The following is a 72,089-nucleotide window of genomic DNA, read 5'->3' as shown; positions in this document are numbered from 1 at the left end:
CACACGAGATAGAGACAGCGTGACACCCAGGCGGTGGAAACGGGGTGAGGCAGAGCAGCTCCTTTTAGATGCATAGCTGCTTCTCAGCAAGTGGTGCCCGTTTGTATTTTCTGACCCCCCCTCCACATTCCTGGAGAGCAGACACATGAAGGAGGTGTTCAGGAGCCCCCATCACCATGACCTAAATAGCGGCCACCAGCTTAAATGTTGTGCAGTCTTTGTGCAGAAACTAACAGTGTTCCTCCTCCTGCTTGTGGGAGAAACGGCCACACAGCAATAAAAAAAGGACCAAGAAAATGGAGACATCCCAGTTCTTCATATAATAAGGCTAGCAGGGGAGAAGGCCTTGGAACTAGCTGAACCACAGAGCAGCCAAGTGACTGCTGATAATGAGACAGGAGTGTTATCACGGCAGAGTGAGCAAGCGAGTGCAGAGACACAAGTGTGCATGAGGCATAGTGTTCATGTGTCCACTACTGGGCACATGGAGCTCCACATTAGGCTTGGTTGGGATAAAGAGATGTGAAGCCCTTAACTCCTAAATGTTTGTGTTCTTTCACACAGATCTTGGTAATTCTGAAGGATGGTCAACTCCAGAGACTGAGCGACATTCGTCCACCTCTGAGGAGGAGGAGGAATCCTCAGAGGGCACAGCATCACATCATTCCCCCGCACCCTCCACCAGTGCAGACACCCTCACATCAGTGGATATGCATTCACAAGTAGATTCAAGGTCACAACCTGTTGAGAGCGCCACACCTGTGCCTGACCAGTTGTCAGAGTGTGTGACAGCCAGAGGACCATGGGAGGCCAGGCCCAAGCTAAGACCCAGGCTAATGGCCTGCCTTTGGAGCTGGTGACAACTCAGAATCTGTTGGAATTGCAACAAGAGATGTGGGAACATCTGGTGAAGCTGCCAGAGGCAATGTGCAGCCATACACGAATGTTGGAGGAGTCCATCCAGGTCATGAGTTGACCAATCCTCTATTCGTGCTAATATGTTACCCCCTACACCATGAGATCTTATTTTGTGTAGTAACCTTTGATGTGACACCTTGTTGAATGCCTTTTGGGAACCCAAGTACACCACTTCTACAGGTTCCCTTTTACCAACTTTGCTTGTTACTTCCTCAAAGAACTTGAATAAATTAGCGAAACAAGATTTCCCTTTCACAAAACAGCATTCACTCTGTCTGATCCCATTATGATTTTCTAAGTCTCCTGCTATAACCTCCTTAATAATGGATTCCTACAATTTCCTTATGACAGATGTTAGACTAACTGGCCTATAGTTTCCTATTTTCTGTCTCCCTCCTTTCTTGAATAAAGATGATACATTTTCTATTTTTCAATCCATTTGGATCGTTCCAGAATCTAAGGAATTTTGGAAGATTATAACCAATGCCTCAACTATCCCTGGAGCCACTTCTCTTAAGACCTCAGGATACAGATCTGGTATTCTGGTATCTGGTAGTGTCAGCATTTAGGTCTAATATTTTTCCAAGTACCTTTTCCCTGGTGCTGGTGATTGTTTTAAGTTCCTCCCTCTGTTTCACCCCTTGAGTTTCAAGTATCTTTGGGAAGTTTAATAAAGCTTCTACAGGGAAGACAGGCACAAGATACCTGTTCAACGCTTCCAACATTTCCTTGTTTTCCATTATTAATTCCCCAGATTCACTCTCTAGAGGACAAACACTCACTTTAGTTACTCTTTTCCTTTTAAATACTTGTAGAAACTCTTACTATCTGTTTTTATAGCTCTACCTATCTTTCTCTCATACTCTACCTTCTTCTATCATTTGTTCATCATTCTTTGCTTGTTCTTAAAATCTGTCCAATCTTCTGACCTGCCTCTAATCTTTACAGAATTCTACAGTGTTTCTTTCAATTTGTTCCTTAATTTCCTGATTTAACTACAGGTCATACATTCTTCTCAAAGAACCTTTCTTTCTTATGGGATAAATCTTTAATGAGTGTTATTAAATATCTTCTTAAAAGTTTACCACTGCATCTCTACTGCCCTACCTTTTAATCTATTTTCCCAGTTCACTTTAGCCATCCCTACCTTCGTACCCTTATAATTACCTTTATTTAGGTTTAAAACACTAGTCTTTGCCCCATCTTTCCCACCTTCAAACTGAACGTGAAATTCCATCATGTTATGATCACTGTTGCCTAAAGGCTCCTTTAGGTTACTGATTAATATAGAAATAGATATAGAAAAGGTTATTGATTAATCCTATCTCAATGCACATTACAAAGTCTAGAATAACCTGTTCCCTGATTAGTTCAAGTATATGCTACTGTTAGAAATTGTACCGAATACAGTCTATGAATTAATTTTCCAGGCTACCTTTGCCATTTTGATTTGCCCAATCTCCATGAAAATTAAAGTCACACATGATTTTTGCAGTCTATTTCTGCCTGTATGCCCTATCCTACAGTATGACTACTGTTAGGGAACCTATAATCTACTCCCACAAGTGACCTCTTACCTCTCCTATGTCCCTATTTCTTATCTCTACCCAAACTGATTCTATAATTTGCTCTTTCAAGCTAAGGCCATCACTCAAAACATTACTAATGTCATCCTTAATTAACAGAGCTATCCCACCACTTTTTGCCATATTCCTGTCCCTTCAACATGTCAAATACCCTTCAATATTCAGGTCCCAACCTTAGACAACTTGCAACCATGTCTCTGAAAAGGCTATCAGATCATACATATTTATTTCTATCCACGCTAACAATTCATCCATTTTGTAATGAATGCTGCTATTATAAATTCATTGATCTGTGTGTCCCTGGGCGTTAAATTCACATTCTATGAACATTGTAACATTTAAGGGGCAGGATGTTCCAATGCTGTTACATTGGTTCCTGCCCAGTAACAAGCGTGGGACCCTCTGGGAGTGTTTTGATAGGTCCCCAGATCAGCTCAAGGGTCAGAGGACAACTTTTCTTCAGGGAATCAAGTAGTCTGCCATCCAAGAAGTGTCACAAATACAGGGTCAGGAATAGGTCCTGTTAAGTAAATTAAAAGAAGAGACCAAATAAATAGGCCCCAAATTAAAGAAAGAGATGCAGCTAACAGACTGAATCCATACTGTGGGTTGTTGAGGCAAAGGTACCACTTTGGAGCAGAGGTGTTCTACTTCACAACACCATAGGACTGAAAGCATGCTTGTGAGCTAGTGTTGAGTCACTCGTGAATCCAAGGGGAAAAAATCTCAGAAGGCAAGATGGAAAGCCTGCAATGTCGGCCATTGTTAAAGCCATCCGAGTGGAAGAGAAGTTTGGAAGGGATTCCAATGCAGGATCTTCAAAGGTGGAGATTGGAAACCCTCATGAGAAAGATGAAATTTCAATGAGATTGTTTGACTCACAGTGGGACTACTGTCTGGGTGATTTCTTAAGAAATCCATGAACTTTATCTTGGTTGCATCTGTCATTTACTCTGTACTGTGGTGTATTCAACTACAGTTTCTCTGTTATTTCACATTTACTTCTTAGTTACCCTGAATGTTAGAGTATAATATATATTTGGAAATCGTTTTATCTTTCTGAACTTGTGTAATAACATTTGTGTTTTTGCTTCTTCAAAACCCATGGATTCTTGTAGCTTTATTCCAAAAGCAGATGTCTTGAATCTCAACCTTTACCTACTTTAAACAAAATGTTATTGGTCCCTAATAGGACTTCCCCTCATGTCCCAGGGCCTGGCCAAGGATCATAACACTGCATGCATTCAAATACAGGGCCTGTAACCTTGTCTTATTTACCATTTTTGCAATCTCTGGCCTTATCTGGCAAACAGAGTGCGGCCAACTAACTGAGTGAAGACTCGGAGTTTGGTGAGAGGGGAGTTTTAAGTCTTAATTTTGTTCTTAAATTTTCCACTTAAAATCTAATCTAGTCTGTAATTAGCAGCAACTGGAAAGTGCTGTGTAAGCAGGCTAAGTTCTTTCTTTCTTTCAGTTTAGACAGGTAAACTCACTCTCAGCTGTATGAGCTGAGTAGTTAATTGGCTAACTGATTGAATCTGGTTACTGTAGCCCCCAGTTCAGTTTACTATAAATTCAGGATTTATTGAAAAAAAAATAATAAATTCAGGATTCAACTGAAAAAATAAATAAATTCAGGATTCATTCATGCAACTGAGTTAACTGAGTGAAGACTGGGAGTTGCTCCTTTCTATCTTTCTCACCCCATAGAAATTAGTTCTTGCTCTACTACAGGGAAAGGAGCTAGCTGTTTGAAGGGTATCTGGTAAGTGAGTAAGTTCTATTCTATCCCTATGGCTTAAAATAGTGCACAATTTGGTGATAAAGTTAATAAAATATACAAGAAAGCAGCATAAGTAAGTGATTAATATAATTAAATAATTATTTAAAACACATTAAGGATGACAGGACAGGTGATGTGTCAAGGATGCAACATGTGGGAGCTCCTGGATAACACTGTGATCCAGGGCAAACACGTCTGCAGTAAGTGTTTGTGGGTCGAGGGACTTCGGCTCAGTTGTTGAGCTGGAGGCTGAGCTGCAGACTCTGACATACCAGGGATGGGGAAAGTTACCTGGATGCTTTATAACAGGAGGCAGTCACACCACTTAGGATAGGGTCTTCTAATTTGATCAGTGGCCTGGGACAGAAGGGTGTGACTGAGCGAGGCAGGAAAGGGGACCTAGAGGACAAGAGTGCAGATGTGTGAGCCTCTGCAATTGTCTAACAGGCTTGAGGCCCTCTCAGCTTGTTCGGATGAGAGTGGGGGTTGCAGGGTGGAGAAGCAAGCTGACCATGGCACCATGGTACTGGAAGCCATCTAAGTTGAGGGAGCAAAAAGGAAAATGTAGTGGTAGTTGGGGAAAGTATGGTAAGGGGGATTGACACTGTTCTCTGTAGCAAAGAGTGAGAGTTCAGACAGCTGTGTTGCCTGCCTGGTGCCAGAGCTTGGGAAATCTGCACAGGGCTGGAGAGGAGCTTGCAGTGGGAGGAGGAGGATCAAGTGGTCATAGTCCATGTAGGTACCAACGACATAGGCAGGATGAGGAAGAAGGCTCTGCATAGCCAGAATGACGATCTAGGCACCAAATTAAGAAACAGAACTTCAAAGTTAGTAATTTCAGGATTAGTACCAGAGCCACATGCAAATCGGCATTGGACAAATAAGATTAGAGAAATGAATGTGTGGCTTAGACTGGTGTGGAAGAAGTGGTTTCCAGTTTATGGGGCACTAGGACTAGTATTGGGGCAAGTGGGATCTGTACCATTGGGATGTTCTACAACTGAACCCATTCTGGGGCTGGTGTCCTCATGAGCCACCTAACTAGGGAAGTAGAGGGTTTTAAACTGAATAGTGGGGGCAAGGGATCAAATTTGGGAAGATGTGGTAAACCAAAGAGTAGAGGCAAGGCAAGAGAAACAGGTATTAATATGGGAAATATAAACACACTGTGACAGGAAGGGATAGAGAGTACAAATCTAAGAGCAAGTCAGCAGATAAGGCTAGACACTACAAAAATAATAAAAGGACAAAACTAAAGGCTCTGTATCTAAATGCAAATAACAGTTGAAACAAAACAGATGAACCAATAGCGCAAATAGAAATAAGTAAGTATGATTTGATAGCCATTACCAAAACATGGCTACAGGATGACGTAGATTGGGACCTGAACATTGAAGGGTATGTGACATTTAGGAAGGACAGGAAATTGGGAAAAGGTGGAGGGGTGGCTTGGTTAATTGATGTTGGTATTAGCAACTTAGAGATGGATGACCTAAGTTCAGGAAACCAGGATGTAGAAGTGGTTTGGATTGATTCAAAGAATGAAAAAGACAAGAAGTCACTTGTGGGAATGGTTTACAGGCCCACTAATTGTAACTACACTGTAGGACAGATTATAAAAGAAGAGATAATGGGAGCTTGCCAGAAAGGTACAGCAATAATCATGGGGGATTTTAATCTACATGTAGACTGGAAAAATCAGATGGGCAAAGGTAGCGTAAATAAGGACTTTATAGAATGTTTTAGGGATACTTTCTTAGGACAGCACATTCTAGAGCCAACCAGAGAACAGGTATACTAGACCTGGTATTGTGCAACGAGATAGGATTAATTGATGACCTCCTAGTGAAGGCATAACTATGTAGGGGTGATCATAACATGATAAAATTTTACTTTCATTTTGAGAGAGAATGAAGTGTGTCTAAGACTAGTATTTTAATCTTAAATCAGGGCAATTATGAGGGCATAAAAGCAGAGCTAGCTAAAGTGAACTGGCAAATGACGTTAAGGGATATGTCAATAGAAGTTCAGTGGCAGACGTTTATAGGGATATTTCAGAATACACGGAACAGATACATTCCAATGGGAAAGAAAAATTCCAAGGGGAGGGCCCACCATCCATGGTCAACTAAAAAAAGTTAAAGACAGTATCAAACTTAAAGAAAAAGCATATTATTACATAAAGGTGAGTGGCAGGTCAGAAGGTTGGAAATAATATAAAGAACAGCAAAGAATGGCAAGATTAATAAAGAGGGAAAAATTAGAGTATGAGAGAAAGCTAACTCATAACATAAAGATGGATAGTAAAAGTTTCGATAGATATTTAAATAAGAAAAGAATTAACAAAGTGAGCATTTGTCCTATAAAGAGTGTGTCTGGGGAATTGATAAGGGAAAGTAAGGAGATGGCTGGTGAATTAAACAGGTATTTTGCTTCTGTCTTCACTCTAGAGAACACAAATAACATCCCTGAAATAGCTGTAAGTCAAGAAATGAAAGGGAGGGAGGAACTCCTTAAAATTACAATCACCAGGGAAGTGGTATAGAGCAAATTGTTGGGGCTGGGGGCTGACAAATCCCCAGGACGGATGGACTTTGCCCTAAGTTCTTGAAAGAAGTGATGAGTGAGATAGTTGATGCACTGGTTTTAATATTCCAAACTTCCCTAGATTCAGGGGAGGTTCTGTTAGATTGGAAAATAATGAATGTAACTCTTTTATTCAAAAAGGGAGAGAGACAGAAAGCAGGAAACTATAGGCCAGTTAGCCTAACATCTGTCATAGGGAAAAAATATTAGAAGCTATTATTAAAGATGTTGTAGTAGGGCACTTAGAAAAATTCAAGGCAATCAGGCAGAGTCAACATGATTTTGTAAAAGGGAAATCATTTTTAACCAATTTATTGCAGTTCTTTGAAGGAGTCACATGTTCTGTGGCTAAAGAGGAACCGGTGGATGTACTGTACTTGGATTTCCAGAAGGCATTTAATAAAGTGCCACATCAAAGCTAATTGTGGAAAATAAAAGCTCATGGTGTAGGGAGTAACATATTGGCATAGATAGAAGACTGGCTAGCTAACAGGAAGCAGAGAATTGGCCTAAATGCGTCTTTTTCTGGTTGGCAAGGTGTAACAAGTGATTTGCCACATGGATCAGTGCTGCAGCCTCAACTTTTTACAATTTATGTAAATTACTTGAATGAAGGGACTGATGGAATAGTGGCTAAATTTGCTGATGACACAAAGATAGGCAGGAAAGTAAATTGTGAAGAAGATGTATGGAGGCTACAAAATGACATAGGTGAGTAGGCAAAGATCTGACAAATTGAGTTTAATGTGGGAAAATGTGAAATTGTTCATTTTGGCATGAAGAATAAAAAATAACTTATTTTCTAAACATTGAGAGATTGCAGAGCTCAGATTCAGAGGGATCTGGGTATCCAAGTGCATGGATCACAAGGTTAGTTTGCAGGTACAGCAAGTAATTAGGAAAGCTAATAGAACGTAATAATTTATTGTGATAGGAATTGATTACAAAAGTAGGGAGGTTATGCTTCAGTTGTACAGGGCATTGATGAGACCACATCTGGAGCAGCACTGGTCTCCTTATTTTAAGGAAAGATGTAAGTTTGTTGGAAACAGTTCAAAGAAGGTTTACCAAACTAATACCAAGAATGGGTGGGTTGTCTTATGAGGAAATGTTGGACACGAGCGGGATGAGGTTTCATAAATCTTTTATGAATTAAATAAAACGTTTTCCTGAAAAATAAAAACACGTCCCATCTCAAGTGACAGTCACATGAAGGGACATGTTTCATTAAATTTTTATTGATCTTATTTATTTTCAAAAGTGCTTCAATTTCCCTGAGGCAGATCCAAGCATGCATGAAAAAATGCTGGCCCTGACTCTCCCTCCGCCCCTACCGCTACTGCTCACGTATTACACTGGGTGGGCCTTAATTGGCCAGGTATGGAGCCGATCGCAGGCGGCGGTCTGCTCTGCGACCACCCCCACCCGCTCCTGCCAAGCCCACCCAACTCGAGGAAAAGTTCAGGCCTTTGACTCATGGCAAGGGTGCTATTACTGAGAGGAGCTGTGCACCGCAGAATATGATGGAAATACAAATGTCTGTTAGCATTCGAAAGCAGAAAAGCACATTTTTGGGTTCAGGGCGCTGACCGCAGTCAGAAAAATTGAGTATTTATCTCTTTTCCACTAATTTGGTTTCTTTTCTTTGTTTAATTCCTAATTAGTTTGGACATCAAGCTGGATCCAGCCACTATCATGTTTCTGGCCTAAGAAGAAAGTTTTGAAAAGGAAAGCTGATGACGATAAAAGGAAATACCCTGAAGATGTTCATATTGCTCATCCTGTACTCTGCTGGTTAATGCAATACTGTGCTCCCTTTCCCACATTGCAAAAACTCAAAAAGACTAGCATTTATATAGTGCCTTTCAACACTACAGAACGCTAAGTGTTTACAGCGAATGAGAAGTGCAGGCACTAGCGTAATATAGGAAATGTCAGAGCCAATTTCCACATAGCGAGTTTGACAAACAACAATGTCACAATGATCAGATGATCTGTTTTTAAATCCTTTTTAAGGACTGTTTACACATCTCATATAATAGACAGTACCCCCAACAGTGAGCAATCTGTCTGATCACATTGGGAGCATCCAATGCCAATAAACACACAGATGCTCCAGCACTGGCAATGACAATCATGGTGGAATGCGAACAAACTCACACCTGGTCCAGTGTTAATAAATTCACACTTGTTCTACTATTAATAAACACACACCTGGCCCAATACTAATATAACTGCAAGTACAGGTGGAATTTCCAGTCTCAAGCGCAGTGGGTTTAATGGCGGGCAGTAGGAGGAGGGAACATCAGGAGCTGAAAAATTGGTTTCCCACCAGCATGAAATGATGGCAGCAATATGCGATCCCGCCTGACGTGGCAGTTCGCCATTCCTGTCAGAGGCCGGCATGAAGGTGTTTTGCATCTGTTAATAGGATACAGATGAAGTATTGACCAGATTTGTCCCTCCCTCACCCCCATCCAATTATCCGTGCCACCAGCGGGACATCACGCCAGCCCAGAACACATCAGGAACAACATGGCGTGGACATGACAGAGTTAACCTGGGAGAAGGCCTGGGGTAGCCTGCAGACATTGGAAGATGGAGGTCTCCAGCAGCCAGGGACCCTGGAACACCACGTGCAGCAGTGAGTGAGTGGAGCATCTACCACGTGGATCTTCAGACCCCAGGAGCTTCCAGGAGGTGGATCTTTTCACTGCAGGCGGATCGCTGGGTAGCAATGGTCTATGCTACCCAGCGTGATTTCATCAAGGGGAGGTCATGCCTGACAAATCTGTTTGAATTCTTTGAGGAGGTAACGAGTAGGTTAGACAAAGGAGAGCCAATGGATGTTATCTACTTGGACTTCCAGAAGGCCTTTGACAAGGTACCACACAGGAGGCTGCTCAGTAAGATAAGAGCCCATGGTGTTAGAGGCAAGGTACTAGCATGGATAGAAGATTGGCTGTCTGGCAGGAGGCAGAGAGTGGGGATAAGGGGGTCCTTCTCAGGATGGCGACTGGTGACTAGTGGAGTTCCGCAAGGGTCGGTGTTGGGACCACAACTTTTCACTTTATACATTAATGATCTAGATGAAGGAACTGAGGGCATCCTGGCTAAGTTTGCAGATGATACAAAGATTGGTGGAGGGACAGGTAGTATTGAGGAGGCAGGGAGGCTGCAGAAGGATTTGGACAGGTTAGGAGAATGGGCAAAGAAGTGGCAGATGGAATACAACATGGGGAGGTGTGAGGTCATGCACTTTGGAAGGAAGAATAGAGGCATAGACTATTTTCTAAATGGGGAGAGAATTCAGAAATCTGGAGTCCTAGTCCAGGATTCTCTTAAGGTTAACTTGCAGGTTGACACGGTAGTTAGGAAGGCAAATGCAATGTTGGCATTTATTTCGAGAGGACTGGAATATAAAAGCAGGGCTGTGCTGCTGAGGCTTTATAAGGCTCTGGTCAGACCACATTTAGAATATTGTGAGCAATTTTGAGCCCCTTATCTCAGGAAGGATGTGCTGGCCCTGGAGAGGGTCCAGCGGAGGTTCACGAGAATGAACCCAGGAATGAAAGGCTTAACATATGAGGAACGTTTGAGGACTCAGGGTCTATACTCGATGGAGTTTAGAAGGATGAGGGGGGATCTGATTGAAACTTACAGAACACTGAAAGGCCTGGATAGAGTGGACATGGGGAAGATGTTTTCATTAGTAGGAGAGACTAGGACCCGAGGGCACAGCCTCAGAGTAAAGGGAAGACCTTTTAGAACAGAGATGAGGAGAAACTCCTTTGGCCAGAGAGAGGTGAATCTATAGAATTCATTGCCATGGAAGGCTGTGGAGGCCAGGTCATTGAGTGTATTTAAGACTGAGATAGATTGATTGGTAAGGGGATCAAAGGTTACAGGGAGAAGGTGGGAGAATGGGGTTGAGGAACTTATCAGCCATGATTGAATGGCGGAGCAGACTTGATGGGCCGAATGGCCTAATTTCTGCTCCTATGTCTTATGGTCTTATGCTGGGAGGGGGTGGATTAGATGGGGGGAGAGGAATGAAGAGGTGGGACTGGTATGGAGGCCTAGAGGGGTGTTGGGTGAGGGGAGACAGATGCTGCATGGGTCATGGAATTGGTGAGCTGGCATGGAGCAGGCGGCTATGAAGTGCCAAATAGTGAAGTGTTTGCAGAGTGGGGGATGTGTACATGTGTATAAGGGCATGTGGGCTGTGCAGGTGTGAATGGGCATGGTGGGGAAGAGGGGAAAGGGCTTTAGAGGGATGGGTCCTTGTTGTCAACTTGATGAGTCCTAGGGACATACTGAGGGAATTGTCGATAGGAAAGGATAGTGAAAGTTAAAGGGGGCAGTGGGAGTGGGTAGCGTGGGAGGGTGAGGATCCTGCAATCAGGGGTAAGTGTTGTTTGAGAGGATGAGGAAGTAAAAGCAGATTCTGGGAGGAGGCAAGATGAGGCGGATATGTCAATGTCATGGGGTGGTTTCCTCAGGAAGATAGGGGATGCAGACATTTACCTGTATGGGATGGAGAGTGATGGCGGAGAGTTGAAGGGTAACTGTGGGAAGGTCAATGTTACATCTGGGGCGGGGGGGGGGGGTGGTCACTGGTTATGGGAGGGAGGATGTGGGTCACAGGGGGAGGGTTAAAGGGGTAAAGGTATTGGACTGCTCATCAAACGTAACATGAACGATGGCCGCTCACAACTATCCAGAGGCTCAAGGTGGAGATTTTGAGATGGAGCATGGGAGTCAGGACATCGGGGGCGGCCGAAGTGGCAGGTCAACTCACCTGGACTACTGAAGGGGAACCGCAGCATGTAGTACTGACAATGCTCGGGTGTTTCTACAGGTGAGTGTGTGAAGGGCAAAGGCTCAGTGTGCACTGGGGGCTTCTTGCACACGGCTTGCAAGGACCCGGACAAAGATCCTTGTCTCCCTGCATATGCCTGATTCCAGGGAACATAGACCCAGTCTGGGGTGTCACTCTGAACATGGGATTGTGGGGGGTGTGGGTGGGGTGGAGGGCGAGGGTCACACAGGCTTAACAACCATGAATCACAATTAAACCATAACAGACCTCATTAAAGTAAAGTGTACTCTATTTACAAAAGTTTCAGAACGTTAACAATCATGGTGCTCCTGTGCAACCACATGTGTAATCAAAACTCCTTCATCTCTCATTCCACACTAATTCTTCCCAGTGCTCCCCCAACATCTGCAGCAGGGTTAGAGGCAGCCTGCTGACCAGTCTGTCCTCTTGTCTTGGATGACCTTAGCGGGCATCCTCTGGAGACCTGAAGCCTGGAGAGCCCCGGCTTACTTTGCCTGTCCTGCTGTGGGGCAGCTGCTCCCTCTGTGGCCACAGAGAATGAAGCTGAAGGGATTACAGGCAAGGGGATTCCGAAGGGGCGGACACCCTCAGAGAGCCCCGAGTGGAGGCCCTAGAGGTGTCCAAGAGCCACTCCTCCTCCTTTTGGGTTATTGAGTGCCCCTGTCTGACTCCTTGAGGGGAAGGGACACCTGGAGGGAGGTTGAGATGCCCCACTCCCATCTTGCATAGCCACAGCAAGATCATGGCTACAGCAGTGGCGTGCAGGTCTGCCCACATCTCTGGCAGAAACGGGGGGTTGTACTAGACCAGGTTCTCCATGGCATCCTCCACCATCCCCTATGTCGGCACCACTTCATCAGCCAGTAGCGGATAGACTCATCTGCCTCACATGCTACTCTGCTGAGTACCTCCGCCACCTCTGCCTGATGTTCCCCCGCCTCTCTCAGCTTCTCCAGCATCTTGTCATCCAACTTAGGCATTAGAGATGCCTCTTGTCCAGCAGCCCGCTGAGTGCCGGTGAGCTTGGCTGAAACTGCTCCTTTCTGCTGCAGACACGTGCCCGTGCGGTGACCACTAGAATGTGAGACCCGGCCTGAACTAAACCTGGCACCCACTGAGGTGTGTGTCTCTGCGCTGGTGGAGGGTACAGGTTACTGCTGTGACTCATCTACAGGTACAGTTTCTTTCTTCTCCCCCTGACCAATCTCCCTGGTCCTCTGTGGACTGGAGGCCCTGCCGGACAGGGCTTTCTCTTCTCCTTTCCCCTCCTCCTGCTGGCACCTGTAAATGAGAGAGGGGAGAGAGTGAGTGACTGCAAGAGCTGCCTCCAACATGGAGGAACGCATGACCTTTAGGTTTCTATGGGCTGAATCTTACACCAATTGGGTGGTCGCATGCCTGACCTGATTGGGCATGAAATTGCAAGAGATGACATCAGGCGAGCGTCCTGACATCATCCCGCGCTCGCATGATATTTCGGTCAACAGCACACGCAAGTCAGCAACATGGCGACTAACAATTAAGAAGGCAATTAAGCCAAAACGGCGCAATTGTGTATCATTTTCCGTGGCCCGTCCAACCTTACAGGACGGGCGAATCGGCCAGGTGGCCTTCACATGTTTCACCAAATCTCATCCAAGGGCGGATGAGGTTTCCCTTATTGAATAAAATAAAAATAAATATCCGTGAACAGCACTTTTATCAGCTCTATTTTCAGGCGATTGATTGTGATGCGTGGACCTTTTTTTGCAGCTTTTTAAACCTTTATTTGAGCTTTTTCAGGTCTGCAGCTCCCTGAGGCAGCTGCCTGCCTTCAGGGAGCTTTCTTACAGCGCCCACCCCTGCCCGTGGAAACGCCATGTCCCGCCCTCTTCCCGCCCCCACCCTGGCAGCGCTGCGCACTTCACGCTGGCTGCCCGTTAATTGGCTTCGAGGGAAGTCACTGAACTCCTTTGGATCACCTGGCCATCCCCTCCTTCATTGATGGGTGAATTTGATGTCCAGGTGCTTTTTAAAGATGGTGCCCGGATATGTCGGCGGGGCACGCGCCATCCAGCCTGACCTGCCACGCGAAACATCGGGAAACCCCGGCCTGCGTAACCAATTAGGCCATCATCGCGCAATTCGGCGTGAATTCCCACCAGCCTCGGCGGCAGGAAACACTCCCGGTTCCCACCTCCCGCCACAGGACTTAGGCCCAGAATGGGAAATCCCACCCTACGTCTCCATTTGTTTCTGTATAAGTCTGAACCCAGCTTTGAGCTGGTGTCATTATTTCATTTGCTGTTGCATTCTGTATAGTACAACTCTGACCTTCCAGCTCAGGTTCAAATATATGGTAGGAAAAGACAACTGTTCCTGTCTCTGAATCACTAGAGAAAGAAAATTTGCTCTGCCAGTTATTCACAGCCTCATGAAAAGCCCTCTACATCAATATGTTTCTAATGAAGTGCACCCCCTCCTACTCAGGACTGTCTCACTTTCACAACTGTTTCTTCCAAGAGAAAACACTCAAATCCTAATGACTGTTGGGCTGTGATGAGGAAGTGAAAAGGAGAAGTCTAATATTGGATTGCTGCCATCTGGGGAGCTTACCCCCAACTTGACAGACCCAGCTCATAACTTTGCTACGCCGCTGACCCGCAGTTACATCAAGTTAATCACTGAGGGTCTCCGATTGGCATCCATAAGTGATGGCTCTGCACATGTTGGCCATTAGTCAGTTCCACAGTGCAGCTGTAGTCAAGGAGAATAAGTAATTAATTCTCATCATTTGCAGTTCCCTACAGAACAAGAATCAATGAATAGACAAGGGGTAGACCTGATTTTTGGTTTCAGGCCCATGCCGGTGTTATCAGCCTCCTGAGCTCAGCTGGGCAGTAATTTAGCCATCAACTCTGCCCTCCTTCTGCACTTGTTGGGGTAAATATTGACTTTGTGTGAAACAGGCAATAGCAAGTTGGAAATCTGTTTTATAGTCTTTTGAGTGGAATCAAAGAAACAAAAAGGTCAAATTAACAAAACAAATTAACAGGATAACTCTTTAAAGGGGTACCATAACAAAAAACAAAAACCTTAAAGGAAACTTATCAAAGTTAAGTCAAGATGTGGCTTTGGGGGTCAGTGATGCGTCCCAGGCCCTGTATTGCCCACCAGTCATGGAAGGCCTCATCTGCCCGCCAGTACACCTGGCTGCAAACTTAGCCATGGAAGAGGGGCAGACAGTTGAGCCAGACAACCCACTCATCTGCCTGGGCCTGTTAATGGCTAGTTCATCCAGGCCTATGAGCAGACCCACAAGGAGGTCCGTCTCCCTTCACTCCCCCCTTTCATCGGGTGCCCAGAGATCAGGAGTGTGGGGCTGATGGGCAACCAAAAATTATGTAAAGGTCCTTCAAAGAAACTATAAAGGGGCTTTAACCTAGTACACTTAACGTAGACATAATCCACAGACTCCACAAGGCTGCAAAGAACATAGACACCTCGGGAGTCCATGAACCACCTCAACCTATGGTTGTATGGGACTGCTGCATGCAAGACCCTCCACCCCAGGTCCCTGATGGTAAGAGGGAGGACTCTCACGTAGACAGCCCCCCTCCCCCACCACTGGGGACCTCCGCCGCCGCCAGACAGTAAAAGACAACACCAAGGCATGTCTGGACGTCAAACACAAGTCAGAAAGTGATGGGTGTGCTGCAGCAGCCCATACAGGAAATCCCTCCATGCTTAACAAAAAGGCACGGAGGGGATTTCTGCAAGGCAACTCAAATTTGTGGAGCTGCGGCTCCCAAGGGAGGCTTCAGTGTTTGGGGCTAATGTGAAATTCCGTCCCAGCAGAGGTACCACCAGGAGTCCACCACACATAGAAACAGAGGCCAGATTATTGCGTTCGTTGGGCGGGCTCGGCGGGTCCAACTGCTGCCCACAATCAGGCCACAACCGCTGGCCTGCCCAGTGTGAAATGCCCACTGCAGCTCTCAGCGCCGCCTGTGTGGGGGGTGAGGAGGGCGAGCGGGGAACTTGGCGCTTGTGCATGGGTGCGCATGGTAGAAGCTCCCTCAGGCACAGAGCTGCCTCGGGGAGATGAAGATTTTTGAAAATTAAAAATAAAGAATTTTAAAATGTTAAAAAGCATGTCCCCTCGCAAGCCTGTGGGACATGTTAGAAAGCAGTTTGAAAATCTTTTATTTTTTTTTTAGTGACGGTTTGAAACCTCATCCCGCCCGTGGATGAGGTTGCACAAAAATCCAGAGGCCACTTGGCCTTTTCATCTGCCCATCAGCCGTAAGATTGGGCAGGCAGCAAAAAATTTAATTCAATTAAATCTTTAATGGCCTTAGTGGGTCAGTTAATCATCGGCAGGGATGCTACCAACACCTGAGTGCATCCGCCGACCGAAATATCGCGCAGGTGCGCAATGACGTTGGGACACTCGCCTGATGTCATCGCGCGTCATTTTGCGCTCATACGGGTACTTGGCGTATGTGCACCCAACAAGCGCAATGCTCTGGCCACAGAAAATAGAAGAAGGAGTAGCTCATTCGGCCCTTTTAGCCTGCTCCGTCATTAAATATGATCATGGTTGATCCTCCATCTCAACGCCATATTCCTGCTCTCCCCCTGTACCCCTTGACTAGGCCTGTATTCACAGCCTTTTACAGCCTAGAAATCTATCTATTTCCTTCTTAAATATATTCAGTGACTTGGCCTCTGTGGTAGAGGATGCCACAGGTTCACCACCCTCTGAATGAAGAAGTTTCTCCTCATCTCAGTCTTAAGTGGTCTACACAGTATCCTGAGACTATGAGCCCTTGTTCTAGACCCCGCCCCCTCCAGCCAGAGGAAACATCACCCCTGTATCTAGTCTGTCCATCCCTGTCAGAATTTTATATGTTTCAGTGAGACCTCCTCTCATTCTCCTAAATTCCAGTGAATACAGGCCTAGTCAGCCTCCCTCTATGGCAAGTATATCTTTTCTTTGGGAAAGAGACCAAAACTGCACACAATATTTCAGGTGTGTTCTCGCCAAGACCCTGTATAGCTGCAGTAAGACATCCTTTTTTTAATTCACTCATGGGATTGAGCTTTGCTGGCTGGGCTAGCATCTATTGCCCATCCCTAGTTGCCCTCGAGAAGATGGTGGTGAACTGCTTTCTTGAACAACTGCAGCCCATGTGGTGTAGGTACACCCACAGTGCTGTTAGGGAGGGAGTTTCAAGATTTTGACCCAGCGACAGTGAAGGAATGGTGATATATTTCCAAGTCAGGATAGTGAGTGACTTGGAGGGGAACTTCCAGGTAGTGGTGTTCCTATCTATCTGCTGCCCTTGACCTTCCAGATGGTAGTGGTCATGGGTTTAGAAGTTGCTGTCTAGAGAGCCTTGGTGAATTCCTGAAGTGCATCTTGTAGATATTACACACTGCTGCTACTGTGCGTCGGTGGTGGAGGGAGCAAATGTTTGCGGATGTGGTGCCAATCAAGCAGGTTGCTTTGTCCTGGATGGAGTCAAACTTCTTGAGTGTTGTGGGAGCTGCACTCATCCAGGCAAGTGGAGAGAATTCTATCACACTCCTGACTTGTGCCTTGTAGATGGTGGACAGGATTTGGGAAGTCAGAAGATGGGTTATCATCACAGTATATGACCTGCTCTTGTAGCCACTGTACTTATATGGCTAGTCCAGTTCAGTTTCTGGTCAATGGTAATGTACAGGATGTTGATAGTAGGGGATTCAGTGATGGCAATGCCATTAAATGTCAAGGGGTATGATTGGATTCTGTTTTGTTAGAGATGGCCATTGCCTGACACTTTGTGGCGCAAATGTTACTTGCCAATTGTCAGCCCAAACCTCAAGTTCTGTCGAAGGGTCATGAGGACTTGAAACGTCAACTCTTTTCTTCTCCGCCGATGCTGCCAGACCTGCTGAGTTTTTCCAGGTAATTCTGTTTTTGTTCTGGATTGGTCCAGGTCTGGCTGCATTTGGACATGGACTACTTCAGTATCTGAGGAGTCATGAATGATGCTGAAATTGTGCAATCATCAGCGAACATCCCCACTTCTGACCTTATGATTGAAGGAAGGTCATTGATGAAGCAGCTGAAGATGTTTGGGCCTAGGACAATTCCCTGAGGAAATCCTGCAGTGATGTCCTGGAGCTGAGATGACTGACAAGCAACAACCACAACCATCATCCTATGTGCTTGGTATGACTCCAACCAGCGGAGAGTTTTCCTCCGAATCCCACTGACTCCAGTTTTGCTAGGGCTCCTCGATGCCACACTCGGTCAAATGCTACCTTGATGTCAAGGGCAGTCACTCTCACCTCACCTCGGGTGTTCAGCTCTTTTGTCCATGTTTGAACCAAGGCTGAAATGAGGTCAGGGGCTGAGTGGCCCTGGCGGAACCCAAATTGGGCGTCAGTGAGCAGGTTATTGCTAAGCAAGTGCTGCTTGATAACACTGTTGATTATCCCTTCCATCACTTTACTTACGATCGAGAGAAGACTGATGGAGCAGTAACTGGCCGGGTTGGATTTGTCCTGCTTTTTGTGTACAGGACATATCTGGGAAATTTTCCACATTGGCAGGTAGATGCCAGTGTTGTAGCTGTACTGGAACAGCTTGGCTAGGGGCACTGCAAGTTCTGGAGCACAAGTCTGGAGCACTATTGCTGAAAAATTGTCAGGGCTCATGGCCTTTGCAGTATTCACTGCTTTCAGTTGTTTCTTGATATCACATGGAGTGAATCAAATTGGCTGAAGACTGGCATCTGTGGTGCTGGGGACCTCCAGAAGAGGCTGCAATGGATCATCCACTTGGCACTTCTGGCTGAAGATTATAGCGAATGCTTCAGCCTCATCTTTTGCACTGACATGTTGGTCTCTTCCATCATTGAGGATGGAGATATTTGTGGAGACTCCTCCTCCAGTGAGTTGTTTAATTGTCCACTGCCATTCATGACTGGATGTGGCAAGACAGCAGAGCTTAGATCTGATCCATTGGTTGTGGGATCGCTTAGCTCTGTCTATAACTTGCTGCTTATGCTGTTTGGCGCGCAAGTAGTCCTGTGTTATGGCTTCACCATACCTCATTTTTAGGTATGCCTGGTGCTGCTCCTGGCATGCCCTCCCGCACTCTTCATTGAACCAGGTTTGATCCCCTGGCTTGATGGTAATGGTAGAGTGGGGGATATGCCGGGCCATGAGGTTACAGATTGTGTTTGAATACAATTCTGCTGCTGCTGATGGCCCACAGCACCTCATGGATGCCCAGTCTTGAGTTGCTATATCTGTTTGAAATCTATCCCATTTAGCATGTGCTGGTGCCACACAACACGATAGAGGGCATTCTCAATGTGAAGGTGGGGTTTCGTCTTCACAACGGCCATGCGGTCGTCACCCCTACCGACACTGTCATGGACAGATGCATCTGTGGCAGGCAGGTTGGTGAGGATGAGGTCAAGTACACTTTTCCCTCTTGTTGGTTCCCTCACCACCTGCCGCAGACCCATTCTAGCAGCTATGTCATTTAGGACTCGGCCAGCTTGGTCAGTAGTGGTGTTACCGAGCCACTGTGGGTGATGGACATTGAAGACCCCACCCAGAGTACATTCTGCACCCTTGCCACCCTCAGTGCTTCCTCCAAGTGGTGTTCAACATGGAGGAACACTGATTCAGTGACTTATTTCCCCTACTATTCCTCATCGCCACCCAAACCAATTCTACATTCAGACCTCCTGAACCAAGGTCATCTCTAATTATTGCCTTCTACCATGATACACTGATGATGGAGTTGTTGACTAATCACAGCCATCAATCTCTACCAATTACTCCACAACAGATCCAAACTTGATGCGAGGAAAACCTCAGTGGTGGAGACCTCTCTGAACCATAAGTCCAAAATCACCTTTTCTCTTTCAAACCTGCTACACTAAGTATGGCTCTTGACATCTCCTGAAACACTAGCAAGATACTCAGCCGTAATCAATTGCTACAATAAGCTCCAGCGCCATCACTCAACTGTGAATGGATATGGCTGGTAACTGTGGCCTTGACAGTGTTGCCTTAATCCTACCCACAAAAAGAATTTAGATTGATAGTTAAAATCACTGGTCAACCAGTGATTATATTACTTAAAACCTCAGAGCAATTTTGAAGATCTCATCTTGAGCAAAAAGCAAATAGTAATTATTTTTTAATTGAGAAACCTAGGCGGGACATCAGGAGAATGACAGGATTGAATGGTCAGAAGAGACCACAAGGCGAATGAAAAAATGGGGACTGTGCAGCATCAAGTTTGGGGAAAGAAAGACTGAGGGAATTAATGTATTCCATGGTAGGAATGAATGATGTTGGAGGAGACGACAATGTGATGTGTCTTTTGAATTCAACATGGAGCGAATGCCGGGACAGGAAGATTAATGGAACCAATGGATCAACAAGTTTTGTGTTGTCCATCCTGGATTAGGTGTCATTCAAGTCTTTTGAAGGAAGCACATGAAGGAAAGTAGCTATGAACTGTATGAAGAAACCCACTAAAATCAATTGAAAGTAAGATCTGAGCCACGTGAAACAAGCTGTTGATCCAATTCCATTGGTTTCCTGCTGGCTGGGTTAGAACGAAAATTATCCCCCAAATTTGGTTGAATTGGCCTCTGACCTGACCAGGCCCAAGAAAGCCACTAGTTATGGTTCTGCATGTTCCCGGGTTGAGTAAATAAAGGGATTCTGGTTAGTGCATGGGTCTGAGGTACTCTGAGGTAAATCCAATAAGAGTTTGCACTTTCGCAGATGGCTGAAGAGTCCACACCGTCCCCAGCCCACTGAAACCACAAGTGGCTCTCTCTCTATGTCACAACACTTCAAGCAGCACCAGCAGCAACCAGTCATTAGTGACATGGTTGCTGTGGTCTGAGTGGTGCAGGTGTAGTTGGAGCCAGTCTTAACATTCATCTAATTGTCAGATACAGGAAGCTGAACCACTCTTCGAGGGGACACAATCTCTCTCCTGAGTGTCAGTGTTTTGAAACTTCCTCTTTTGATTTGAATCATGTGCCTTGCAATGATCACACTGGCTCTGAGGAAAGAGACTAAAAAAAGTTTCTGAGCAAAGACTGTAAAAAAAAAAATTTCCAGTTCAAGCAGAGCTGTTATTTCAATGTTTTAATTATTTTACAGAGGCTACCCTGTTTCGAGGCAGAAATTTGAATTATTAATCTGTCTGCTGTGACATTTCTTAGCAATTCTGGGTGTGAAAGGGGCCAAGTTTGAAATGCACTGAATCCTGAGCCAAACCACAGCTTCACTCCAGCCCAACCCCCCCAACCACTGTTGCTATTTAAAAAGCCAAGAGTCTGATTCTTACCAACATGATCATTTTGCCAAAACAGCAGATGTGAATAAAAAGAGATGTAAGGACTAACAGACAGCTTGTCCGAGTTTAGCTCCCGTCTCAGGATTGGTCCGACCATAGGAAAGAGAAAGTCAGGGTCCTGTCAAAGAGGAATCAGAAGACTACCCTGCAAGAACCACCCCTTACCTTAGCGGCATTAATGAGATTTCACACTCGCCTCAGGGAACAATAATTTAACAGCGATTGCAGCTTACGTTATCGCACAGAAGTTGGAGAAAGAGGAAGTGCTGGTCTACAAGCCTATCAGGCCAAGGAGTGGTTGACTGGCAGAGCCCCAGGCAGTGGACAAGAGGGAGCAGCACAAGAGGAGACGTTTGACCAGCAAGGTGGCTGTGACAGAGGTCAGACAAACACAGCTCACAACCTTTAGGGAAAGAAAAACAGAAAATGATGGAAATGCTCAGTAACAACAATAACATGACCTTGCATTTATTCAAACATCTCATGGTGCTTCACAGGAGCGCTATAAAACAAAATGTGATCCCAATCCATAGAAGGAGCTATTAGGGCAGGTAAACAAAAGCTTGATCAAAGAGGTAGGTTTGAAGGAGCATTTTAAAGGAAGAAAGCAAGGTAGAGAAGCAAAGGCTTTGGGTGAGTATTCCGGAGCTTAGGACCTCAGTAGCTGAAGGCATGGCCACCAACACTGGAGCAATTAAAATTGAGGATGCTCAAGAGACTGGATGAAGATAAGTGCAGAAATCTCAGAAGATTGTGGGGCTGGAAGAGATTATAGAGATAGAAAAGGTTGAAGCTATGGAGGGATTTGGAAACAATGATGAGAATTTTAAAGTCATGACATTGGGAGTGGAAGTAGGTCAGTGAGCACAGGCAGTGCGGATGGGCTTACAGGACTTGGTGCAAGTAAGACACAGGCGACAGCGTTTTAAGTGAACTCAAGTTGTCAAAGGGTAAAAGTTGGGAGCTAACCAGGAGTGGATTAAAATAATCAAGCATAGAGGTAACAAAGGCATGAATAAGGGTTTCAGTAGCACATGAGCTGTGGTACAGGCAAAGTCAGTCAATGATAAGATGGTTGAAATAAGTGATGTCCATGATTGTGTCGATGATTTCAGTGTCAAGTATGACACTGGTGTCACGAATAATCTGGTTCAGCCTCAGACAGTTGCCAGAGAGAGGGATGAAGTCAGTGGCAAGAAAACTTCAATTTTCCAATATTTAATTGGAGGAAATTTTTGCTCACCCACACTGGATGTTGGACAAGCAATCTAACAATTTAGTGATGATGGAGCAGTCAAGTGAGATAGAGTTGGGTATCATCAATTGGCCTTCAGCCTCAACAGCTTTGTAGGGGAGAGAGTTCCAAATTTTCACAATCCCTTGGCCAGGATTTTAGGACCCCTCCCGCTCGGTGGGATATGACAGTCCCGTCAAACTAAATGGAGATTGAAATGGCTCGCCACATCCATTGGCAGGGAGACACACTGAGGTAGGGCCAAAAAATCCTGGCCCTTGTGAGTATAAGTATTTCTGATATCAACCCTGAATGGCCTAGCTCTAATTTTAAGGAAATTCCCCCTTGATCTGGACTTTCCCAGAGGAAAGGGTTTCTTGGTATCCTGTTAATCATCTTAAATACCTCATGTAGATAACCTCTTAATCTTCTATACTCCAGGATATACAAGCCTAGTCCGCACAACCTGACCTCATAACCTTGACTCTACATTCCATGTCCTCTCTTGTTATAACCCCGTAGAGACTGTTAACTTTTAAAAATAAATTCAAACTTCCAATTAATAGCTGAAAGGATGCTATAACAAGATTTCACAATTTTAAGACTTTTACTGTAACGAAAGACTAAAAGAACTCTTGATTAAACACTATCTTTGTAGCCAACTTATACTTTAAACCAGAGAGCAGAACTTTCCCCTTTTTATTTTTAGCACAACTGAAAAAATACATTTCGCAGATATAATTTACACTGCCCTTTAAGTTCTATCATTCCAAGTCAAGATAGTATGGTGGGAAGGGAATTTGCAGGTGGTGGTGTTTCTATGCATCTGCTGTCTTCGTCCTTCTAGGTGGTAGAGTCACAGGTTTGGAAGATGTTGTTGAAGAAGCTTTGGTGAGTTGCTGCACTTCATCTTGTGGATGGTGCACACTTCTATCACTGTGCTTTGGTGGTAGAGGGAGTGAATGTTGAAGGTGGTGGATCAGGTGCCAATCCAGCGGGCAGCTTTGTCCTGGATGGTGTCGAGTCTCTTGAGTGTTGTTAGAACTGCACTCATCCAGGTCAAGTGGAGAGTATTCATTCACACTGCTGACTTGTGCCGTATGGATGGTGGACAGGTTTTGGGGAGTCAGGAGATGAGTTACTCACTGCAGAATTCCCAGCCTCTGACCTGCTCTTGTAGCCATGGTATTTGTATGGCTAGTCCAGTTCAACTTCTGGGCCTTGGATCCAAGTAGAATGCTGATTAGTTATTCTTTAGACCTCAGTTTGATTCTATCTTAGAATTAAATGAACAGCACAACTGCTTACAACCTGACATTCCCAACATCATTCAGGGACCTTGGAGACTACCAGTCTAACCACTGTAAGCACGGATGCAGTGGCAATTTCCTTCAAATGTGAACACCTTACATCTTCTTTCCAACAAAACAACCCGGGCCTCCCTATAACATTTAACAGTCACAACGCCCAGGCCTGTTGTTAGTCAGACTTCCGAACAGGTCACATGACTCCCTTTACTTTACCCTAAGTCAAAGACACAGTCTCTATACATAACAATCTTACAAACCTCAAATTTGTAGCACTCTTAAACTGGAAAACCAGGAAGATCTGTCAATTATTAGTCAATCGGTCACACCTTGGGCACACCTTATACACGGAGACCCAAAGACACATTTGACCCAAGGGCTGAAAGTAACCCCTTGGACCAAGCACCACCGGACTGTGGGAAAGAGATGAGTAACTGCCTTGTTAAAGGTTACATAATCGGTGTTCACGTGTGGCCTCATCATTCTCAGCTGAAGGCTTCTACATCCAGTTTCATGAGCCTGGGGAAGATTATCTGCTTCAAAGCTGTTCACTAGCAGATTCTTGGCCTGGCTGATTCACCCTGGGTTAAAAGGTCAACCGTGGCTCAGTGGGTAGTACTCCCATCTCTGAGTCATAGTGTGGAATTTGATGACAGCAGGATTTTACAGTCACGTCGCCGTCAATGGCTTGCTGCATTTTACAGCCCTGTCCCCTCTGCAATGGGGTTGTAAAATTCCAGCCCAGGAATTAAGTACAAAACTCAAAAAAGCTGACACTCCAGTGCAGTACTGAAGGAGTGCTGCATTGTCAGGGGCGCCATCTTTCAGATGAGATGTTAAACTGAGGTTCTGTATGCACCCTCAGGTGGATGTAAGAGAATCCATTGTACTATTTTGAAGAAGATTAGGGGAGTTATCCACATTACCCTGGCCAATATTTATCACTCAGCCAACACCACAAAAACACACCAGCTGGTCATGAATGCATTGCTATTTGTGGGAGCTTGCTCTGCGCAAATTGGCTGCTGTGTTTCCTACATTACAGCAGTGACTGCACTTCAAAAGTACTTCATTGGCTGTAAAACACTTTGAGACATCTAGTGGTTGTGAAAAGCACTATATAAATGCAAATGGATTGTCCTGTGGAATAGCCAACCTCTTATTTGACCGTTGCTGCTGAAGCTTCTTTGAGTTGTTGCTTCATCGGTTTGTAGCTGTCACACCTGCTGCACATGCGCAGTTAAAACAGGAAACCAAAGGCTTCCATTTCTGTTTTCAGAGTGAACTCCATCCTGAAATTATTGAACTCTGAAAATCTCTGCTAGTGGCTCACTGATGAGACCATTCAAGATCTCTGGGCAGCTTGCTTGCAGCAACGGCACTGATATTCCTTTCTTCCTGACTTTTCTTTCCCTCCTTTCTTGAAGGAAGTTGGGCTATGAATTCGCTCAGAGCAGCTCCTGGAAATGCCAGCGAAGTGATGACAGTTTAGCAGGAGCAGGATCCATGGAAATTCCCAGCCTCTGACTTGCAGAGGCACACCATGCCATGGGCACCATCAGTTTTCCGGTAACCTCCGCAGCCACAAAGGAATTGACTTGCATTTTTACAGCACCTTTCATTACCCAAGGGGCCCATCTCCCCAGCTCCCACACTGACTCCTATAAAGCATTTTGCAGACAATAAAGAAGGGCATCGTGCACAGGTTTTGTTTCCAGTTATAAATGGATATAGAGGCACCAAAGAGGGTGCAAAAAAGATTTACAAAATTATACCAAAACTGAGAAAGTATGCCTATCATGGAAGACTGAACAGGCTAGAACTTTCTTTCTACTAAAGAGAAGACTGAGCACTTACCTGACAGAGCTCTTTAAAGTTATGAAAGGATTTGATACCGTTGACATAGAGAAAATGTTTCTACTTGCTGGGGAGACCAGAACCATTGACCATAAATATAAAACAGTCACCAATAAACCTAATACAAAATTCAAGATAAATTTCTGTACCCAGAGAGTGATGAAAATGTGGAGCTCGTGACCACAAGGCAAGGTTGAGGCGAATAGCACAAAGGGAGAATATATGACACCAAGCCACGTAAAGAGATATTAGGGCCAAAGACCAAAAGCTTAGTCTAAGAGGCAGGTTGTAAAGAGCTTTTTAAAGGAGGAAAGCAAGGTAGACCGGTTTAGGGAGGGAATTTCAGAGCTTAAGGTCTTGGCAGAAGAAGGCCCAGCCACCAGTGGTGGAGTGATTAAAATCAGGAATGCTCAAGAATTATGAGTATTGATATATTGGAGGGTTGTAGAACTGAAATGGATTAGAGATAGGGAGGGATAAGACCATGGAAGGATTTGAAAACAGGAATGAGAATGTTATAACGAAAATGTTGTCTGACCAGGAGACAATGTAGGTCAGCAAGCACAGGGTGACAGGAGAACGGGACTTGATCCGAGTTAGGACATGGCAGCAGAGCTTTGGATGAGCTCAAGTTTGTGGGAATCAAGAATATCAAGAATATGGCAGACCAGCCAGGAGTGCATTAGAATGGCCAAGTCTAGAGGTAAGAAATGCATGAATGAGGGTTTCAGCAGCAGATGTGCTGAGATGGAGGTGGGATCGGGTGATGTAACGGAGATGGAAAAAAACAGTCTTGAAAGTTCATCCCAGGGTCAAATATGACACCAAGATTGCGTGGAGTCTAGTTCAGCTTTAGATAGCTGCCTGGATGAGAACATAGAACAAAGAACAAAGAAAAGTACAGCACAGGAACAGGCCCTTCGGCCCTACAAGTCTGCGCCGATCATATTTCCTATCAAACTAAAACCCACTTCCGGGGTCCATATCCTTCTATTCCCATCATATTCATGTATTTGTCAAGCTGCCTCTTAAACACCACTATCGTACCTGCTTCCACCAGCTCCTTTGGCAGTGAATTCCAGACACTCTCTACCCTCTGCGTAAAAAACTTGCCCTGCACATCTCCTCTATAGTTTTCTCCTCTCACCTTAAATCTATGTCCTCTAGTAGTTGACTCTTCCACCCTGGGAAAAAGCTTCTGACTATCTACTCTGTCCATGCCACTCATAATTTTGTAAACTTCTATCAAGTTCCTCCTCAATCTCCGTCGCTCTAGTGAGAACAATCCAAGTTTCTCCAACCTCTCCTCATAGCTAATAACCTCCAGACCAGGCAGCATCCTGGTAAACCACCTCTGCACCCTCGCCAACACCTCCATATCCTTCTGGTAATGTGGCGACCAGAATTGCACGCAATATTCCAAGTGTGGCCTAACCAAGGTTCTATACAGCTGCAGCATGACTTCCCAGCTTTTATACTCAATACCCTTGCTGATGAAGGCAAGCATGCCATATGCCTTCCTGACTACCTTATCCACCTGCGTTGCCACTTTCAGTGACCTGTGGACTTGTACACCCAGATCCCTCTGCCGGTCGATGCACTTAAGGGTTCTGCCAATTACTGTGTAATTCCTACCTGTATTAGACCTTCCAAAATGCATTACCTCGCATTTGTCGGGATTAAACTCCATCTGCCATTTCTCCACCCAAGTCTCCAACCTATCTATATCCCGTTGTATCTTTTGACAATCTTCTTCACTACCTGCAACTCCTCCAACCTTAGTGTTGTCTGCAAACTTACTAATTAGCCCAATTACATTTTCCTCCAAATCATTTACGTATACTACAAACAGCAAAGGTCCCAGCTCTGATCCCTGTGGAACACTGCCATGAAGGATGGGGTCAGTAACTGGGGAACAGAGTTTGGAGCAGGGATCAAAAACAATGACTTTAGTCTTTCCCATGTTTAACTGGAGGAAATATCTGTTCGTCCAGTACTGGATGTCTGATAAGAAGTCTGATAGTTGATACAGTTGAGGAGTTGAAAGGTGTAGTGATGACATAAAGCTGGATGTCATCAACATATATGAGAAAACTAACATTGTGCTTTCAGATCTTGTTGCCAAGGAGCAGCATGTAGATGAGAAATAGGAGATGTCAAGGATAGATCCTTGGGGGACACCAAAGGTAACCATGTGGGAATGGGAAGAGAAACCATTAATGATTATTCTCTAGTTGTGATTAGATAAATAAGAATGAAACCAGGTGAGAGCAGTCCCATGCAGTTATAAGAATATAAATACATAAGAAATAGGTGCAGGTGTAGGACATTCAGCTCTTCGAACCTGCTCCACTATTCAATGAGATCGTGGCTGATCATCAATGTCAACACCATTTTCTTGTGCTATCCCCATACCCCTTGATGTTTTTAATATGTAGGAATCTATCAGTCTCAGTCTTGAACATACTAAATGACTGAGCCTCCACAGCACTCTGGGGCAGAGAATTCTAAAGATTCATCTGAGTGAAGAAATTCCTCCTCATCTCAGTCCTAAATGGCCTGCCCCTTATTCTGAGACTGTCTCCCCTGGTTCTAGACATCCCCACCCACACCCCCGCCATAGCCAGGTGAAATATCCTTCCTGCATCTACCCTGTCAAGCCCTGTAAGAATTTTTTATGTTTGAATGAGATCACCTCTCATTCTTCTAAACTCCAGAGAATAAAGGCCAGTCAATTTAATCTTTCCTCATAGGACAATCCCTCCATCCCATGAATTAGTCTGATGGACATTCATTGCATTCCCTCCATGGCAAGCATAACCTTCTTTAGGTATGGAGACCAAAACTGCACATAATACTCCAGATGGGGTCTCACCAAGGCTCTACGCAATTGCAATAAGACATCTTTACTCCTGTACTCAAATCCTCTTGTAATAAAGCCAACATAACATTTGCCTTTTTAATTACTTGCTGTATCTGCATGTTAGCTTTCAGTGACTCATGAACAAGGACACCCAAGTCCCTTTGAAGTTCAACACTTCCCAGCCTTCACAATTTAAGAAATGCTTTGTATTTCTGTTTTTCCTACCAAAGTGGATAACCTGACATTTCTGCACATTATATTCCATCTGCCAAATATTTGCCCACTTGCGTAGCCTCTCCAAATCCCCTTGAAGTGTTATTGCATCCTCCTGACAACTCTCACTTCCACCTAGTTTTGTGTCATCTACAAACTTGAAAACATTACATTTAATCCCCACACCCAAATCATTGATATAGATTGTGAATAGCTGGGGCCAAAATACTAATCCTTATGGCCACACCAGGCATACCTAACAATGAGGTGTCAACCTGGTGAAGCTATGACACAGGACTACTTGCACACCAGATACCATAAGCAGCAAATGATAGGTAGAGCTAAGTGATCCCACAGCCAGCAGATCAGATCTAAGCTCTGCAGTCCTGCCACATTCAGCCAATTAAACAACTTATTGGAGAAGGAGGTTCCACAAATATCCCCATCCTCAATGACGGGGGAGCCCAGCACATCTGTGCAAAAGATGAGGCTGAAGCATTTGCTACAATCTTCAGCTAGAAGTGCCAAGTTGATGATCCATTTGGCCTCCTCCAGAGGTCCCCAGCATCACAGATGCCAGCCTTCAGCCAATTCAATTCACTCCACATGATATCACTGGGTACTGCAAAGACTATGGGCCCTGACAACATTCCGGCAATAGTACTGAAGACTTGTGCTCCAGAACTTGCCACGCCCCTAGCCAAGCTGTTCCAGTACAGCCACAACATTGGCATCCACCCAGCAAAGTGGAAAATTGCCCAGTTAGGTCCTGTATACAAAAAGCAGGACAAGTCCAACCCAGCCAATTACCGCCCCATCAATCTACTCTCGATCATCAGTAATGGAAGTGGTCATCAACAGTGCTATCAAGTGGCACTTGCTTAGCAATAACCTCAGTTTGGGTTCCTCCAGGGCAACTCAGTTTCTGACCTCATTACAGTCTTGGTTCAAACATGGATAAAAGAGCTGAACTGCAGAGGTGAGAGTGGCTGCCCTGACATCAAGGCAGCATTTGACTGAGTATGACTTCAAGGAGCCCTAGCAAAACTGGAGTCAATGGGAATCAGGGGGAAACTCTCCACTGCTTGGAGTCATACATAGCACAAAGGAAGATAGTTGTGGTTGTTGAGGGTCAATCATCTCATCTCCATATCACTGCAGGAGTTCCTCAGGGCAGTGTCCTTGGCCCAACCATCTTCAGCTGCTTCATCAATGACCTTCCTTCCATCATAAGGTCAGACATGAGGATGTTTGCTGATGATTGCACAGTGTTCAGCACCATTCACCACTCCTCAGGTACAGAAGCAGTCCATGTCCAAATGCAGCAAGACCTGGACAACATTCGGGCTTGGGCTGACAAATGGCAAGTAACATTTGTGCCACACAAGTGCCAGGCAATGACCATCTCCAATAAGACAGAACCCAACCATTGCCCCTTGACATTCAATGGCATTACCATCGCTGAATCCTCCACTATCAACATCCTGGGGATTTCCATTAACCAGAAACTGAATTTGACTAGCTATATAAATACTGTCGCTACAAGAGCAGGTCAGAGGCTAGGAATCCTGTTGCGAGTAACTCACCTCCTGACACCCGAAAGCCTGTCAAAAATTTACAATGCACAAGTCAAGAGTGTGATGGAGTACTCTCCCCTTCCCTAGATGAGCGCAGCTCCCATAACACTCAAGAAGCTTGACGCCGTCTAGGATAAAGCTGCCCACTTGATTAGCACCACATCTACAAACATTCATTCCCTCCACCACCAATGCACAGTGGCAGCAGTGTGTACCATCTACAAGATGCACTGCAGCAAATCAACAAGGCTCCTTAGATAGTACCTTCAAAACCCACAACTTCTGCCATCTAGAAGGACAAGGGCAGCAAATAAATGGGAACACCACCACCTGGAAGTTCCCCTCCAAGCCACTCATCATCCTGACTTGGAACTATATCACCGTTCCTTCACTGTTGATGGGTCAAAATCCTGGAACCTTCCTAACAGCACTGTGGGTGTACCTACACCACATGGGCTGCAGTGGTTTAAGAAGGCAGCTCAGCACCACCTTCTCAAAGGCAATTAGGGATGGGCAATAAATGCTGGCCTAGCCAGCGAAGTCTACATCCCATGAATGAATTAAGAAAAGCCCCACTAGTCCCAGCCTGCCAACCTGAAAATTGTCCATTTATTCCTATTCTTTGTTTTCTGTCCTTTAACAGTTCTCAATCCATGCCAGTATATTCCCCCCAGTCCCATGTGCTCTAATTTTGCTTATGTCCTGGACTTTATTAAAAGCTTTCTGAAAATCTAAATATACTACATCTATCAGTTCCCCCTTTTCTATTCTGCTAGTTACCTTCTCAAAATCCTTAAACATGATTTCCCTTTCATAAATTCATGTTCACTCCTCCCAAACCTACCATTATTTTCCAAGTATCCTGTTATCACATCCTTTATAATAGATTCTAGCATTTTCCCCACTACTGATATCAGGCTAATACATCTGTAGTTTCCTGTTTTCTCTCTCCCTCCTTTCTTAAATAGTGGGGTTACATTTGCCACCTTCCAATCTGTAAGAGCTATTCCAGAAACTACAGAATTTTGAAATAAATAATGGAAAATAAGGTGATGGCAGATGAATTGGACAGATATTTCGCTTTGGTCTTCACTACAGAGGATACAAGTAACATCCCAGAAGTAGCTACAAATCAGGAAATGGAAGGGAGGAATGAACTCAAGAAAATTACAATCATCAGGGAAATGGTACTGAGCAAATCGTTGCAGCTGCGGGTTTACAAGTCCCCGGGTCCTGATGGACTTCATCCTAGGGTCTTAAAAGAATTGACTAGTGAGGTAGTTGATGCATTGGTTTTAATTTTCCAAAACATCCTAGATTCAGGGAATGTTCCATTAGACTGGAAAATAGCAAATGTAACTCTTTTATTCAAAAAGGAAGGGAGACAGAAAGTAGGAAACTACAGGCCAGTTACCTTATCATCTGTCATAGGGAAAATCTTAGAAGCTATGATGAAAGACATTGCAGCAGGGCATTTAGATAAATTCAAGGTAATCCGGCACAGTAAACATGGTTTTGTGAAAAAGAAATCACGTTTAACCAATTTATTGGAGTTCTTTGAAGGAGTAACATGTGCTGTGGATAAAGGGGAATCAGTGGATGTACTGTACTTAGATTTCCAGAAGACTGTTGATAAAATGCAACATCAAAGGTTATTGCAGAAAATGAAAGCTCATGGTTAAAAACAAAAAACTGCGGATGCTGGAAATCCAAAACAAAAACAGAATTATCTGGAAAAACTCATGGAAGGGTCATGAGGACTCGAAACGTCAACTCTTTTCTTCTCTGCCGATGCTGCCAGACCTGCTGAGTTTTTCCAGGTAATTCTGTTTTTGTTATGAAAGCTCATGGTGTTGGGAGTAAGATATTGGCATGGATAGAAGATTGGCTAGCTAACAGGAAGCAGAGAGTAGGCATAGATGGGCCATTTTCTGGTTGGCAAGATGTAATGAGTGGTGTGCCACAGGGATCAGTGATGGAGCCTCAACTTTTTACAATTTACATAAATTACTTGGATGAAGGGACAGAAGGTATGGTTGCTAAATTTGCTGTTGACGCAAAGATAAGTGGGAAAGTACATTATGAAGAGGACATAAGCGATCTAGATATGTTAAGTGAATGGGCAAAGATCTGGCAAATGGGGTACAATGTGGGATAATGGGAAATTATCCAGAAGCATGTTATCTAAATGGTGAGAGATTGCAGATCTCTGAGATGCACAGGGATCTGGCTGTCCTAGTGCATGAATCACAAAAGGTTAGTATGCAGATGCAGCAAGTAATTAGGAAAGCTAATAGAATATTATCAGTTATTGCTAAAAAAGTAGGGAGGTTATGCTTCAGTTATAGAGGGCATTGGTGAGACCACATCTGGAGTACTGTGTACAATATTGGTCCCCTTATTTAATGAAAGTTGTAAATGCATTAGAAGCAGTTCAGTGAAGGTTTACTAGTCTAATGCCTGGAATGGGAGGTTTGTCTAATAAGGAAAGGTTGGACAGGCTAGGCTTGTATCGACTGGAGTTTAGAAGAGTAAGAGGTGACTTGATTGAAACATAAGATCCTGAGGGGTCTTGATAGGGTGGATGTGGAAAGGATAGTTCCTCTTTTGGGAGAATCTAGAACCAGGGGTCACTGTTCTAAAATAAGGGGTCATCCATTTAAGACAGAGATGAGGAGAATTTTTTTTCTCTCAGAGGCTGGTAAGCCTGTGAAACCCCCTTCTTCAAAAGGCAGTGGAAGCAGAATCTTTGAATATCTTTAAGGCAGAGGTAGATAGATTCTTGATAAGCAAGGGGGTAAAAGTTTATTTAGATTAGACAGGAATATGGAATTGAGTTTAAAATCAGATCAGCCATGATCTTATTGAATGGCAGAGCAGGCTCGAGGGGCTGAGTGCCCTACTCCTGCTCCTGATTTGTATGTTCATAAGAAAGATGACCACCATTGCATCTATCTCTATAGCCATCTTTTTCAACACTCTGGGATGTAGATCGTTAGGTCCAGGGGATCTATCTACTTTAAATCCCATTAATTTTTCTAGTACTATTTTTTAACTAATATGAATATCTTACGGTTCCTCGGTTACACTAGTCCCTCGATTCCCCATTATTCCTGGGAGGTTTTAAGTATTTTCTTCCATGAAGTCAAACACAAAGTGTTTGTTCAATTTCTCTGCTATTTCCTTATTCCCTATTATAATTTCTTCTGACTCAGCTTGTAATGGACCCATGTTTATTTTTGCTAATCTTTTCCTTTCTACATGCCTATAGAAACCTTTACAGTCCATTTTTATGGGCTGAATTTTGCTGAATTGGGCTGAATAAAATGACACGTGATGACATCGGGCGAGCTTCCTGTCATCAACGCGCACTTGCACGATATTTTGGGCACACAGGGGAGTTGGCAGGGCGCCCACCCTCAATTAACAAACCTATTAAGACCATTAAAGTACCCACTGAATGCAATTTTCTGCTGTCCGTCCAACCTTACAGGTGGGATGAGGTTTCCAACACAAATTAAAAATAAAATAACAATTTCGAAATATCATTTATAACATGTCCCTGCTCATGTGACACAAGGGACATGTTTTTAACATGTGTAAATTCTTCATTTTTGATTTTAAAGATCTTCAGCTGCCTGAGATGGCTCTGTGCCCCGGGGAGCTTTCATTGTGTGCACCCACACGCAGCCGCAAGCCTCCATTCTCGCCTTCCTCTTGCCCCCCACCCTGGTAGCGTGCGTTTCACTTTATTTGGCCAGCCAGCGTGAAATCGATATCGGGGCCCAATCACGGGAGGCGGTCAGCTTCGCAACCCCTCCCAGGCCTGTCCACTGCGCCCGCCCAACAAGGTAAAAATCCTGCCCTGTGTTTCTTGCTAGTTTACTCTCTCACTCTACTTTCCCTTTGTTAATCTTTTTCTTAAGTCCTTCTTATGCAGAATTCTAAAATGCTCCAAATCCTCAGGTTTACCTTTTTTTTTGACAACTTCATATGCTTCTTCCTTTGATCTAATGCAATCCTTGATTTCTTTCATTAGCTATGGTTGGAACACCTTCCTTGCTGCATTTTTGTGCATTAAAGGAATATATTTTTTGGTGCAAACTATGTAAAAGCTCTTTAAATGTTAGCCATTGCCTGTCTACCATCATACCTTTTAATGTAGTTTCCCAATCCACCATAGCCAACTTTCCCCTCATAAGTTCATAGCTTCCTTTGCTCAGATTTAAGACCTTAATCTCTGATTGAACTACATCAATTTCAAACTTAATGTAAAATTCTATCATATTATGGTCACTCTTTCCTAAAGGCCCCTTTACAACAACATTGTTAATTAGTCCTTTTTCATTGCACAATACTAGATCTAAAAAAGTCTGTTCCCTAGTTGGTTCCTCAATGTACTGTTCTAGAAAAACATCTTGCATACATTCCAAGAAATCATTCTCCACAACATTAGTACCAGTTTGTTTTACCCAGTCTATACTGATTTACCCAGGAAATTGAAATCTCCCATGATTATTACTCTTGTTACACACACCTCTAATTTCCTAGTTTATACTGTGGTTTGCATAACCACTGTTGTTTGGTGGTCTATAAACAACTCCCACCAATGTTTTCTGCCCTTTGTTGTTTCTTAGTTACACCCAAACCAATTCTATGTTCTGATCTTTAGAAATAAGATCATCTCTCACTACAGTACTAATGCTCTGTTTAAATAACAGAGCTACCCCACCACCTTTTCCCATCTTCCTGTCCTTCCTGAATGTCACACACCCTTGGATATTCAGGTCCCAGCTTTGGTTTCCATGTAGCCATGTCTCTGTAATGGCTATCAGATCATACATATGAATTTCTATTTGAGTTAACAATTCATCTTTTCTATGGCAAACACTGCAGGCATTTAGATACAGAGCCCTTAAATCAGTTTTCTTACTGCTTTTGTAAAGCCTGGCCCTATCTGCTGGCACACCCATAAGTTTGCAATCCCTTCCTGCCATACTCTGATTATTGCTACCTTGATCAATTGTCATTTCCCTTTAAATACTCAATCGTCCCCTATATGAACCCTTCCCCCTCTACTTAGTTTAAAGCCCATTCTACTTCCCTAGTCATACCAATCACTAGAACACTGGCCCCAGCATGGTTCAGGTGAAGTCCTTCCCAATGGTACAGCCCCCACTTTCCCTAATAATGGTGCCAGTGCCCCACAGACCGGAACCCACTTCTCCCGCACTGTGTTTATGTGTTCATGATCTGGCATTACTGTGCATCTACACAGTGTGTGATCTTAACCTGTTAAATTATCTCTGATATATTTGGTAGTCTCACTCTAGGTTGTCCACACCGAGTTTTATTTTGGAGGATATTCAACAGGTTGGTTTAACAAGTTGTATTTGCCCAATGGTTCACTCCAATTCCTTATAGTATGTGAGGGTTTTTAATTGTCAATCCATTGATACACTTTGAAACTAACTGGTAAGGATGAGCCATGATGATTAGTAGTTACCAAAGCTCTGCATGAATTGTTTTAAAATGTTTAGAAATATAATCCTGTCATTTGTAATCTAACACTCCTGTCAAGAAACAGCCTGGATTGAGTGGAGCAAACAGGAGAGAGGAATCAACAAGATAGTTTTTTAGTAGGGAAAAGAGGCTGGAAGGTATCTTTGTATTCCAGGATGAGCCCGGAATGGTGACCACTTTTGGCAGGTGGGAATAGGACCTTATGTGAAAGACCCAATTCACCAGTTGACCAACTGCAGCCATTTGCCCCTCACTCCCTGTCCACATGGGTGAAAGGATGGTACCCTAACACATTATAACAATTGGTCCTTCGATAATGAGTTCATAGAAACCAGTTTATGGTGCCGGTATGGTACCAGGGTCAAAATCCAGTCCAAACCTAAAGGGTAAAGGTTCTTCTTTCTGTTTGCTGCAAGAGTCTCATGTAATATGAGGGACTGAGGGAGGAAGCCTCGAAACAATCCTAGAGGGTATGGGCCTACATGTCCTGTTCATACTCTCACTCTGAGGGGCCACAGGGTGCAAGTGTATGGGAAAGGTAACAAATGGGCAGTGAGTCACCTTCTTCTGAGCTTTGGATTGAAGTGGCTTGTTGTGGAGGAATATGAGAGAATCGTACACTGACTGACTGAGCTGCTTGATGTGGATTACTGGGGTTAGGTTTCTTAATCATAACACATTACCCCATTCAAATGAATGGATTAGAATTGGTGGGATAATCAGAAAAGCAAACATTATTGTTCAAACTGAGAACGAGTTCCACATACCAGCACGACTTCAGGTGAAAAAAAATCACAAAGAGATTATAAAGCAAGGATATTGTTCAAAGTTTAATGCATTATTTGAGTTCCATTTTTATCTTCCAAAAATACTTCAAATTAGACATTGTGCCCAGTTACGTGGGCAACTATGTATTCTTAACATGTGAATATATAGCTTAATAATGACACCATAAATATTATTGCAAAGTTTTTGTGCAAGTTCAGGAGGTACATCCAGTTTCTATCAGTAGTGAATGCAGTGTTCATGGTCAGCTCCTGCCAGGTGTATTCAGGAAACTCAACCGACTGGTTAGTAGAAAGAACCTGCCCTCCTTCCAATTATTAGTGCCTTGGTGAGATCATGCCATTTGTACGAGTCACACCAGCTTTCAAACAGCGATGAAAAATTTGCTAAGTCTATGGCAGGTGCCTGACTTGCCACCGCTGCATTTCGGGAAGCCAAAGGCAGCCCTGCCCACATGAACAGTGCACCTGCAATTTCCCCAACACTTGCCAGTGTCTGAAATCTTGAGCTGGCACGGACCAAGGAGATTCTGGCTAATACTCAACTCCGGAGCCACATTTGGCTTTCACATATTTGGGCAACAACTTGGAATTTAAAGAGAGTAGAACCATCACACAAACTGTGACAATGCACAGAATTGTTGGTAACAACAGCAAAAAATATTTTAAAACAGTGTTATCGACTTTGCAGTTAGCTTTGGTGGACTGGGAAATCCTATCAATGTGCTCCAATTTGAAAGATGTGTTGCAAGTAATGTCAGATCTATCGGGAATAATCAAAGATTTGGTATTGATTAAGGAGATCCACCAGTTCAGCTGGCAACAGTCAAAGGCATTGCCGCTCAGGAATACTTCTCGAAGACTCTGCAAAAGACTCTGCAGCACATCTTGCTGAAGTGTAGGCAACTTGTTCTTATGTAAATCCAGCCATTTTAGGCGAAGGTTTTTCAGTGCAGGGTGAAGGCTTGTTATAGAATTTTCAGATAAGTCCAAGGTCTCAAGATTGCTGAACGTCACTTGCAAACCAGGATCTAACTGGTTGGAATCTAACCCATTGTTTCTGAGAGATAAGAATTGCAATGACTCGGCCACAGCTTGAAACGTGCTTGCCTCCAATCGGATTCCATTATTGGATGACAGATCTAGATGGGTTAAGGGTGAGCCAACAAAAGCAGTAGCTGGTAGGTTCACCAATGCACAATTGGATAGATAAAGTCGTTTCAATGATTTAATATGCGCCAACACAACACAACTTGTGTTTGAAGTCCTTTTCTCATTTTCTAATGGGTAGTCACAAACAGGGACTTTGTTGTGACTGAGGTCCACTGTTGTAAGCTGAGGCATCTTAGTAAAGAGATCGGAAGGCACTGATTCGAATTTATTGAAGCTGAGATTAAAATAGTTCAGCTTCTCCAGCCTGCTAACATTGAAATTTAGATGGGACAACTGGTTTTGACTGAGATCGATCGTCTGAAGAAAGACTAAAGGATCCTGCTCTGTTAGAGAGAAGGCCTTTAAACAGTTCTGGTTAAGCTGTAGAGCTGACAATGATGTTATTCCTCGGAGGAATCCAGGAGGGAGATACCGAAATGAATTCTGGCTCATATCCAGCACCTGCAACTCAGGCAAGCTTACAGAAATCACCTCATCCCAAAGATTCACAGAAGTAATGTTGGTCACATTTCCAACAATTTGGATGAAATGGACCTCAGCAGATGAGTCATTCATCAGGTCATTGTAAAAACTCATCTCATTGTCTGATAGTAACAATAGCTTGAGCTTGTTGCGTTTAGGTAAGAGCGGGAAAAACAGCAGTTTGTTACGGGACAAGTCCAGAGTTTCCAGCTGAAATTCAACCTCACTTTCTCTGGCTAAAAACAGTTCCACAATATTGTGACTGATGTTTAATGTTTTTACTTGGTATAAACTGAAATCTACAATGCAGGGGATGTGATTGTGAGCAAGGTTCAACCTGGTTAGATTTCTCAAACCTTCAAACGTCCCACTTTCAATCTCAAAGATATAATTATACTCTAAATTTAGTTCTCGAAGCTGGGCAAGACCTTCGAGCATGCTCGGTTCCAATCTCATGATTAAATTTTTGGCCAGAGATAGATACTCAAGAGTGGTCAGATTTTGCACAATGCTGCTCGCAACGGCTTCACTGAGTCTGTTCCCAGATAAATCCAATCTACTTAAAGCTGAGAGTGTCCTTAGTGCCAAATGAGTTTCCAGATAATATAAATCAATCCGGTTGTTCTGTAGGTTCAAATCTTGCAGGTTCCTGTTGTGAGTGAAGGCTCCAGACTCAATGAGTTCGAGTTGATTTCCACTCAGGTTCAACGTGTGCAGATGCCGGTATGTAGAAAGTGACTTGTTGTTAATTGCTTTAATTTCATTTCTGTTCAGAAGAAGCTCCTCTGTTCTGATGGGCAGATCCATAGGCACATGATGCAACCTCCTTCCCTGGCAGCTCATCACCATGTCATCCTACAAAGCAAATGGTGAATTCAACATTACTCACAATACGCAGGTTACTACCAAACACATAGAATGATACAGCTCAGGCAGAAGGACAAACCAGTAAAATTCAGAAACGAAGAGTACCAGTAAAACTTGGCCCAGCTGGTCTCGTATACCTTAAAATGGAACTCCAGCATTACTGGTGCAAGTATTAATGATTTTAACTGGGATTTGAAAAGATGGAGGACATTACAGAACCCTAGGGCAGGATTTTGCCCTTGGTGGGGGTGCTTGGCTGGGGCAAACAAGGGTGGCCAGGAAGCCGACCACCACCCGCAATCAGCTCAGCACCACGATTTCAAGTGGGCAGGCCAATTAAGGCCCACGCTACATGGATCGCGAGCGGCAGCGCTGAGCACTGCCTGTGCAGTTGGGAGGAGAAGGGCAAGTGGGCCTAATGTGTAGTTTGCGCATGCGCGAGAAAGAGCACTTTGATCTCCTTGAGGTATGGAGCTGCCTCAGGGAGGCTGAAGCACTGTGTAAAAAAAATAATGAAGAGAATAAAAGCTTAATAAAACATATCCCCTCACGTGACTCTGTACATGTTTTTAATTCAAAAAGAAAGTTTTTATTCAACGTTTATTTGCTTTAGGAAACCCCATCCCGCTCGTGGATGAAGTTTCCTAAAAAATGTAAAGGCCGCTTGGCCTTTTCTCCTGCTTGCCAACCGTTAGGTTGGACGGGCAGCATAAATTTGAATTTAATTAGATTGTCAATGGCCTTAATAGGCCTTTTAATTATCGGTGGGCGTTAAGCCAACTCCGGCGCGCCCGCCGAACGAAATATCGCGAGAGTGCGCGATGACATCGGGACGCACGCCCGACATCATCACGCGTCTTTTTACACTCGGGTTTGTCGGATGCACACCCACATGCCAAGCTCAATATTCTGCCCGTCGAACCTTACACCAGAGAATAAGGCAGCCTGTTCTTTGAAAAAGCTGTTCAATTTATTCCACCCCCAATTTTTTTCCTATAACCCATGGAATTATATCTCATCAAATACATGTCCAAATACATGTCCAATTGTCTTTTTTAAATTCCAATGGAATCTGATTCCACCACCCGATCATGTAGTGCACTCTAGATCATAACAGTCCTGGGAGTGAAAAGCCTCTCCTCATTTCCCCTCTGGTTAATTTTGTCAATTATTTTAAACCTATGACCTTCTGGTTACAGACCGACTTACCAAAGGAAACAGTTCCTCTCTAATTGCTCTATTGAAACCCCTCTTCTATTTGGACAACTTTGTTAAATCTCCCCTTAACCTTCTCTGCTCCTAGGAGAACAATCCCAATTGCTTCGGTCTCTCTATATAACTGAAGTCCCTCATCCCTGGGAAATCTCCCCTATACTCTCTCAAAGGCCTGGAAATCTTTCCTAAGTGCAGCACCCAGAATTGTATACAAAACTGCAGCTGAGATTTTGAAGGATTAGTACAACTTCCTTATTTTTTTCTTCAATTCCCCATTTACCAAGCCAATTTTCCCACAAGCTTTTTTTACCTGCCCTCCCAGCTTGCCCTACCACCTCAAGGGTTTGTGAATTTACATTCCCAGACCCCTCTGCTTCTGCCCCTCTCTCGAAACAGTGCAATTTAGATGGTACTGTCTCCATATAGACCTACAAGACTCTCCTTTTTAAAATATGTACCTTCCTTTTTTTAATTCCCTTTTGAAAGTTATTATTGAATCAGCGTCCACCGCTCAGCAAGAACGTTCCAGATCGCAGCTCGCTGGGGGTCAAAAAAATAATTCTTCTCCTCTCACTGCTGGATATTTTTGCAAATTATCTCAATTCCAAGCTCTCTGGTCACCTTGAAGCATTTGATTTTTTTAATCTGCTGCTTTGTGGCCAATATTCTCTCCTATTTATCCTTTTGTCTCCTGAAGACGCTGAGGCAGATCATGCCAGCCCCCACCCCACCATCCCCGCCCTGGGAGGTATTCAGCAAGAGATATTGTAGAGAGACAGTCAGCCAGGAAAGTTTTGATGGCAGGGCCAGTTTGTTTTTTTTTAAAATATGGAACGCTTCACGAATTTGCGTGTCATCCTTGCGCAGGGGCCATGCTAATCTTCTCTGTATCGTTCCAATTTTAGTATATGTGCTGCCGAAGTGAGCACGGCCAGTTTGTTTTGAGGGCCTGGTCTCATTAGCATTTGGCCAGCTATGACTGAACCTGCTGGCTCTGGAGCCACTTCAATACAGCAGAGAGGTGAATGGAGGCAGAAGAAAGTAGGCCTGAGTGGTGATCATTCTCATACTGGGGGAGGGGGCTTCCTTCCCTACAGGGACCCAAGCTGTTTCTGTGCGACCAGGAGCACAGCACTCCTTCACCCCAACCACCACCCCCACCCTCATCCAACCCAACCCAACCCAACCAGTCCCACAGAAATAAAACAACAACTCAGCTTCTGAGCTCTCACCTTTCATTAGAGTAAGGTGACCAACCATCCCTTATTTTATGGGATTGTCCTGTATCTGGGTCCACTGACCTGTTTCCCAGGCTACATAGTGCCAGGATGTTGTCTGTCCCATAATTCTGACCTTTAAATTTCACACCCACAGCTCTGTCACCCCCTCTCCTCCACCCCTCCAATACCACCATAACCCTGGCACCACCACCCACCCCCCCCTCACATCCTTCCCCAGCTCTGGCACACCATCCCCCCCACCCCCCATAGCTCTGGCAGCACCACTAGCCCTTTCCCATACAGACCCCAATGGCAGGCTGTCCCTTAATTTCCCCCATGAGAATTGATTACCCAAAGCTAGAACCCCAGCTGACACCATGCAGAGTGTGAGCTCTGCCAGGGAGGTTGGCCGAAAATGGCAACGCAGTATCAGTGTATGTCACAGCACCCTGATTAGCAAGGTAAAAAGCAACACCACCCACCACCCCCCAACACACCCCTTCACCACTGCCTGACTCGGGAGGGCTCTCTGACTGTCCAGTGGTCAGCCATTGCAAAAATAGTTATAGCCTCTCTATATCATGAACAGGACTGTAAGTCATTCCCTGCCTTTTTAGGGGTGCTGAGTTAGTCCTTCCTACTCACTCTATCTAGACCCTCATAATTTTATACAGCTCAATTAAATCTCCAACTTGCCTCCCCTGGTCAAAAGAAAACATCCCCAGCCTATCCAATCTTTCCACACAGCTGAAATTTTCCATTCCTGGCAACATCCTTGTATATCTCCACTGTACTTTCGATAATGCAATCACATCCTTTCTAAGCTGTGGTGACCAGAACTGCATGCGTTACTCTCGTTGTGGCCTAATTAGCATTTTATACAATCCCAGCATAACCCTGCCTGCTCTTATAATCAATGCCTTGGCCAATTTGATGAGATATAGTTCCAAGGGCTATAGGGAAAAATCTGTGGTGGAATAAATTGAACCTTATCTTCCTATACTGCTACCTTCAGGGGCCAGTAGACTTATACTCCAAGGTCCCTCAGTTCCTCTACACTTCTCAGCAAGTTGTCCTATATTGTAGGACATGGAATTAATACACGGAAGTGGAATCAATTCCCAGCTTCAGAATCAATCCTGAGGAGTACAGTGATGAGGGCTGCCTGTCTGATCCTGGGCCTGCTGCACTGACCCAGGTATTGGGTGGCTAAAGGCACACTCCAGGGCATAGGGAGCACAGGCTCACTTAACGGGGTGATTTGCAAAGCTGAATCCAAGGATAATTTGTACTTTGAAAAAAACCAAAAAAAAAACTGCTCTTCAAAAAGCTCTATTTGATTTTAATCGCTTTCAGGAGCACCACTGCTTAAAGCTGTACGATGACTGCTTCCAAACCTTTACAAGGACCAATCAATGAGGAGAGGCCCATCCCCACAAGTGAGAACTGTACACTCCGAGCATGACCGCTGCTTCACTTTAATGTTCACAGCACCGGGTCTGCAATACAAAGTTTTTTTAAGATAACCACAGGGAGGTTGGAGAATGGTTGGGTGTGTCAAAACAGGATGTTCTGTGGGTTTTAGTGCAGCAGTCATCAAGAGCAAGAGCAATGATGAAAAGGGAGGCATCGCATATTGCACTGTGAGCAATTAACACCTCTAGACCAGGAGTTGGCAGCTTCTGAATACATCTCTCTAGGTGGAGGACTATTGCATTCTTGTGGGTTTTTTCACACATTTATATATATGTATATAAATACAATCAACTGTACAGCAAAGTTCTCATTTCAATTATCTCTCATTCAAAATGGTGGTAGTCGACATGTATTGTTTGTAAACTGGGAACAGTTAGTCTTCCTGGTGCTAATCCTTGCAAGTGTGGCATTTGTTTCCTGTCAATTGTGAAGCTGCTGGGCGCTTTTTAGAAAGGTCTTGCATTTATAAAGTGCCTTCCACAATCTTGGGACATTTTACAGCAGTTTACAGCCAATGAAGTACTTCTGAAGCATAGTCACTGTCGCAATGACATAGATATGTGTGGTGACTGGCTATTCATCTCTGGATGGCAACACAAGTCAGCACATTCTCAAATGAAATTCTCGCACGCACACGCGCACATAAACTATCCAGCAGAGATTACAAGATCCCAATCCAGAACCGGCCAGGAGCTGACTTTCACTTCAGCTCCCGAGAATGGTGGGGTACAGCCCCAAGTAACTCAGCAGGAAGAGGAGCACCAATTTTCACCCAACACATGCGTCATGAATAGGCAACATCCAGGTCAGGCTTCCAATTAATACTCTGGATATAAATTTGGCCTTTGACCAGAAAGCACCCCGAATCCCGTGGGCAGGTATAGGGGTGTGGCGAGGTTAAACTTGGGCCTCAAATATTGAAACTGAAACCTCAGTATCAAAGATGTGTAACGGTGCACCACAACAGGAACTTGCTGCTCTGCCCGGTCCTCAGAACTTACCATTTTGCAGCTCCCCAGGGATGTCACCAAACTGGCTTCAGCATTGCTTCCTCCATCAAGCATCACCAATGCTTTGAAAATGAGGCAAATGGACAGGACACTGAACTCCATTCTCACAATTATACCTACAAAAAGACAAATGGTTAGGACACAATCAACGACAAAAGTCTTTTGCCAAGCGAACTTCTGCTCAAATCAAACCATAATGATGTGAGGGTCAGTACTGAGGGAGCACTGCACTGTCAGAGGGACAGCACTGAGGGAGCACCGCACAGTAAGAGAGTGCAGTACTGAAGGAGCGCTGCACTGTTGGAGGATACAGAACTGAAGGAGCACGCACTGTCATAGGGGCAATACTGAGGGAGCGCTGCACTGTCAAAGGGGCAGTCTGAGGGAGGGTCACACTGTCGGAGGGGCAGTCTGAGGGAGGGCCGCACTGTCGGAGGCAACAGTACTGAGGGAGAGCCACACTGTCGAAAGATAAATACTGAGGAAGCACAGCACTGTCAAAGGATCAGTACCAAGGTTGCGCCGCACTGTTGGAGGGTCAGTACAGAGGGAGTGCCGCACACAGTCAGAGAGTACAGTGCTGAGGGAGCGCCGCACTGTCAGAGGGGCAGTCTGAGGGAGTCCCACACTGTCAGAGGGGACAGTACTGGGGGAGTATTGCACTGTCGGAGGGTCAGTATCGAGGGAGCACCGCACTGTCGAAGGATCAATATTGACGGAGTGCCGCACTGTCGCAGGGTCAGTACTAGGGGAGCACCGCACTGTCGGAGGGAACAGTACTGAGGGAACACCTCACTGTCGGAGGGGACAGTACTGAGGGAGCACCGCATTGTCGGAGGGGACAATACTAATGGAGCTCTGCACTGTCGGAGGCTCAGTGCTGGGGGAATGTTGCACTGTCAAAGGATCAGTACTGAAGGAGTGCCACACTATCAGAGGGTCAGTACTGGAAGAGGGCCGCACTGTCGGAGGAGACAGTACTGAGGGAGGTCTTCAGTGCCTGCTGTACTATCACTGACAATCTCACCATAAGACCATTACATCAATATCACTGACTGCTTGTAGACACATGAACTAAATGGCAACATTGCTCCAATGTAATTGAGAGTTTTACCACACCTTTATATTGAGAGTACCACAACAACCACATCACAAAGATTGCGTCATCATGACACCAATGTCGGCATACCAAAACAGAGAGACCAGTACAGGGTGCAATTCCACAGCACTGAGATTTTGCAATGTGAATATCACTTGGGGGTATGTGATTCCATCGTGATCAACATGCTTGATAGACAATGTACGTCACCAAAAGAATACAGAGGCAAGGTCTTGAACTGAGAGCTCAAACATTGGGTCTTGGTTGTGGTGGTATATCCAGCCATTAGCAAACGGGTCTAGGATAACTGACCACCTGATTTCCAACTTTCGGTCACCCACTCCCACAGCAACTTGACACATGAATACCCCAGAGCTGTGCAGTTAACACCAGGAATTAAAACCAGGCAAAGAGCTGCACCATAGGATGACTTGCCTCATCTTCTGCTCAAGTGGGGAGGAAGGGTTACTATTAGATCGTGGTGGCCTATGTAGAAAATTTAAAGTTGTGGTAATATCCCACATTGGAGTGTTGTGTTCACCAGTTTTCTCAATGTCTCTGATCTCAATCCATTAGGCTGCCATTGCACAGGGTCATGCACTCTACTTCTCCAGTTGCCTGGTGTTCAGATGCATCCCATAATCTAACTGAGTGCATTTTCCTCATCCTTGAACAGATTGCTCAATGTCACACAGCAGCTGACAGATCCAATTCCACCACATGGAACCTGTAACACTTGGCAAAGGTCAATCACTCAGCACACTGGGGTGGCCGCTTGAGCACACAACTGTCACAAACCATTAGCTCGCCTCAGTTGTTAGCATCGAGCCAGAGGTTACTGGATCAAACCCCACAACAGGGCATAATCCAGGGTGACCCCTCAGTATAATATTCAGGAAGTGCTGCACTTTCGGCTGCCTTCGTCTGGCTGAGACATTAAGCCCAGGGCCCAGAGATACAGGAAAAGCCCCAGGGGACTTCTTAAACACAGCAGTGTTCTCCTGACCAATGCATCTCCCTCACCTAATGCCACCCAAAATGAATAAGTTGGTCATTTATCTTATTGCTGTTTGTAGGACCTTAACCGTGCACTAATCAGCTGTTTGCCTACAGAACAACAGTTACTTTGAAAGCAATGCATTGGCTGTAAAGCGTCCATGGACTGTGAAAGTGACAATAAAAACATAAATCCGCCCTATCACATTCAGGAGTTTACACAGGTCACATTGTCCCTTGAAGATGCGTGCACAGGTCTCGCTGTTACTTTAAGGAACATACATACATCCTGGTGTCCAATTAAGATGCTTGCATGGGTCACACTGTCCCTTTAATTAGTAACAGGGTTTATTCTGTCCCCTGTGTCTAAGTGGTCTGCATTCCTGAAAACTGACACTCTCACCCCTGAGTCACAAGGTTCTGAGCTCAAGTCCCACTCCAGGGCTTGAGCACAACCAGTGCAGCACTGAGGGAATGCAGCACTGATGGAAGTTCTGTCTTTTGGGTGAGACGTTAAACCGAGGCCCCTTTTGCCTACTCGGGTGGATGTAAAAGATCCCATGGGACTATTTCAAAGAAGAGCAGGAGAGTTATCCCCAGTGTCCTGGGGTTATTGTTTGTGGGAGTTTGCTGAGTGCAAATTAGCAGCCACATTTCTGTATTACAACAGTGGTAACACTTCAAAAAGTACTTCATTGGCTGTAGAGCGCTTTCAGAACTCCGGTCGTCGTGAAAGGCGTTATATAAATGCAAGTCTTTCTTACCAACAGGGACTGTGCTGTCCCTTTTAAGGTGTCAACAAGGATTATGCTGTCCCTTTAAGATACCAATAGGAGTTGTGCTTGTCCCTGTAGGGTGTATACACGGGTTCCTGCAGTAATTTGGTCACAAGTATTACAGAAACCGAGAGGCGTCCCGTTAGAGCCGGGAGAGCTAACACTTACCGACCCCCCGCTGCAGAGAGCAACAGCCACAGTGTGCGGGCATGTCCAGGCTTCTGGGCTGGGTGTCCTCTGATCCACCCCTTCATTCACCGGGTCCCGGAGCCGCAGCTCTGCCAGCCGGGGCTCGGCTGCAACATCGCAACTGAACCCATCAGTCCTTAAAGTCACAGCTCCGGAAGATGCAACGGAAACGGAGTCACATGGAGAGAGACTGAGAGCAGCTTGTATCAGTAATTCAGGGATCTAACAGAGAAACTACATCAAACTCTCACTAAACTCTGCACCGAACTCTGATCTAAACTCTGCACCAAACTCTGATCTAAACTCTGCACCAAACTCTCCTTAATTTAGAATCTGCACCAAACTCTGATCTAAACTCTGCACCAAACTCTCCTTAATTTAAAATCTGCACCAAACTCTGATCTAAACTCTGCACTGAACTCTTCCCTAAACAAACCATGGATCCCCATGGTTGATTCTCATTGGTCAATTGTCCACTGCTGGACCACTACCTGTTTTCCAATTGTCCACTGCTGGACCACTACCTGTTTTCCACAGTGCGCAAGATCTGGCAGTTTTGTTTTTAAGCTGACCTAGTGCGCTTCCTCACAAAATATATTGCTACATTTAAGTACAAGGTAAATGGGTATTACCGGCATCTGCCCAGTCGCTGGCTTACCGCTGAATGGACTGACTTCATCCCTGGGAAATGGTCAATGAAGGTCACATAGAAAATAGCTACTTCGTGGGGTAACCAGTTGATCACACTTGAATGTGGATCTGAACAGCAAATTGCTGAGAGGTGGATTGTCGCTTTTTCTTTGACAACCACATTGTTGATTTCTACGCTTGAGATTCCCTCTTTATGCCGTCTTTGGAGCAGAAAGGAGAGATGTACTGAAGGTCTGGTAACACCAGAGATGAGCTGTTTTGAAATATTCTCATACCTCCCATGCTTTGGTTTTCTCCAGGTAATTGATCAGACCTTTGGTCAGTCCTGGATGTTGGCCTAATAGGTCTCTCACTGCCCAGCCTTGATTCATCACCCCTTATGAACCTTGTATCAATCCTGTAGGTCGATGACTGATAGGTTTGACCTGATGTCTCACCAGAAACACCCCAGCACAGGCAAGGGCAGACATGCGACTGTTGGTGTGATCAGTGTATTTGGTGAGACAGCAGAGGAGGTGTGGGGGTGGGGGAGGGGTGTGATTATTCCAAGGCTAAAAACAACTTAGTGTTTCATAAGTAATGTCCAGTTACCAAAGTAGCAGGAGGTTATTTGAGTCTTGACCTTATGTCAGTTATCTTGCATCTGTTTGAACTGTCAGTTTGTGGAACTAGGCTTTATCTGATAGCATCTCTGGATCCACCCATCTTATTTGAGATGCTCTGGCTGATAGACAGCAATGGCACCACTCACCTAGAATGTTTCTGTTAGAGGTGAGAAAACCAGCAAATGCAGATCAGCAAATTATGTTCGGTGCTGTGAACTGAAGGTGCGAATTCCTGTTTTCACTTCCTCCCTCCCTTTTGCTGCCAGCCGCTTTGTTCTGCAGCATTTCTGATTTGGACCTCACATCAGTGAGCTTTTCCCCAACTGGAGAGGCTGCCAAAAAGCTTTACGAGGATGATGCCACAAATGTGAGGGTATACATATTAGGCAAGGATTGACAGGCTGGGTCTCTTTTCTCTTGAGAAGAGAAGGCTGAAGGGTGACCTGGTGGAGGTCCTTAAAATTATGAAAGGCTTCAATCAAATGGATACAGAGAGAATTTTCCTCTTGTGGGGAAGAGCATAACTAGAGAACCATCAATATGAGATAATCACCAAGAAATCCAACAGGGAATTCAAAAGAAACCTCTTTAACCGGAGAGTGTTGAAAATGTGGAACTCACTACCACAGGGAGTGTTTGAAGTGAACAGTGTCTTGTCTTTCATCCATCTTCGTTCCAAGGGTTGGCCACACAATGAACAATCATCCTCCACTGATTTCTATTCCCTGCTGCCCTCGCAGCCTGTACCATAGACAGGCCAGTCCATGTTCTGATATTATCCAACCATTCTATCTTGGATCTTCCTTGTTCACGTTTTCTAGGTGTTTTACCTCGCGTTACCTTTTTCAAACCCTCCCCTCCTGTTCACATCATGCGTCCAATATATATGCACTTCCTTAATATCACTGCCTCAAACAAGTTCCTCTCGAGCACCCACTCATTTGTCAGCTTGGTTACCCAAAGCTGATAGTGTAGATGTATTTAAGGGGAAACTAGATAAAGACATAAGAAAGAAGGGAATAAAGGATTATGCTAATAGAGTTAGATGATGAGGAACAGGAGGAGACTCAAGTGGAGCATGAACACCAGCATGGACTGTTTGGGCTGAATGTCCTGGTTCCCTGTTGCATATACTGTGCAATGTAAAAACCTGCCTCCCACCCCTGAGGAGTTAGTACATTGCCCCTATTTCTTATCCTTCACACTATCCCCAATTCTTTGTGCAATAAATAGAGGATTGGGGTATGTGCAGTACCCAACTTTCTGTAACTGAGTGCCGCTGTTGCTGAGCAGTGAGCAGGTGCCAGAGACATTCCTCCTGTATTAGATTTGGCTTTAAATGACAGAGATTGGGTTTTCATTTCCCATCCCGCGCACTACTAGAAAATTACAATGTTACAGATGTAGGGGTGGAATTTCACCATCCACCCAGCTGGAAGGCAGGATGGGTTCCATACTAAGCCCAGGCCCCCGGAGCCCAAGACAGACTTCTGCTCCCAGGCCCAACACTGCCCAGGCCCCTGGGCCTGACCCAGCCCAGGCCCTCAGACCCAACACAGCGCAGGACCACCCCTGAGCCTGACGTTGCTCAGGCCTCGAGCAGTCCAGGCCCCTAGGCTATCCTTGGTGGAGGAGTCACCCTGAGAGAAAATATACCCTCAGTAGTATTCATTTCAAACATGTCCTTTTTTACTGAGTGCCTCGTCAGCACTGTTTCTAATCAGTGGGGAGGTAGAGCCAATGACAGCAGTTACATAGCTACTTCTTATTTCAAAGCTTGAAATGCCAGTACCTCTAAGCTTCAGAGAGGCATCTAGCTACACCCTCCTCCTATATTCTCTCGGTGCTGCCCAGCACAAGGAGGCAGAGGACCAACTCAATCCCAGCAACCTCACACTGACACCCAGTTGCCAGCAACCTCACGTACAACAGCCACTGGATTGTAGCAGGATTGGAATCTGGACCATACAAAACTCCCAATGTCACCAAGGACACTAAGAGACACACAGAAGAATGACAAAAAGATTTTTTTTGACTCTCCGCATATTGAGAAATTGTGTGCAACTATAATCTTAACTGGGCAGATTGCACAATTTCCTTGTGGTGTGAACAGGGAGTACAAAATCCACCTGAAGTATGGCTGCACCTAATGTGTACGTTGGGTAGACAGTATTCTTCTCTTGATTCTCTGAGTTATTAACAGATCAAAGAGTAGATATAAATGCTAATTTGGTTTGTACAGAAGCTGTGTCATTAAATCGAGATGATTGAAGTAGAGTGAATTTAGGCTCATGTGAAGCTTTATCTAAAACACTAACGGCTTGTCCTATGTTACAACAGGGATGATACTTCAAAATCTACTTCATTAACCGGAAATCACTTTTGGATGTCCTGAGGTTGTGAAGATGCTAAATTAAAGCAAGTGCTTTTTCTTTCTTCTGGCAGCTATCCTCCTTCAAATAGCCCGCACAACCTTGTGTTACTGGAGAGGAATCCCACAGTTAATTTAATCCCATGGGATTGAGCACAACATCGCATTGAATGCTATCAATAATATAGAATGATCACAGTCCTCTTGCAATCCACTGCTGTCTTTGCAAGGGTAAAGTGAGGAAAGCATTTTCCCTGTGAAATTCAAATTTGATCCTGAGGTGAGCTTCCAAACTCATAGGGCAGAATTTTCCCCCCGTCAGGGGGGGAAGTTGATGGGCAGGCGCATGTGGGCGAGCTTCCAATCGGTGCCCCCAATCGGAGGCGCGGCGCCATTTTACGTGGGCAGGCCAATTAAGGGGGGTGAATGGTGAAAATCGAGAGTGCACTCTTTCGCACATGCACACGAAAGAGCGCACTCATCTCCCTGAGGCTAAGTGCAGCCTCAAGGAGATCGCCTCTACTTTCAAAAATATTAAAACTAGAAAAAAAAATTCCCTTATATGTTCCCTCATGTGACAATGTCACATGAGTTGGGACACGTTCATAATTTCCAAAAAAAACTTTATTAAAATTTTTAAAACCCTACGTGAAACCTCATCCCGCCTGCGGATGAGGTTTCGTGTTTTCTCTACTTCCCGCCGGGGCTCCTGGCCTGCCCGTCCAACCTTAAGGTTGGACGGGCAGGTCCACTAATTACTTTAATTGATCTGTCAATAGCCTCAATTGGCCATTGACAGGTCGGCGGGCGTGCAGCTGATTTTGCTGCGCCCCTGCCTTCCTGAAAATTTAAATGGGGCACGGTGACATCGGGAGTTCCACCCAATAGCACCACGCGTCATTTTACGCGTCGGTGAGCGGGCCCCACCCCCGCTCACCGACTGTAAAATCCTGCCCATAGTCATGCCATTCTAAGACCACCTATTTCCAACTTTAAAACATCATAACAACATAAGAAAGAGGAGCTGGAGTATACCATTCGGCCCATCGAGCCTGCTCTAGCAGTCATTATGATTATGGCTGATCTTCAGCTTCAGCTCCACTTTCCTGCCCATTTGTTGAATCCCTTGATTCCCTGAAAGACCAACAATCTGTCCATCCCAGCCTTAAATATATTCAACGATGGAGCATCCACAACCCTCTGGTGTAGAGAATTCTAAAGATTCACAATCCTTTGAGTGAAGTAATTTCTCCTCATCTCAGTCCTAAATGATTGGCCCCTTATCCTGAAACAATGCCTCCCCCCCTCCCCCAGTTCTAGATTCCCCAGCCAGGGGAAACAACTTCTCAGTGTCTATCCTGTCAAGCCCCTTCAGAATCTTGTATGTATCAATGAGATCACCTCTCATTCCTCTAAACTCCAGAGAATATAAACTTAATTTACTCAGCTTTGCATCATAGAACAAAACTCTCATCTCAGGGACCAATCTATAGAACCACCTGTAATGCAAATATACCCTTCCTTAAGTATGGAGACCAAAATTGTACATAGTATTTTAAGTATGGTCTCATCAAAGTGGAAACTGTAGCAAGACTTTGTTATTCCTGTACTCCATACCTCTTGCAATTAAAGTCAACATGCCATTTGCTTTTCTAATTACTTGCTGTACCTGCATGTTTGATTGTTTTTCCTACTATTCCCTGATGTACTGTACTCTCTGATGCACTATTACCCTTAAACTCTCTGTCCTTTCCTGTCTGATTCATGTTTCTTTACCCATATTAATGTACTTTCCTATTGCCTCAACTTTTATCTTTGGATTTCTAAATCTCTCTTTATCTGAACCCTCCTCCCCATCTGTTAGTTAAAAGCAATTTTCCCTACTCTGACCATATTTGCTGGTGCACTCTTATGTTACTACACTCTGGTTACCATCACCCATATCTTTACCCTGGCCTTGTCTTTTCTCTTTAACTTTCTAAATCTGCCCTCAACCAAAACCATCCCCCTCCCACTCGCCCACCACCCCCCACCCCCCCAGCCGCCACTATTTTGTTTAGAGCCCCTGCCTCTGTAACCCTCATCCAAGCCTTCTTGGATTAACTCGAGACTCGACTATTGCAACACAGTCCAGTGTGGTCTTCCACGTTCATAAACTTGAGGTCATCCAAAATTCTGCTGCCCATGTCGTAATGCGTACCAAGTCCTATCTCCCTATCACCCCTGTGCTCAATAACCTACGTTGGCTTCTGGTCAAGCAACATTTTGATTTTAAAATTCTCATCCTTGTTTTCAAATCCCTCAATGGCGTTGCTCCTCCTTATCTGTAATCTTCTCCAGTTCCAGAGCCCTCCAAGATATCTGCACTCGTCCAATTGCATATTACCAATTATAATTGCTCCAATATTGGTGGCTGTGCCTTCAGTTGCCTCAGCCCCAAACTCTGGAATTCCCTCTCTACACCTCACCACTTTTCTACCACATTTTCCTCCTTTGAGACATGTCTTAAAACCTACCTCTTTGATCAAGAATTTGGGCATCAAACAGAGCCAAATGTATAAGTCTCTCCCTGTCGGTACACAGCCTCTCCATCAGCAAGTCCTCAGCTCTGCCTCCGCGTGGTAACACATGGAAATTGAGTCCCTTGTGGCCCCAGGCTAAAGCTTCAGGAGAATTCGGAGGAGATTTGGACCCCAGACATGCCATTTGCAGGCCCACCTGCATGTGGGCATTCCCTGGCACTCGTGAACCAAACTCCCAACTATAGAAGAGTAGTGTAGCTCCATTGCCTCAGGAGAGTTCAAAAGGCTAAGGGAGTAAACCCTGAAAAAAAATCTGGAATGTAGCCCAAAGGTGACCTGATGTCTAAATATGTAATTTCCTTGGCAACTCCTGCATCCAAGCCTGTTCCAAATCTAATGCTTTGTTTTCCTTTGGACTCAACCGAGAGAGATCCTTTGATGTTTGGGAAGATTGGCATAGAGAACAGGTACAATGGGCTGTCTCCAACGATGGGAGGGACCACCAGGTCTCACTGGTCAGACGATGCCATCCAAAGGTTCTGGGCCTGTGCACATACCTGGCACCTGGGAGTGTCTAAGGATGGGCACATCATGGCTTCTACCGAGATATCATTGCACACGCCTATATTATTCTTTGTTTACGATCGCACACAATTTGGACATTGATATCCTTTACTGTTTATAAGTACCCCTGGCTGTCCAGATGAAGCTTTTATTGCAACATGGGTGCAGTCAATTAACCCTTGAACTCTTGGAAATCCAGCCATGTCTGCAAAGCCTCTGGCTTTTTCCGCTTGAGTGTCATTATCATGTGTAACGGAGATGTATTCATGGATCCATCTAAACATGTGAAAACCTTAATACAGTGATAGTCTACAGGCTGGGTAATTCCACTAAAATCTGCCTGGAATGATGTGGAGGTGAAGAATTTCAATGCTACAATGGCTTTTAAGGCCGTAAGTATTATTGCATGGCAACCAACACAATTGGAGGCTATCTCACCAGAAAGCATGCCACAAAGGGATGTGGCTGTCTCCCTTGATAGACGCAGTCTTCAGACATACTGTCACTCTGTCATCTGCAGCTAAGATATCCTGACCCTCTAGACTCATTTGGCAGAGTAGTGCCTATTCCCACCTCTGCCTGCCTGATGTTGCTGTCTCCCCTCCACAGCCCTGTGCTCCACAGCAGGTTTCCCACCTTGCTGGACCTCATTGCACACAAGTCCCTCACCAGCTGCCCTTCTCCTTCTTCTCCTCTGCTCCTCACTGGAGGAGGTGCCTCCAACAGAATGGACAATTCCCATGGGGGACAGCAATGTACAGCACAAATGCTGTAGTGTTCAGTGTTGATTGGAGCACTTCTTTTTGCCCCCTTTCCTGATGAAATGCCCTAATGCAGGTTGAAATGTAATGGAAAACCAAATTAACAGTAGCAAAGTCTTCCAGCTTCAGCAGCAGGCTCCTCTGCTAAAGGCAGCCATAGTCCCACTTGCAGCCTTTATAAATAAAGATCTGTGGAAGAAAATAGAGGCCTTTGAAATGTAGGTGCTGAGACATGTACTAAAAATTCCATATCCAGACCAGAAGACCAGTAGTTGAAATAGCAAGAACAAAACTTTAAAAAGTCCAGAGAGGAAAATATCAATATTTTGGCCATTTGATCAGAGCTGAAAAGGTACAGAGATCTCTTCTAGAGGAGCAAATGGAGGGCAGCAGAGAGAAGGGTAGACCTTGGTGTACTTGGATGACAGACATCACAGAGCAGTTGAGGACGAGCTACAGGGGATGTGTGAGGTTGGCACAGACAGACGATGCCCTGGTCAGAGGAGCTACAAGCAGCAGCGACACTTCTGGATAAAAACATAACTCTCTCCATATATATGCATTATGAGGTGGGCAATGTATTATTCTGGTGTATTGGCTTAATAGCCTTTTTTCATTCATTCATGAGATGTGGGCGTTGCTGTCTAGGCCAGCATTTATTGCCCATCCCTAAGTGCCCTTGAGAAGGTGGTGGTGAGCTGCCTTCTTGAACCATTGCAGTCCATGTGGTGTAGATACACCCACAGTGCTGTTAGGAAGGGAGTTCCAGGATTTTGACCCAGCAACAGTGAAGGAACGGCAATATATTTCCAAGTCAGGATGGTGTGTGACTTGGAGGGGAACTTCCAGGTAGTGGTGTTCCCATCTATCTGCTGCCCTTGTCCTTCTAGATGGTAGTGGTTATTTGGAAGGTGCTGCCTAAGGAGACTTGGTGAGTTCCTGCAGTGCAGGATCCCGTTAATTGTTTGTTTCAAAAATGGTGGGCAGGCTGCCAATTTTGGCACCGCCTGACTTCTGTACTATTGTGTACTGGCGTGTTAACATCAGGTTAGTGACTTGATACCATCACTCCAGATTTTATGCACGTGCGGGATGATAGCAGTCCCAACCTCGGAATGTAAAAATTCAGCCCAGAGAGTGGGAGAGAGACAGAGAGAGGGGAGCAATAAAGATACACAGAGTGGGAGCGAGAGAGAGAGGGAGAGAGACAAAGGGCGAATCGTCCCAGATTTACACAAAGGGGATAAAGGACATTTTACCCGCCCAGCGCAATGGCGGCTTTTTGCGCTTTCTCGTCCCATTCCTGACACGTTAATTATGCATTCACGGGGAACACACTGGCTCGCTGGTGGGCGGGTTCAGATTTGCCTGCCATGCCTTGATCTCAGCGCTTCCTCGGTCCTAGTGCCATATTTAAAGCGCACCAGAACACAGCCTCCTTCATGTCTACATACCAGGAGTGCTCCAAGCAACAGCTGGGCCTGAAAACAAAGAAGACAGCAGCCCCCAAATTTAGTGACGCCTCTCTGGGGCGCCTGCTGAATGCAGTGGAAGTCCTCTATCCCCACTCTGGCCACAGGAGGACCACTAGGGCACCAATCCGGCCTGGGAGGCGGTGGCAGCAGTGGTCAGCGCCACCGGAGCCCAGAGGAGATCAGCCATCCAGTGTGGGAAGAGGATGAATGGTCTCATCCATTCCACCAGGGTAAATCAACCACCTCCTCACTCTCAACTCACACACTCACAAACCCATCACACACCCACAGGGATCTCATACCTCGGGGGACAACACCACTAACTCTCACACACACACACACACCCTGTTATGAAAGTATAATAATTTTCATAATATTTTTCTGGTTTATTGTAAGATAAGTTTATGGGTTTGAGTGTAGATAGTTCTGTCTGTGTGATTTAATTACAATTTGAGTTAGATAGACTGCAAGCTTGAAATTAGTAAAAGAAGCTCGAGCCAGAAATCCACCCTCCCACCCCCCCGTTGGTGGGGGGGGGAGGATGTGCACGGGCGGGCATGGACCAGATTGGTGCCCCCAATCAGGGCCGCGCCGCCATTTTATGTGAGTGGGCCAATTAAGGTGTGCGCTCCCTGTGCAGGCGGTGGTGGCGGGGGGGTGGGGGGGGATTCCCTGAGCGGTTCACTGTGCCCTTTTGCATGTGTGCGTGAAAGAGGTGCCTCAGGGAGATTTGTTTCAGTGTTAAACTTTTGAATAAAGGAATTTTAAACTTTTGAAACATGTCCCCTCATGTGACACTGTGACATGAGATGGGACATGTTAATGAAATTTTGGAAAAAATTTCACTGATTTTTTAAAACACCTCATGAAACCTTATCCTGCCCGTGGATGAGGTTCCATGAAATATGCGAAGGCCGCCTGGGCTCTTTGCCTGCCTGCCAACCTTAAGGTTGGACGCGTAGCCCATTTAATTGTTTTGATTAGTTTTTAACGGGCCTTAATAGGTCTTTGACAGTTCAGCGGGTATAGAGCCGACTCAACTGTGCACCTGCCAAACTGATAATCTAAATGACATGCCCCACCCCTGTTCGCCAACAGGAAAATGCTGTCCTAGGTGTAGAAATATGCTGGAAATGCTAATGAGTAAATAGGGATGCTGCTTTAGCATGTAAGGTGTGTTGGGAATTTTCATTTTTAGATCGTGAAGGAATTGTTTAGCTTTCAAAGGGATGTTAGTCTGTTTACAACTAGCCAGTTAAACAAGGCTAAGAAGTGTGTTTATTTTTTCCAAATGTTACTGACAGTATTGATAACATATATTATGGGAAAGGTACAGTTCCAAAGACATATGGAACAATGGAATTTACATATTAGAGAGAGAGAAACATATATAAGGGAGAATGAAAGGCTCTGTTGAGGGCCATGTAAGATCTAACAGGAGTGTGTAAAACCACCTCGAAGATGCCTCCAGCCATTTGTGTGTAAGTCTGCTATGACCAGTAACTAATGTTAGAGAATTTTGGAAATTGGAATTCCACTGTCAAGTGGATACTGTGTTAATTTGCTGACTTTTTAAAAAATCTAAAATCTATTTTGGATTAAAGGGGTTGTCTTTAATTTGCCTTAAAGGGGATGTGTAACTGGGAGTCAGGTTAATTAAGAATTTTAGGAGTTGTTATGGTATTAAGTAATTGTAATCTTATGTATGTGCTTGAAATATTTTATTTTGTTAATAAATATTTTAATTTAATTTTTTAAACCTCTAAAGGTCTTAGTGGATTCATTATTTCTGAGTTCAGTGCACACATCTTCTCGTAATAAAAACCAATTGCAAAACCATTGTGATAGCATGACCAAGTTTCCCTTGTGTATTTGGTGTACCTGGCACACATCATCTGCCAAGTCATAACAACCTTCACATCTCCTTCAGGCTCATATCCTCTGGAGCTTGCATCCTCAACCTGTCAATGGCTTTGCTCACCACACAAACATTGCACGCAGTGCCATGTGTCCTGCTCACATTCGCTCCATATGTTTTCATGCAGGAGAAACTGGGTCACAACAGTAGGGAGAGGTCCCAGACCGGAGGTGGAGTGGCCCACATCAGGCCCCTCACTCACTTTGAGGAGTGTACCATCACACTGACTGGTGAGGACATGGACCATGACTGCGGCGATGGTGAGATCGGCAGCGAACACCCTCATAAGGATCCTGCACCACATCATCCCTCTCTCAACACTGCTGTGAGTGCTCTCTCTCCTGTTTTTGGCTCTGCTGCCATTCACTAATTATCTCTACTTTGCTTCACAGGGAGCTCTGCCAAGTGACCAACACCATCAGCCAGCCAGTCCCTCAGCTCCATCCACATCCTCAACTCCAGCCAAGAAGACTCCTCCTCCATTGGAGATCTGGAAATGAGCAGCGCTTACCCACACCTTCCACCAGCACAGAGACACACACCTCGATGGGACCTAGGTCTAGAGCAGGCTCGGGTTCACAATCTGGTAATGACCACTCAGACATGTATCCACAGCAGGAGGAGGCAGGTTCAGCCGAGTTCCCCGGCACCTGGCAGACTGTTGGGGAAGAGGCATCTGTGAGGTCCGGGTTAGATGATAAGCCTCTGAATTTGGGCTTCCAACTCATCATGGAGAGTCAGCAGAAGATGGGGGAACATCACGCAGAGCTGTTGGAAGCCATCGACAAAGTGGCATGCAAGTCGGAGGAGTGCGCTTGCCTGCTCTTTAATGAAGTGGTGCTCCCATGTGTGCGTATGGAGGTCGCCATCGGAAAGATGGCGGATGCCATGGAAACTCAGGTCTAGCAGAACACAGAGATACGCACAGACCTGCACTCCATCGTGGTAGCCATGGGTGAATTCCTGCAGTGGCAACTCAAGTTTGAAAGGGTACATCTTGACATCACTCCAAGTGCTCCGTCCCCTCAAGGAGTCAGGCCAGGGACCTCGGGCACCCAAATGGAGGAGGAACAGCAGCTGGACACCCCTGGGTCATCCACTCAGAATTCTCAGAGGTTGTCCTCTGCCTCCAAGTCCCCTTTTCCTGTGACCCCCCTCAACCTCGTCCTCTGTCACTGCAGAGGGAGCAGCTGGCCCACAGGAGGACAACCAAAGCAAGCCAGGGCCCGCAAGGCCGTGGCTCTCCAGAGGATGCACACGAAAGTCATCAGAGGCAACAGGGCCAACCATTGCACAGACTGTCTCCACCCCTCCTGCGGATGTCAGGGCAGCACCTAGGCAAAGTGATAGGCCCAGATAAGTTAAGAATTTCTGATCACAAGTGGTTGCATGGGTGAACACATTTTGTCACTTTATAATCTGAAAATATATTCATTTTCACTAAATAATGCATAATGGTGCCTTTCAGCTTCACTTACAGGCTTCGCGAGTCCGCCCCCTGCATCTATTCCCACTCGCAGTTCATGAGTGACTCTGAAGGGAGAAGTGTGCATGTGGCAGGGCCTTTTAGCACCTCATGCAAGCCTCTCCCAAGCGGAGTTTTCCTACGTCACACTCATCTCAATATCCCATGCATTTTCAATTCTGCCTGCCTGCTGGGGTTTTCTTTCAGTAGTTCATCTGAGCTGACCTGCATCTCTGCCCACCAACTGATCACATTCCCATGTGGAACCTGTGCCAGCTCGAGGCTCCACTTACTTTTGATTTGACAAACACGTGTAAGGAACATATTTTTTTATTTCTGTTGAACTGTGGTAAAGTTACAATAGCTGCAAGTTGAAAGATATGTCCACTTGAACAGGATGAGAGATACATACAGTGTTGCAGTCCTGCCATGAAAGACAGGATGGTGCCGGAAAGGAGTCCTGGGCCAAGAAAGCTGCCTGACAACAGCATTTTAATTAGCTCCTGGCCAGGCGGCTAACGTTTGTGTAAAGAGCAATGCAGATGAGTAGCTCCTAGCCTGAAAGGAACAAGACCTAAAACCTCTTTCTCCTGTGTGTGGAAGATTCCAGCAATTCCTCATGTCTTTATAACCTGGTCTCTCTGAAAACCCCTGTCAAGATGCAAAGGGAAAAATCACCTTTAGAGACATTAAAAGGTAAGTGCTCAACCAGTGAGCTAAATGCTGAAAGTGCTGGAAGACCCCACCTTGTGTCATCAACAAGAACTGAAAGGAATTTGGAAGACATCTATCAAAATCAATCCATCGAATCCTGTACTCCTGAATTGGTGCTATTGAACTTAAAATCCATGTTTTTGTGTGTCTTATGTGTCTTGTATGGACGTGTATTGGGATTTAAGAAGGGTGTAGAGTTTAAGTTAGCATTAGAAATTAGCAGTTCATGGCTAGAATTTCCTGATCGGCGAGTGGGGGGGGCAAGGCCCGTTCACCGACACGTGAAATGACACGGGATAACGTCAGACGGAATTCCCGACATTACCCCGCCTTATTTCAATTTTCAGGTTGGCTCAGCCGAATCAGCTGTATGCCTGCCAACCTGTCAATGGCCTTTTGAGGCCATTAACAAAGTAATTAATGTAATTAGTGGACCTGCCCATCTAACCTTAAGGGCAGGATGAGGTTTCACATAGGTTTATAAATTTTTAATAAAAGTGAAACTGAAAGTGATGGACATGTCCCAACTCATGTGACAGTGTCACCTGAGTGGACACGTCAGGGAAATTTTGTTTTCTCTGTCTTTAACATTTTTTAATGTGCAGCCGATCTCCCTGAGGCAGCACTTAGCCCCAGGGAGATGAATGTGCTCTTTCGTGCACATGCGCAAAAGAGTGCACTCTTGGCTCAGGGAATCCATCCCCACCCTCACAGGGAGCACATAACACTTGCTTGTGGACGTCACGTTGGGTGGGCCTTAATTGGCCCACCCATGTAAAATGGCAGCGTGCCCCCAATCGGGGACGCCAAACGGAGGTGCGCCCCCAAGCGCCCGCTCCTGAACTTACCCCCTGACAGGAGGAAAATTCTGCCCCATATATATCCTTCTTTTGCCACTAGTTAACAACAGTTTGTTCAATAAACAGCAGTTTAGTTATTAAGTTTAAAAACCTCATGCTCGTATTCTGTTAACCTAAATTAAACAGTTAGGTAGAATTGGGGCAATCTGGTGGTTTGATCAAACTTTTTTCACATTTGTCACATCTCAGGGAACAGTGGAGCTGAAAATTACAGTGCGCTATCCCCAGTGGGTTGTGACAAAGTTTGGGGGCTCGTCCAGGATATTTTGGAACAAAACACAGTGACTATTTGGGTGTAGGTTTAATAAGTAATAAAAGCTAAAAGGAAACACCCGGTTTGTAATGTCAAAAATAAGATGGCACTGGAAACTGCTAAAGCTTTCCTGCAAGTGGAAGAGATGTCCCTGACGACTTTACAAAGGATCCCAAAAGCCAGGTTAATCAAATTGGCAGGTAATTTAAGAATAGAATTGCCTACCAAAGCTAGGGAGGTAGAAATAATCGAAGAGATGGCACAGAATTTGAAATTGGAAGGAATATCTGAGAGATTGAGTTCTTCAAGCGGTGGTTCATTGGAATAGGCTCAAATTCAGTTGTGAATAAAAAAATTGGAACTAACGGCAGCAGAAAAAGAAAGGGCAGACAAAGTAAAAGAAAAGGAAAGGAAGAGAGCATTTCAAAGGGAACAGGCAGAAAAGGCAGAGAAAGAAAAAGAAAAGGAAAGAGAGAGCATTTCAAAGGGAGTTAGAAATGGTGAGGTTAGAAATGGAGAAACATAAACTTGAAGAGGAAAGAACAGAAAGAGAAAAAGAGAAAGACAGGGAATTCTAGCATAAAATGCTTGCAGTTAAAAAAGAGACACCAGTAGGTGAGGCAGGGATAGCTTTTTTGAAATGGCGACTCATCTCTTTTGAGGGTGGAGGCATGCAAGGAACATATCTTTTTATTTCTGTTGGACTGTGGTAAAATTACAATGGTTCCAAATTGAAAGACATGTCCACTGGAACAGGATGAGAGATATTTACAATGTTGCAGTCCTGGAACAGAGTGTGCCATGGAAGACAGGATGATGCCGGAAAGGAGTGCTGGACCAAGGGAGCTGCCTGACAATAGCATTTTAATTGGCTCCTGACCAGGTGACCAGGGTTTGTGTGAAGAGCAATGCAGCTGAATAGCTCTAGCCTGAAAGGAACAAGACCTAAAACCTAAGATAAAAGCAAAACACTGTGGATGCTGGAAATCTGAAACAAAAACAAAAATACCTGGAAAAACTCAGCAGGTCTGACAGCATCTGCGGAGAGGAATACAGTTCTTTCTCCTGTGTGTGGGAAATTCCAGTAACTCTACAAAAGTAGCTGGCTGTTTGTTTTTTTCCCTCATATCTCTATAACCTTCTCTCTCTCTCTGAAGACCCCTGTCAAGAGGCAAAGAGAAAATCACTGTTAGAGACATTGAAAGGCAAATGCTCAACCAATGAACTAAATACTGAAAGTGCTGGAAGACCACCTTGTGTCATCAACAAGAACTGAAAGGAATTTGGAAGACATTGATCAAAATCAATACATCGAATCCTGTACTCCGGAATTGGTACTTTTGAACTTTTTTATGACACCTTTAAAATCCATGTTTTTGTGTGTCATATATAAGAACTTAAGAACATAAGAAATAGGAACAGGAGTAGACCATTTGGCCCCTCAACCTTGCTTCGCCATTTATTAAGATCATGGCTGATCTTCTTATGTTTCAATTTGCACATTCCCATCTAACCCCAATAACCTTTGATTCCCTTGCCTAACATGAATCTATCTACCTCTGCCTTAAAAATATTCAATGACCTTGCTCCCACCACCTTCTGAGGCAGAGAGTTCCAAAGTCACATAACCATCTGACAGAAGAAAATTTCTGCTCATCTCTGTCCTAAAAGAGTGACCCATAATTTTAACACAATGCCCCCTAGTTCTGGACTCACCCACAAGAGGAAATGTCCTTTCCATGTCCAGCTTGTCAATACTATTCAGGATCTTGCATACTTCAACCAAATTACCCCTCACTCTTCTAAAGTCCAATAGAAACGAGCCTAGTCTGTCCAACCTTTCCTCATAAGACAACCCACTCTTCTCAGGTATAGATCTAGTAAACCTCCTTTGAACCATGTCAAATACATTTACATCCTTCCTTAAATAAGGAGACCAAAACTGCGCACAGTATTCGAGATGTGGTCTCACCAATACGCTATATAACTGAAGCATAATATCCTTTCTTTGATGTTCAATCCCTCTCATAATAAAGGATAGCATTCCATTACCTTCATAATTACTTGCTGTACCTGCATTCTAACATTTTGTGACTCATATACTATAACAGCTCTGCACCTCAGAATTATGCAGCCGTTCTCCATTTAAGTAGTACTCTACTTTTTTGTTCTTCTGCCAAAGTGAACAACTTCACATTTTCCCACTTTAAACTCCATTTGCCAGATCTTTGCCCACTCTACCAACCTACCTATATCCATCTGCATTGTCCTCATATCCGCTTCACAACATACTTCCATATCTATCTTTGTGTCCAAAGTTAGCTACCATGTCTTCACTCCCCTCATCTAAGTCATTGATGTAAATCATAAAAAGTTGAGGCCCCAGTACAGACCCCTGTGGGACTCCACTCATCACATCCTGTCAATCAGAAACGACCCATTTATGTATACTCCCTGCTTTCTGCCAGCCAGCCGATTTTCTATCCATGCTAATATGTTACCCCAAACACTACACGCTTTTATTTTCCATAATAATCTTTGATGTGGCACCTTCTGGGAATCTAAGTACAGTATGTCTATAGGCTCCCCTTTATCCACTGCGCATGTTAATCCTTCAAAAAACTCCAATAAATTGCTTAAACATGATTTTCCTTTCACAAACCCATGCTGACTGTTCCCTATTGCTTTGAGCTCTTCTACACGCCCAGCTATAACATCCTTATTGATCAATTCTAATAACTTCCCCATGACAGACATCGAGCTAACTGGCCCATAGTTTCCTGTTTTCTGCCTCCCTCCATTCTTGAATGGAGAGGTTAAATTTGCCACTTTCCAATCTGATGGAACCTTTCTAGAATCTAGTGAATTTTGGAAAATTAACACCAGCGCATCAACTACCTCATAAGCCACCACTTTTAAGACCCTAGGATGTAGTCCATCGGGACCCAGAGACTTGCCAGCTCGCAGCTCCATCAATTTGCTCAGTATCATTTCCCTAGTGATTTCAATTTCACCAAGTTCCTTTCTCCCATTCAACGCCTGATTTGCAGCTTTTATTGGAATGTTATTTATATCTTCTATAGTGAACACAGAAGCAAAATATTTGTTCACTTCTTCTGCCATTTCCTTATTATCTACTATTAACTCCCCACTGTCACTCTCTAGAGGACCAACACTCACTTTACTTACTCTTTTCCTTTATAATACTTGTAGAAGCTCTTGCTATCTGTTTTTACATTTTTAGCTAGCTTGCTCTCATACTCTAATTTCTTTCTCATGATTAACCTTTTAATCATTCTCTGCCATTCTTTATATTCTGTCCAGTCATCTGTCCTGCCACACATCTTTGCAGAGTTGTTTGCATTTTCCTTAAGTTTGGTGCTTTCCTTAATTTTTTTAGTTAACCATGGATGGTGGATCCTCCTCTTAGAATTTTTCTTTATAGTATGAATGTACTTATTCTAGATATTCTGAAATATCCCCTTAAATGTCTGCCACTGCTTCTCTATTGATCTATCCTCTAGCCTAGTTTCCCAGTTCACTTCAACTAGCTCAGCCTTCATCCCCACATAGTTGCCTTTATTTAAGTTTAAGATACTAGTCTTAGGCCCACTCTTCTCCCTATCAAACTAGATATAAATTTCAATCATATTGTGATCGCTGCTACCTAGGTGTGCCTTTACTCTGAGGTCATTAATTAATCCTGTCACATTACACAATAACAAGTCTAAAATAACCTGCTCTCTGATTGGTTCCAGAACATGTTGCTCTAAGAAACTATCTCGAAAGCTTTCTAAGAACTCCTCATCCAGGTTACTACTGCCAATCTGATTTTTTCAATTAATGTATAGATTAAAATCAGCCATGATTATTGCCATCCCTTTATCACAAGCACCCAATATTTTCTCTTGAATACTTTGCTCTACACTGTGGCTACTGTTAGGGAGTCTGTAGACCACTCACACTAATGACTTTTTCCCTCTACTATTCCTCATCTCCACCTAAACCGATTCTACGTCCTGATCTCCTGAGCCAAGGTCATCTCTAACTATTGCACCAATACCCTCATTGATTAACAATGCTGTCCCTCCGCCTTTACCTAGCTTCCTATTCTTCTCGAATGTCATGCATCCAGCCTTTGTCATCCTGCAGCCATGTCTCCATAATGGCTCTCAGATCATATTTATTTACTTCAATGTGGACAATCAATTGCTACGTGCATTCAGATACAGAGCCTTCAATTTTGTCTTTTTGTTACCTTTGTAACATCTAGTCTTGACTGTTGATGTATTGTTAGGTTTTTTTCTGCCCCTTCCTGCCATTCTCTGACCCTCATTTCTCATATTACTATTTTGCTCTCCTGTCTTGACTCTACACCTTGAATTTCTTACTGTACCCAAACTTGATCCCGCACCCCTCTTGTTTAGTTTAAAGCCCTCTCTACTTCCCGAGTTATGCGATTTGCAAGGACACTCAACCCAGCATGGTTCTGGTGTAAACTGTCTCAATGGAATAGCCCCCACTTTCCCCAGTACTGATGCCAGTGCCCCACAAGCCAGAACCCACTTCTCCCACACCAGTCTTTGAGCTACACATTCATCTCTCTAATCTTATTTGCCCTATGCCAATTTGCACATGGCTCAGGTAATAAGCCAGAGATTATTACCTTTGAGATTCTGTTTCTTAATTTGTACCTAGCTCCTCATACTGACTTTGCAGAACCTCTTTCCTAGTTCTACCTATATCATTGGAATCTATATGGACCATGACAACTGGATCTTCCCCTTCCCACTGCAAATTCCTTTCCAGCCCTGTGCAGATGTCCCAAACCCTAGCACCGGGCAGGCAACATAGCCGCCTGGACTTTCACTCTTTGTTGCTGAGAACAGTGTCAATTCCCCTCACTATCCTATCCCCTATTACTATTACATTCCTTTTTGTTCCGCCTGCTTGAATGGCTTCCTGTACCACAGTGCCATGGCCAGCCAGCTCATCCACCTTACAGACTTCGCTTTCATCCACACAGGTTGTGAGTACCTCAAACCTGTTTGACAATCGCAAAGTCTGAGGTTCCTCCCCTACTGTCTGCTCAGTCCCATTACCTGCCTCACTCCCAATCACATCCTCCTGTCCCTCACTGCTGACCAAAACAGACAATCCTATTCTAAGAGGTGTGACCGTCTTCTGGAACAAAGTGTACAGGTATTTCTCCCCCTCCCTTACGTTGTGCAGTGTCTGCAGTTCGGCTTCCAGATCAATAATCCCGATCCGGAATGTGTCTTGTATGTGTGTGTACAGGGATATAAGCAGGGGGTAAAGTTTAAGTTCTCGGGCTGAATTTTCCCAGAATTGCAGTAGGTGTGGCAGCAGGCGGGTAAAATGGAGTCCTACCCGCCAATGAAAATGAAGTATTTTCATGCCGCATCTTCCCGAGCCCGCCTCATTATATAATCACTCCCACGAAACACATCGTTTCCATGGCGGGCAGGCTCTCATTTGCCCGCTCACCATCACCCCGCTGCTGCATCACACCGGCCACCATCTTTAAAAGGCCGCCGCCAGCAAAGTGCTCATCGCCACCAGCTCACCACTGCTGTCCGGGAGACATGGCCAGCAAAGGCAAAAAGACTGCGGCCTCCCACTTCAACAATGGGTCCCTCGAGCAACTGCTGGATGCTGTGGAGGCCCATCGGGATGTGCTCTACCCAGGCTCTGGTCACAGGATGAGCAGCAATGTCACCAGCCCAACTTGGGAGGCGGTGGCAGTGGTGGTCAGTGCGAACGCCATTCAGAAGAGGACAGTCACCCAGTGCCGCAAAAGGATGAATGATCTCCTCCGTTCCACCAGGGTAAGTCACTCGTCTCCTCACTCCCAACTCACACACTCACAAACCCATCACACATCCACAGGGCCCTCACTCACTGCCAGTGCAAGGGACATCACCATTCACTCTCTCACACCTTCATTGTCCTCATCCCGTCCAGGGGACCACTCACCACCCACACAGGCCAGGCATACTTATCAATCTGGCCCGGCAGGCATCCTGATACACCCTCCCTATCTCTATCCATGCAGGACAAACTGGCTCACAACAGGAGGGAAAGGTCACAGACAGGTGGAGGGATGCCAGAATTAAAGTTCTCACAGAATTTGAAGACAGAGCCATCCAGCTGGCCGGTGATGACCAGGACCGGTCCTGTGCTGACTGTGAGGTTGGTGCTGCTCTATAAAGTGAGGATCCAGCAGTGCAATATCCATCAGACAGCCATGCTCTGAGTGATATGTTCTGTTTCACAGGCCACTGCCATGCACTAATTATCTCCCCTAGTTTCCACAGGCACATCTGGGAAACAGCCGACAGAGTCCATGACCCAGGGCCTCCAAGCAAGCTCCGAAGAAACCTTCAAAGAGGAATCTGAAGACACCCTCCCATCATAGCACTCGCCCACACCCTCCACCAGCGCAGAGACACACACCTCGGTGGGACCTAGGTTTAGATTACACTCAGGACCACAATCTGGTGAGCACATCGCACTTTCTGATCCACAGCAGGCGGAAACAAGGTCTTCCCAGGTGTCCAGCACTCGGAGGATTGCGGGAGGTCAGAATGTTGCTGAGTCCGTGTCAGATGACGAGTCTCTGGACTCGGTCACGTCATAGTTGCTAGAGTTGCAAAGGCAAGCTCAGGAACATCAGGAAGGGATGTCCTCTGCACTCCTCAGATTACAAGGCACAATGGAGGAGTCCATCCGCCTTCAGGCTGAGGTGATAGCGCCGGCATTGCAACACACTGAGGTCAACACTGGCAGGATAGCGGCCACCATGGAGACCTTGGTCCAGGACATCACTCCTGCACAGCTGCACGGGCTTAACTCCATCGCTTATGCCGTAGTTGGCCTCCAACATTGTGTCCACAAGAGGGGGCTGGGCAGCTCGACCTCACTCCAGCTACCCCTTCCACTCACGGAGTCAGCCAGGGGCCGTTGGGCACCCAGAGGGAGGAGGATCAGCAGGTGCATAACCTGGGACCACCCACCCAGGTGACTCCGGGAGCAACAACCCCATCTGACTCCCCTCTTCCCGTGACCTCTGTAGATCCAGATTCACTGGCTGAGGAGGGTGCCACTGCCACACAGCAGGACCCCAAAAGCAGGCTGGGGCTCTCCAAGTCTCAGGCCACCAGAGGATGCCCGCTAAAGTCATTACAGACAGGGCATTGCAGTCAGCAGGCTGCCTCCATCTCTGCTGTGGATGTCCGGGGAGCACCAAGATGGAACAGCAGGGTTAGGACAGTTAAGAAGATGTGGCTGCACAGCCTGGGCACGGGTGTTAATCACTTGTACACAATGTTCACTCTTGTCAATAAACTCCCAAGAATGTCTCCCTGCCTGTGGGTCCTTGTTCTGATGAGCAGTGTTCGTGTCACTCAGAAAGGTGAAACCTTTCTGCACAAGATAAAGGCAGGTGTCTCAGTCCAGGGCCTCTTCCCTGTGCTCTGTGCAGCCTTCAGACCACAATGATGGTCCAGCCATTCCTGATGCCTGCACCTCTATGATGCTGGTCATTGCTGCCAGAACGTAGCGGGCAGGTGTCACAGAGTTCCCCCATTCTCTCTGTGTGCTCTCAGCACCTTTAAGGTGGGGCTGGCCCCGATCACACCAGCATCTACGACCAGTGATGCTGTGCACCAGCTCCTCAAGGGCTGAGGTGCTGAAGATGGACACAGCATCAGATGCAACCAAATTTTCATGGTTGCTTCTCTGAGATGGCCCTGATCATGGAGCGCAAGTGAGCTGCCCTCGGCCAGACAGGAGTCAGACATTCTCAGACACAGTGTGAAGATCTATGGAGTGTCCTCACTGCATGTCATCATCATCCTCCTGCGATTGAGTGACTATTAGGGTCTCCACTGCATCTCCATGACAGGAGCATTCTCTCAGACGGCGTTGGCGCTGCCATAAGCCAGACTGGAGTCAAATGTTCACAACTGCGATGTGAGGATCTATGGGGACACCTCACTGCATTTTGTCGTCATCCTGCACAAACCTGGCAGCTATGAGGGCCTCCTGAGTGTGCCTGCCTCGTCTGGCCAGTGTGAGAGCCTCATCCCCATCGTCATCACCACCAAGGACCCCCTCACCCTCATCTCTATCAGCGTCCTCCTCATCAGAGGAAACGTACATTTCCTCTATCTCCTCCTCAGCCAGCTCCTCACCCCATTGCAGTGCCAGGTTGTAAAGGGCGCAGCAGACAATGATGATGTGTGACACCCTCCGCAGACTGTATTGCAGGGCTCCACCAGACCGGTCCAGGCACTGGAACCTCATCTTCAGCATCCCGATGGTTTGCTCCACCGAGTTGAGAGCTGCAGCATGAGCCTCATTATAGCATCGCTCTGCTGCAGTCTGAGGCCGCCGCACGGGTGTCATCAGCCATGGCCTCTGTGAGTAGCCCTTGTCCCCAAGGAGCCAACCCTGCAACATCTGTGGATCCTGGAAGACTGCAGGGATCTGCAAGCAACTCAGGATATAGGTGTCATGCACACTCCCTGGAAACTCTGTGCCCACCTGCAGGATGCATTTCTGGTGGTCGCACATCAGCTGCATATTCAGTGAGTAGAAGCCCTTGTGGTTGATGAAGTCCACTGAGTGTAGCGATGGAGACCTGAGCGCCACATGAGTGCAGTCAATCACACCCTGCACCTGTGGGAATCCCGAGATCAGGGCGAATCCAATGGCTCCTGCATCCTGACTATTCCAGTCCTGGGTGAAATGCACAAAGTTGTGTGCCGTGGAGAAGATGGCATCCATGACCTCATGGATACATTTGTGGGTGGCGGATTGTGAATTCCACAGAAGTCACCAGTGCAGCCCTGAAGGGAGCCGCTGGCATAGAAATTGAGCGCTGCAGTCACTTTCACAGCCACTGGCAGTGGATGCCCTCCATGTTCCCTCGGTGCCAAGTCCTGCAGTAAGTGGCGGATGTGAGCCAGCAGGTCCCTAGACATGCGCAGTCATCAGCGACACTGATTCTCAGTCATCTGCAGGAATGGCAGGCCGTGTCTATAGACCCTGGGTGTCACTAGGCGCTGACCAGTCACGGCTCACTGTCACTCCTGGGCAGTGTGTGCGGGAGCCCCTGCTGCCCCTTCTTCATGAGGCTGCTGCTCCTGCCTTTGAGCAGCCAGGTGCCTCAGTCACTCTCTCCCTCATCTTCTACTGTCTCTGTAGGTCATCAGACATACAGCTAGGTCACCAGGATCCATGATCCTGATGTGGTCCTCCTGCAGCATGAAACAGAGAGAGACGTGGTTATCATGGTTGTACTTAGCACCTTTCTTGACCCTGTGTGACCGCCTCTTAATGCTTCACGGACAGTGCTGGTCACCCCTTGGATGGCCAGAGATGAGTGCGCTGCATGGCTGCCCTATCAGCCTGTGACATGGGGGACACTGGTCCAAACTAGGATGCTGAGATTGCAAGGGGCTGTGAGCACCTCCAGCAGTGACTGCTACATGGCCAGCGATAGCAAGGAGATTGTACAACATGTGCAGTCCAACTGCTCCACGGTCCAATAAAGTGGTGGTGGACTCGAAGTCTGTGCTGGATGGGTGGGGGGCAGGGTGGGGGGTAAGGTATGGAGCACTTGGTGGCACTTTAGTGCCTCCGCGTTGCTTGCATGGATGGGCAGGCTAGGAGACCAACCCCAAACATATCACTGTGGCTGCGCCTGATCTGTCTCAGTTGTAGAGGCCTGGTCAGTTTATACAGTGTCCCTAATGTGTGGCCACTGCCCTCGCTTACCCTGCCCCCCACCTCGATTGTCTGTGCGTGGGATGCAGCACCAGGTCAGCACTTGACCATCCCCACCTCAGCAGTTGCCTCCGAGACTGGCCAGCACTTGCCCCAGACACGCCCCACCCTTCAACAGTCGCCTGTGAGGCCAGGCACCAGTTTCCCCTGCACCCTCCCCCCAACCCCCACTTCCCCAGCACCCCTGAGGCCTGTAAACAATGGGCAAGCCATGGAGAACGCTACTGCTCACTCACCTCATTTCCCCCAAAGTGAAGGCCGCCAAGTGCACATTGCCTGCACGTTGTTGTGAAACACGTTGGTGTGCTTTCCCGCTGATGTGGATAGTGGGGTTCAAGAGCCTGGCAGGATGGCCTTTTAATTATATGCTAATGTATTATAATTAGCTCCCTGCTAGCCAATGGCGGGAAACGTGGCCCACCATTGGCGGGTTGAGCAAAAGATCGTGACCTGTCGACGCCATCGTGAAGCAGGTCACGCTATATTTTCCACGCACACCACCCGCTGCCAGCGGACTTGGAAAATTCCGCCCATAGTGTTAGAAATTAGCAGTTTATATTTCTCTCTTTTGCCACGGATTAATGACAGTTTGTTCAATAAACAGTTATTTACTTCTTAAGTTTACAAACCTGGCGCTCATATTCTGTTAAGCTAAGTTAAACATTTAGATAGAATTGGGGCAATCTGCTGGTTAGATCAAACTTTTTTTAAAGAGTAGTAGGGCTTGATATTACAGCGCACTATCCCCAATGAGTCGGGACACATGGTTGTGGTAAAGTCCTTCATTAGCTCCCCCATCCTTTCCCTCCCCCAGTCACCCTCCCCCATCCTTTCCCTCCCCCATGTCCTTTCCTCCATCACTGTTGACCCCCCCTGGCATCACCTCCCAGCTCCCCACCATCACTTACCAACCTGAACCCTTTTCTTTCCAGGATGTCCAGGTGAACAGGCACATTGCCTACCTTCCTGAGAATTCCACTCCCAACCACATTGACCTCCCCGACCTCTTCCTTCCCACCCCCAGGGTCTGTGTCTGCCTCTGAGTCCCCACCAACCACCCTCGCCGTCCCTTCTATCACTACTGTCGCACCCTCACACTCCCACCCTTCTGGCTCACTCTACCCTCTCTCATACTCACCATTAGCTCTACCACACCCACCCTCAGTTCAATCCCCAGGAGGCAGTCACT

The 72,089-nt window shown here is 45.4% G+C and overlaps 1 protein-coding gene and 1 non-coding gene across 2 annotated transcripts; both read right to left on the bottom strand.

Annotated features, from left to right (window-relative positions):
* Window positions 1–36,477: 36,477 nt before the first annotated feature.
* On the bottom strand, window positions 36,478–47,027 carry LOC121289540 (transforming growth factor beta activator LRRC33-like). Its single transcript, XM_041209048.1, has 3 exons — window positions 46,908–47,027; window positions 43,860–43,984; window positions 36,478–38,935 (listed from the first exon to the last, which is right to left on the bottom strand). Exons 1-3 carry the CDS (start codon window positions 46,948–46,950, stop codon window positions 36,980–36,982), a joined length of 2,124 nt encoding a protein of 707 aa, XP_041064982.1. The 5' UTR covers window positions 46,951–47,027; the 3' UTR covers window positions 36,478–36,979.
* LOC121275498 lies at window positions 40,985–41,091 on the bottom strand. The gene has a single exon (XR_005942471.1). It is a non-coding gene; the product is annotated as a U6 spliceosomal RNA (small nuclear RNA).
* Window positions 47,028–72,089: the final 25,062 nt, after the last annotated feature.

The sequence above is a fragment of the Carcharodon carcharias genome, chromosome 2, assembly GCF_017639515.1.
Source record: "Carcharodon carcharias isolate sCarCar2 chromosome 2, sCarCar2.pri, whole genome shotgun sequence".
In the NCBI taxonomy this organism is placed as follows: domain Eukaryota; kingdom Metazoa; phylum Chordata; class Chondrichthyes; order Lamniformes; family Lamnidae; genus Carcharodon; species Carcharodon carcharias.
The sequence above is the reverse complement of the archived record's forward strand: the minus strand, read 5'-3'. Positions and strand labels throughout refer to the sequence as shown.

Bases quoted from the DNA above. Each gene is read 5' to 3' on its own strand.
- LOC121289540 (XM_041209048.1), bottom strand. From the start codon at position 46,950: ATGCCCGCACACTGTGGCTGTTGCTCTCTGCAGCGGGGGGTCG. The intron at 43,985-46,907 runs GTAAGTGTTAGC...GTCTTTTTGTAG, and splicing joins CTCTCTGCAGCGGGGGGTCG to GTATAATTGTGAGAATGGAG. The intron at 38,936-43,859 runs GTAAGTTCTGAG...TTTGCTTTGTAG, and splicing joins CCCTGGGGAGCTGCAAAATG to GATGACATGGTGATGAGCTG.